Here is a 72,089-nt window from a genome sequence, read left to right on the forward strand (position 1 = left end):
TTCTTATGGGATTTAAGTCATCAAAGCAATCAGGCATACTTAACTACTGATTTAGGACTTCCTACAAGTGAACAGATGAGATGTTGCATGAACCCAGCAGAGGGAACTGGCTGTGATGGCTCTCGAAGCCATGATGGTGGCACAGGCAGAAACACAGCAACACAGCAAGGCTAGTCATGTCTGGAGACCCAGGGAAAGAGGGGTCATCACTTCTCAGTGAGGCAGAAAGAAAAGGAGAGAGGGGCTTGATAGGCAGCGTTAGTCTGGGAGTGATAGTTAGCAGCCTCTGTGGAAATTCTCTTTTAGAGAAGTTAAAAAAAAAAAAAATTCAGTTGGGACCTTTGTAAGAGCTCTCAGTGGCGGAGCTATCCAGCACTACCCCTTGCACACGCTGTAGTAAAAAATGTCACAGAGAGAAATTAGGAGGAAGGCTTAGGGGAAGTAGTGATTTCCATACCCAAGACAGCCAAATCTTGAAATGAGGAGATTTTCTACTTCTTTTAAACTTCTTTATTGTTAGAATTCTCTGTTGCCGTATGTACAAGGGAAGGATAAAGAGATTTTTTTTTTTTTTAAAAAGTGTCAGCTGTGGCTATCGTTTGTGTTGTTTGTTCTTCTGGTCTGTCACCTCTGATTTTAAGACATTTTGAAATTAAAAAAAAAAAAAGTCTGGAACATAACGAGCAGAAGTGACATGGTCATTTGGGTAAAGGTCTGCAGGAACAGTGAGGAGACCTGGCTTTCCAGCAAGTCAGAGTCTGTCTCCACCTCTGTCTTCCTTCTCTTCCCTATTCAGTACGTTGCCCAGACAAAATTAAGAGAATTAGTTCACCCATCCGACTGCTTCTCTCAAAATACTACTTGAGCCCTTGAGCAGCTGAGAGCAGCCTCCTCAGCCGACTCCTGTGGCTCCCATTTGCCACCTCTAAGAACGGCTAAGACGGAGTGGCTCGCTTACCTGTTGGAAGCAGTGATGATACCAGAGTCCGTGCTAGAAACAGAAGGCAGCAGCATCTCCTGCTTTTGCTATTCTTTTCCTTAATCTTTCCCTTAATTTGCCCTTTGACTTCAAGAATCAGGATCAGAAAAGCCTCAGAAAGAACTCTAGATCCTTTCAGCTAATATTTTTTCTTTTTCCTGAAGACTGCCAAATTGAAGTTTTTTTTTTCTTATAAAGAATCAGTAAGTGCAGGATAAGGTAAGAGCAAGTATTGCTGACCCAGAAGCTCCAATTCATATTTCTTTTTGCCTCTCCTCTTCCTCCTGCCTAAAAGAGCTTTAAAAGACATTTAGTGATGATTGTTTGATATAGGACTAGAAAATGCTAAGCTCTCTCATTTTTACCCCTCTGGATCATATTTAATTGTAATAATGTGCAGTGACAATGTCATGACATTTCCCTTAATCAACTGGGCTCACTGAAATTAATTTTTCTAATTTTGGCCTATATTTGTCTACTTAGACTCTTCACAGAAGAGGACAGCAAGAATTCATTTCAGCTGGTTGGAATAAAGGATTTTCTTTCTTACATGAAATAGCATTTAAAAACAGATATGTATACAAATTTATGTGAATATATGTGTGTGTGTGTGTATTTACTACTGAATCAAGACTAAAAGTCATGGGAATGAGATTCCTCTGATGTCTCTGTTGATTTTCCAGCTGCCAAACTCCTTTGCTTCCCCTCTCTGATTGCTCTCCTGGACGCTGAGTTCCTCAGCTGCTGATCCAGCTTGCTGGCTGTTTGAGAAGCCAGCTGCTCGGACAGGGAAGTTGAGGACCCCAGGGAGTCAGGCAACCTGCCCACCTTGCTGCCAGCCAACTGGCTAGTGCACTGTCAAGGCAAGCTGCCTGGAAACCTGTATTATTTCTGCTGGATTTTTGATGGATTCCTGCAGAATCCATATGTCCTGTTTAATCAATATGCTCTGATGGAACAGTTTTCCATCAGAGACAAAAATTAACTAGCTTCAGTGTTTCTGTGGTGTGTAGAAAAATGAAGAGTTGTTCTTACACGTCTCTTGTAGCTATGTTGTAATAACACGTGCTCAGGATACTTTTGAGATGTATAGAGGTATCAGAACAGCTTTCATGTAGGACTTGAGAAAAATAAAAAGAAAACCATGGATGTATTGAAAGCTGATGACACTCAAAGACACATAGGCATTACAAAAAAGGAGCAAGTAGGACATATCCTAAGGATATGAATGATCTAAGAGAATGGGGATAACTTTCCTTTGAAATCATTCTTGAAAGGCCAAGATCTTTATCTTTAGATATTAGAAAGTTATGAATGTGTCATGCTTTGGAAATGCTCAGCCGCTTTATAAAAGCTCGGGATTGTTGTATGAGTAGATAATAGTTAAAGAACATTATCTGTGGTTATGCAACAGTAAAGCCAAGTTCATGGTCTTTCACGTGCTCGAGCAGCAGGCCAAAAGCCGATCTAATTCCCTATGCCAGGGAAAATATTTTGCTTTGGTTTTTTTTTCAGCTGGAATAGCAGAAAATCAAACTAACATACTAAATAAATCTATTTAAGACAATGCATATGATAGAAGAGTGCATGAAATGTATCTGACTCATCTACATGTGTTGCAGGTTTGTACTCGATGACATTTTGACAACCGTCTTTCTCTGTAAATTCCTGTTTTAAAGTAGTATCTCTTGTAAGTGCCCCTAATCCCAGCTCATTAATATTTTCAGTGTTTTTTCCTTCCTTTTTTCTGTTCATCCAAATCAAACTTATATTTTTCCTGTAGAAAGACATTATCATTTTTCAAGAAAATAAGCGGAATACAGTATTCCAAACCCACAACAATATACCTCAACTCTTTCCCTTCCATATATCAATAGGGGTTTTTTTTGATTATTCTAATTTCTTCTCCTCCCTCAGTCTACTATTCTTTTCACCTTTTCTACCTAATCTATTCTGATTCCTTAATTTCTTTTTCAGTTTCTTCACATTATAGAAAAGCTGTGTACTACAATTTCCTTCCTTCACCCTATTCAAGATTTTCTGTTTTTTCATTTCTTTTTCCTTGCCCTTCTGATTTCACTATATAAAATTCTTCCTTCCATTTAACATTCAACTTTTTGATTTCTTCTTCATCAATCATTTCCTCCTACTCTGCATTGACTCATTTTCCTCCTCTCTTAACCCTTCCCTGCTTTTCATCATTCCTCTTCTCTATATCACTGTTTCTGCATTCACTCAACAGTCCTACCATCATTTTTTCTACCTCCTCCACTCAGGTCATTATCTTTCCTACCTAAATTTTCTCCTTTGAGTCACTTTGTGTTATTATTATTAAGAATAGTAGTAGAAAAGGAGTTTTTTACAATGAGCAAAAGACTTGAAAACAGAGACTATAGAGACAAAAGTGAGGTGAGTAGGAGTGAAAAAGGCAATGGCACCTAAAGGTTGCTGTGCAGTTCTACATCTTTTTGTTGTTGTTGTTGTTTGTTTTTTTGTTTTGTTTTGTTTTGTTCTAGTAGTCTTCTACTAGGGAAAATTGAGTTAGGGATTAAAGTACCTGTGAAGCAAATTTAAGATAAGTCACTGCTTAGGACAAGGGAGCGGGAATGTTTTGACTGTGTCACTGGAGCCATTTGTCAAAGATGTCTATATTATTCTTTCTTTGCCAGCTTTTACGGCAGTATTTATTTTTTTGCCCTATGGAGCTGACACTGACACCAGATGAAAAAGGGGGTTGTAGGGCTGTTTTAAAAAACTCAATTACTGTCCAAATATTTAGTAGGCTTACATTCAAATAGTTAAACCTGCTCAAATCAGATTTAGTAAAGGCCCATATGTTGCAAGTAGCATGAGAGACTAACACTACACTTAGTCTTCCTCCTCAAACAGCTAAGGGTCTTTGTCTAGGCCAAGAAGATCCGCTTATCTTAGATTTGCTAGCTTTAGTAACAGATTTTTAACAGCATTTTAAAGACCCTCTAAAGCATCGTATGTTGCTGCTGAAATCTATTTTATATTCTTTTATTTAGAGGAGATGGAAAGAGGGGACTGGGAAATATAGCCTTCCTCTAGCTTTACGTTCAGTTTTGTATTACTGTGCTCTTGGTGCTGTCTAGCAGATGAGTCGCACACTTGCTGCAGGAGGCTTGTGCAGTCTGCACAGCAACGTGTCCCAGTTTCTTGCTCTGATAATGAAATCATAGCTGTGAAGGAGGGAAAACAGGATATTAGGCAGGATAGATGTAGCAAAAATGAATGCAGTACTGGGCACAACATCCTGGTGAGTGGATTTTCTCTTGATCTCACTTGGAGGAGGGCAAGGCATCTCTTTTAAAAATTTGTAGTCCCTTTCATTGTTTAGCAGCTTTACTATATCTAGTAAGAAAAAGTAATCTTACATAGATGTCTTGCACAAAGCAGGAATGAAGAGTCCACTCCACACTGGCTACTCATAGTCAGAGAACTGTGAGGACATTTTTATCTTTTATTACTCATCTTTCAGCCTGGCTGAAAAGGCCAGTGGACTCAAACACTGTCAAGATGGGAAGAGAGCATCACAGTCTCGTGTGCAACCATGTATTTCTGAACGCTGTGTGTCAGCATTGCTACTGAAATAAGTGGTTCTGCTTCTTCCTTGCTAACAGCTCCTCACTGATGTCTCCACGCTATCTACTTCTTTATGTATGTGAAAATAGTTGTGTGCTTTATGGTAGGCTGCATGGTGGTACTAGCCTTATGGATGCATTTGCTGATCCAGTTCAGCAAACAAACACCTAAGCTCTTGTGCCAGCATAACAGAGAGGGCAGCTCAAGGGCAGAAATTTGGTGGCCAGAGGCATGCAGGGTATGGCACTGATCTTTATGGCAGCCATTCCAAATTATATCGCTTTAAATTGTGCATGAAGCTACAGACAAATAATGTAATCGAGTGAGAATTCACTGCCTCAGGAAAGCAGGCCAAAGAAAGAAAGAGTCTCACAGAGTATAAAAACCGTTCATGTTACTTTCTGATTATGAAGAACAGAGTAGTGTTGAGAGGTAAAACTAAGCAGTAGGTAAATCACTGGAAGAGAGAGAACATAGGCTGTTCTCTCTGTCCTTCAGTTCAGGCACATGACGACTGCCATGGCCATTTTGGCAAAAACCCTCTACAAATAGGCTTTACGTGGCATTTATCAGCGAAAGAGCAGTCATCAACCAAAACCAATAAATACCATTCACCAGTGCCTTGGGACGTTCCCTTACACAGGACAAGATTTCCCTCTCCGTGCACTTCTGGGAATCAGATCGTTTGGCTGCTTGCCAGTGCCCGCATTTTGTTATCCATCAGAGAAAGGTCAGCTGCTTTCCTGAGCCTGGGAAGGGGCCGTACGTGCTGCTACAAGTAATGTTGCTTCCAAGCAGCTGAGCTAGCTCATTCAGAGCTCTCTCAAAAATTTCTAACGCAGCATCATGGTGTACCTTTTATTAATCCTGCCAGCGTCTGAAAGAGGTTGATAAATCTTTTTTTCTTTTTTTTTTTTCCTGCTTCATTTCGCCATTTCTAAACCAGCAGGGTTTCTTTTCCACTGCAGGATCCACAGTTTCATCAGAAAGATGATGCTGACGTAAAAGCAAGTTACCTAAACTTCAGCTGTGCATAAAGAGGGATAAGTGGAACTTATTGGACAGGCACTGTTCAGCTCCCATAGGTTCAGATTGCACCTAAGTGTGGCAAGTGCAGTAGAACAAAGAATATACAACCTCAGCATAACTTACAGTTTTAATATTGGTTTCAAATAAACTAAAAGTAAATCCTCAACAACAATACAGTTTATAATTAACTCCTTTTGATCACTCACTTCCTGATTTGCTTGTTCAGTTAGTCTTTATTACCTTTAAAGTGTCCAAATTGGCTTGAAGAATGACAGAAAAAGAAAATACACCACTACTAACAAAAAAAAAAAAAAATCACCATTGCTAAGATTAAAACATAAAAAATAAAGAGTTTTACTTACCTTGCTTATTAAATTGCCCTAGTTTGGGTACCAAGAAACAAATGTCCAGTAGACATTTTATATGTTTAACATAATTTCTTCTTCTTTTCTTTGTTAAGTGAAAAACTAAGTATACAGCTTTCTGTTTCTTAAAAGCATAAGGAAGGTGTAAAATCTGCATGAGTGACATCAACTTGTACTTTAATAATGTTAGAAAATTCAGCTGCAGTGTCATATGTCATTCTAAATTAAAAGAAAAAGGACAAGGTGGAGGATAGATGGGAGAAAAGAGGAAGGTAGGATCAACCAGTGCATACGAGAGAAAAACAGAGGCAGCTAAAGGAATAGGTAAGGTGACTATTTCAGATTTAGTAATATCATGGCATAAAGGCAATAAGAAAAGATGGCAAAAAGGCACACGAGTAAAGAGATAGGAAGACTTAATTCTTTCATGGTATGATTTTGGAGCCGGCTTCCTCAACAGTCCAGTTGATACAAGAGAAGGGAAAACAAAGTGAAATGCTTGTTCATTTCAAACTTATCATAAAAAATACATTTTTTATACAACACATAATCTACCTGTGTAACTCATCGTCAAAAGCTACAATTGGGAGCAAGAACTTGGGAAGATCTTTAACAAGATTTAAAATCTAAATAATTTAAATAGCTCACTTCTTTGGCATATGAGGCCCAAAGGAGTGAGCTATGATTTGTTATAGGATGATTTTTCTCTGTAACAGGACTTTCATAAATTAACTTTTATTTGCTTGGATAGACATCTTAATAGGCAAATCTTACCAACTTTGTTATTATATGGAAAACTATTAAGAAATCTGGAAAAAGAAGGAATCTACTGGTTCTACTCCCACTCCCTCTGTTAATTGAACAGTGCCATCCCTAATAGCAAGGCCTTGTCCAAGTGGACCTGGAAGTTACTGGATCACTTGTTACTTGTGACAAGTAACAAGAAGTTACTTGTCTACTCAATTTCTATTGCATTAACTCCATGTTTTCACAAGTCATCTGATGAAAATAGAGACCAATGTTTTGTCCCTTAGATGCCTTGTTTACTTGAGGATCCTCTTTGTGGACACCAACAGCATTGCTTTGGTTAATTATGTCTTTTTTTTTTTTTTTTTTTTTTTTTTTTCCCCGCAGAGCCACTATTTTCAGGTTTGAATCTACATTCAAATAGCTTCACTCTGTATCTGGCTGCATCTAGATTAATTGTGCCATCTTGATCCAGCACTCAAATTGGTCTACAAGAGAAACCATTTTTTTTTTATTATTTGCCAGGCTAAAATTTGATTCCTGCTGCAAATCTTTCCCTAGATCACAATGATTTACATACTTTCAACTAAATGATGACAGCCTATTTACCTTTTGTGATGAAACATATCAGTGAACCAGTTTTTAACCATCAGCTTCAGACTGTGTTAATTTTAAAGTTCTTGACTGAATTGCCATGTGACACAAAGTCAGTGTTTCTTAGAAATCTGTTGCATAGGCACCATCAGTGTGTAGTAGCTCTGGGAATTTTGCCCTGCACATCTAACCCTTTCTGGGTGTGTATAGGCCTACACAGGTTGTGTCATCTTCTGCTTAATTACTGGCTTCTGTTAGGAAACATTTGAGGTCTGCCTCTACTGTCATTAATCGGAGTGATTCTACTGATTCTGAAATTTCTGGTGTTATCAATACACTGAGAAATCAGACAAAGGTAATCCATAAGGGACCACTGCAGAAGTTTATCTAGATGTAATAAATCATCAGGATTTTTTTTTTTGCTATATGGAAGGACATCACCTGTCCTAACTTCTGCTCTGGAAGTGGCATGAACCTAAGCTAGCTGACTTTCCCATTTTCTCTCTACAGTTCATTGTTTTAAAACTTTTGAAGCCTCCTCTTCTACCACTGTGGATTATTCCTGGCAGCAAACTCCTATCAAACTGTTCTTTCTTTCAAAGATGATTACCTCAGCAGAGGGTGTCGATGAGCTCCAGACTTATGCCAATCTGCAGTGCAGCACACCTACAATGAGTCTCCATCTGCGGTGAACTTGCCAGTGAAGCTTTCCCTCCAAAAATCCCTAGATCCATGTTCCCCTGATTCAAGGCTGTCATTGTGAGAGGAAATCAAAGACTTTTGCTGAATCAGGCACTCTAGGATTTGAATACGAAGCCTTTTATATTGCTCTAGCTGCCAAACTCTGAAAATGTTAATAAATTTTTGGTTTTGTTGAAGGGAAATGGAATTATCACTTAGAGGATGGTCCTCATGCTGGCCAGAGAGTGCTCCTAAGGAAACTGTTGTCACCTGCAAAGTTATTCTGGTCACGAGCTGGCTTTCTGGTGGTGTCAGTAAGCTCCTGTCTGCTATCATGAAGGGCACATGGTGAAGACGTCTCCTGTGTCAGGCAAAAGATTTATTCTCGACCCACCGCACCTGTTGATTAATTCTTTGGCAGCTGTACGGACAGCTGTAACAAGCTGTCATGTCCTTTAAAACTGGCCTTTATAACGGGCCTGTAGTGCATCTCCTACAATCGAGAATCCGTGACTGAGTTCAAAAGAGAAGGACTTGAATTTGTAGGGATACTTGGTACCTATTTTTGATTTGGAGGTGAAATAAGATAAAAGCAGGTGCCTGCTGCCAAACTCTTGCATCACCTGGTGCACCTTTCCTAAAAGTAAATCTGGCCAAATCTGAAGCTTATAATAAACTAAGCGATTATTGGAACTTTTCTAAGATAAACTGTCAATCTCGAGAGTCATGATAATCCAAATAACTGTTTTCAAGTCATCCATGTCAACAACAGCAAAGGGCTGCAAGTAATTCAAAAGGGTCCTCTGGTCAGAATGGGTACTGCTCGGCCAAGAGCCCTGCTCTCCTCAGTATGCCACAGGGCCTGAGAACTGTTGCAGTGTTTTAAAATCTTTTCATTTTTCTTCTTCAGAAGTTATGCAGACGTTTTTGTTCAGGACAGTTACAAGTCATACAATGTTCATTTCTTGCTCTTAGGTTCTCAATACCAGTTAGCCTAAAGGAAAAAAAAAAGCTATTCAAATTAGATTCTTGTGAAATAATGTATAGACACTGAGACCCTATGTAGTCAGTTTATACTTTTGAATGAGTTGGTTTCTCCCACATACCTTCTTCAGCTGAATACTCTCAGCTACAGACAGTTAGATGGTGAAAGAACTTCACTACCGAAACTGTTTCTGAAAAATAAAAGGAGGAAGAAAGATTTATTTCATAGTTCTGCCACAGAATCTACTTCTCTCAGCTTTCTCCTCTATCCTCCTCTTTACTTTCTGCTGAACAATTTTCAGGACCGTTCTAGCTTTTTGCATGAAAATCTCAGCTAGAAGCTACTTAATGTTTCCAACTGAGCCTCCCAAAGCAAAGTGGAGTCAAAGGTCCTTCAAAAATGACTTTTGTTATGTCTTAGTCACAAGGACTAAATCCCCCCCAAAACCCAAACAGGGATGACTTCAGGATAGAATTTCTTAATGGTAAAGCTAGGAAATACCATTATAGCTTTGCAGTCAAAACTATTTAAATATGCTTACAAAAATAAAACTTACTTGCTATATTTTATGATCTCCATCTTTATTTTATAGAATAAACATTTATAGTTGCAACTTCACTTTTGTTGCAATATAGCTGGTGTGCTATCTAAAATTCAGTTAAGAATATACTTCAATTCTCTGCCATGCTATTTCTATAATAAAACACTGAATAAACGGCATCAAGAAATTATTGAAGTTTTCAGTTATGATATACATATAGCACATTGATTCTCACATCTATCTTCATAATATTGTTTCACTTTTTTAGCTGAATGACATCCCATCGTCAAATAGTTCATTAGCATGTCCTATAGCTTAAAAGCTGCTTGCAGAAATGCTAAAAAAATGTAGAGAAATAAAGGACTGCAAAAGATACTCAAGAGATCATCTGATTGAGTTGCTTGCACTGAGGTAGGACTGAGTTTATTTATATCAGCCTCAGTAGGTGTATCCATGGCTGTTTAAAAACTCTGATTTTAAGAAATTCCATATGATTTAAAAAGTAGACAGAATCTTCTATTAGTTAGCAGAAATTACTCCAGGCAGCTATAAGTTTCTGTCTTGGCTAATACTTTCATAGTTTTTAGGTATTTTTTCACTTCGTCGCTTCTCCATCAGCAACATCCTGCATTAAATCCCAGCTGATCAAAGTCAATAGGAAAATTCCCATAGAATTTAACAGAACCAGATTCTTGTTCTGTTTTTCTTCTTGATTTAGTTGAGTGGTCATGGAAATCTTTGGCTGACAGATTTATTTTGAAACAGTGAGACACCTACATTTTAAATCTGTGCTTTAGCTTGTCTTTTATTTATGAGTGCATGCTTTGGGAATAAATTTAGATAATTTTTATATTTCAGTGTAAATCCCAAGGTAAAATGTCACTACTAAACCAACTTGCAAATAGTTCATTTCCTGGATTTCAGTTGCAGTAATTGAGCTGGATGGGGAAAAAATGAAAAGTTAGGTTTCTTACTAGTGACACACAATGCAGTTGATTCTGCTCTGGGCAACAGAAAGCACTGGCTCATCTCTCAAAATCCCTGTCAGCCCCATGATTCTCTAATTTAACCAGCTTATTTTTAATTTCATGCAAACATGGATTTGTGGCTAAGACAGATCAGAAAATAAAAAGAACACAGCACAGAAAAAAAAAAAAAAAAAAAAAAAAAAAAAAAGATGTGCTAGTTTAAATACATGGGCTACAGGAGGCAAATAACCTTGCTTACATAGGTTGACTGTGAACATGTTTTTAGTTCCTAAATAAGATATTTAGTTTAGTCTTAAGATTAGGGTTTACTCTCTTTGATGTAAATCTCATGATGGGATTCTTTCTTCATATATTGATGAGGAGGTACATTATAGCCACTGACAAAAGGGCCAAATGTAATCACGACCTGAGAATGCCGGAATTACTTGGGATTAGTAAAGCTGTGCTCTTCTTATGTTTGCTTTCTGGTTGTCATTCTTTGAAATACTCTCTGAAGAATGCAAATAGCTAAACAATTTAAAAGAGACAAACTTTTACACAATAGTAGAAAATAACTCTTTTTTTTAAGTAAGTCTTTAAGGCTCTTGAGCATAAAAAAAAGTCTGAAAAGGTTATTTAAAAGTTGTGATTTAGATGTGCTGTGGCTTTAATTGATTCTTTTCATTATTTTAAAGGCTTGATGCAACTCCCACAGCATGAATGGGAATCACTGTGGTAACTTTAATGTCTGATAGATCTGCCTTTTAAACTACTCTGTAGGTACACCCACTCTCTTGTTTCCTTGACTTCTTGTTTATTCTTTTGAAAACAGAGAAAGTCTAGGTGCAAAAGGTGACAAATGAGGCAGCTACTATGTCAATTTGCTTAATTTAAAACAGTAATTAAAAACCACTTTTCTTGCCCTCTGGGTGAGTATAATGTCAAACCAAGAAAAGAAGGATGTAATTCTCAAAGAGGGAAGCAAGCAGGGATAAAGGAGAAGGGCAAAACTGGGTGGCTCAAAATGGTAAAGACACCTCATTGATTTGTGATACAGAGCTTTAAATCCGTAGATCCTCGTGATATAAGTTAAAGAATGTGTGTGTAACGAGCACAAAAATTCTTCTTCTCTCTACGTATGCCACCAATTCAGTCCCCTTCTATGAGGCAATGTAAGGATGAAATAAATATTTTAAAAATATGGAGAGGAGGTTTTGGAGCTGTTTAAACAAAAATACTACTTTATTTCTAATGTTATGCAAGCTCTCCCTACTTCTATTCTCTCGACATAACTGTCAGCTTGACCAAAGCTTCTTATAAGCCTCTCAGTAAACAGGTTGGCACTGGAAACAGCATAGTAAGAAAAAGAGCACCACCTCCCCTCTGGTACTCTGGAAATTCCCAGGCCAAACCAGTTGATTGTGCCTTTGACTGCTGCAAAAAGTTTTGTGGTATCTTTGTAACCGCTGTAACCCTCCATTAGCTAAATTTGGGGTGACTCGTAAACTCTGTGGTATCTCCTCCCCACCACTCGTAAGGTGGGAGGATGTGGCTTCCCCTCAGCAGAGGTGATGCAACCCGGTGAGGTTTGGCCCTGCTTGTGCTGTGCCAGAGATAACCGGAGACAAGGTGGAATAACAGAGGTTTAGGGGACAGAGAAAAAGTTTGTAGGGAAATGTCAAATGTCATTTGTCAGACAGATTTAAATTATTCTGCAGAGTTTAAATGCTCCATCCCTGAATTCCTCATTTTCATGTGTTCAGGGATATTTCAAGTCCTTCCCCCCCATTTATTATGATCATCTCAAAAGAGTTATACTTGCAAGTTCTGTCACAACGTGAAGCACCAATTCTGGCATAATGTCTGGCACAACTGTTTTTTTAATTTGTCTACTCCAAGATCACTTGTACTCAGTGCTCTCTGAAAGTACAGAACTCATTCCCCAATTACATGTTTATGTTATTACAGATCTAGGAAGCAAGTTAATCTGCAGGAATAATAATTACATTAGATTGCTATCTCTTTTGCTAACTTTCATTAGATTTTATTGACAAAAATTAAAAAAAAAAAAAAAAGCTGTTTATAGGAAACACAAAATGTTACAAGGTCTTTAGTTTATGGATTCACACACTAAAGGCAACCTACTGCTCCCCTAGCCGTCAACAAATTCAGGCCATGGTACACTAGGATTTGTTCAATTTATATACACTTCAGACTTTGCTTCTTTATTCCATAAAATGAGAGACAGACAAAGAAAAAAAATAGTTCTCTTGCTGTTCTCTTGCTATATTCCCAGGGGAATCCCACTAAGTTAAAGCGCATTTTAATCTCTTGAGCCGGCAGCTTTATTAGTAAGCGTTTCCCAATCTACAGGGAAATCTAATTTCACAAATAGATCAGAGCCGCTTCAAACGCGGCTTTCGATTGCCATCCACCGGGGGACAGACTGGGAGGAGGAAGTTTGTCAGAAAAGACCATCTCTGAGCCCAAGAGTGATTACCAGAGGTGTCTCCATCGACTGCCACCCACCTAAAGTCGATACTACTCAGACGAGGACGCCGATGCGGGCTATATAAGCGAAGCGCATGGCCGTGGAGGGCGCATCCCCCCGCTCCGGGCGTAGCACCGACCGCCCCGCTCCGCGCCGGCGGAGCCTCCGCGAGGAGCCCGAGCGACGGCGGAGTGAGCCGCGCCGCAGCGCGCTCGCCCGCAGCCCCACGGTAAGCGGCGGCCGCGGCGGCTCCCGGGCGCCGGGGGACGGAGGGAGGGACGGACGGAGGGAGGGAGGGAGGGACGGACGGACGGACGGAGAGCCCGAGGCCGTCGGGCAGAGCCTGCTCCCCAGCCGCTCCTATTAACTCTTTCGCCAAGTTGCAAGAGAGACGAAGTATAAGGCAGTTTGTCAACAGCTGATTCCTCCCCCCTCCCTTAATCCTATTTGTTTGCTATAACCAGAATAGCGAACCCCTTTGCTTTGGGTGTCAGGCGCTGCCTTCGAAGCCTCAGCCCGTCAAAACTGTGTTAACTCCGGTTTGCGGCAGGTTCCGATGTAACTCGCCAAGAATTTAGCTCCGTCCGCCCGCCCTCCCGCACCATCTCGCTCCGAAAAGCACCGCGCGCTACTTCCACGTGCGCCTGCCGGCCGGCCACGGCGCTCTTGCGGCGCCGCTGCGCGGGGCGGCGCGGAAGAGCCGCGGAGCGGGGCCGCGCCACGGCTCCGCCGCCGCCGCCCGCCCCGCGCTGCTCCGCGCCCGCGGGCGGGCTGAGGCGGCCGCCCCCGGCGCCGCGCCGCTGGGGCACGGAAAGCCGAGCAAATCCCCCGCAAAGCCTGCAGTATGTGCGGCGGGGCTAAACCCTTCCTCTAATCCGCGTCTATAAATGTGCCCTCCAGGAAGCCGGCGCCCGGGGGCGGGGAGGCGCGCGGGGCCCGGCGCGGCGCGGCCGTCGGGGCCGCAGAGCCCGGCCTCCCCCGGCACCCGGCGGCGCTGCGCCCGCCGCTCGCATGCGGGAGCGGAGGGCGGGCGCGCACCGCCTCCGCGCCCGCGGGGGAGCCCCCGGCGGCGGCATGCGGAGCGGGCTGGGCGCGGGCGCGGCCCGGAGCTAACTGCCTTTTGCTCTCTGCCTCCTCCCAGAGCCGCGGAGATGCGAGGGGCGAAGAACCGCCAGGCGCTGCCCGCCATCGTCCTCCTGCTGCTGGCCGCGGCCCCGCCGCCGCCGGGCGCCGAGGGCCGGGACCTGCCGGCGGCGGGCGGGGAGCGGGGGGCGCTCCTCGACCTCCTCCTGCAAGCGCTGGGCGACGCCGACGGCGGCCGCCCGCTGCCGCCGCCCCGCCCGCCGCGGCGGGACCGGGTCATCTCGCGGCGGCTCAGCGGCGGCGGCGCCCCGCCGCCCGCCCCCCGCGCCATCGCCGCCGCCGCCCCCCGGGAGCCCGCCGCCGCCCCCCGGCTCCTCGCCGCCGCCCGCCACGGAGGTAAGGGCCGCCGCGGTCGAGCCCCGCTCAGCCCGGCGCGGCCGCCCCGTCCCGCCGCCGCCGCCGCCGCCGCCGCGCGGCTCCGCCGGGGCAGCGCGGGCTGCTCCCGGCGCGGCGGCAGCGCTGCTGGCCCTGCGCCGGCCTTGGCTCTGCTCCCGGCGGGAGCTCAGCCCCTGGGGGGACCCAGGGGAGAGGCGAGGATCGGTCACTCGGGCTTCCCTGCCTTTCCGCGGGAGGTCGGTTGTGGCAAAAACTGATGAACGGTCCCTCGAATACAGATCTTAACTTGCAACTCAGCCCGTTCTGAGGAAGCCCCGTTTCTCCCCAAACTTAGAACTGCTGGGTCTGTTCTTCGACTTGAACAAACAGCAAAATGACTGATCCAGATGTCTTGACTTACTGCTTTAAACTCCCTCCTCAGCTTGACTATTTCTTGTGCTTTGCAGGTTTGTTGGGGTGGGCATGGGGATCTGCTTTCTAGTGGGCCTGCGGGGTTTGTTGTATCTCCCGGGGGGATACTGGGGCAGGGAACCCTCCCGGATGCCAGACACGTCAGGTCTGGCGGTGACAAGCCAGAGCAGTTCAAGGCCAGGGCAGCTGCCTGGTGGTGGTCACAGGCAATGCTCAGCCACCAGGCAGGTCACCTCTGGAGCAACTAGTTTTGATGCAGAGCCGTGTAGACCATTTTCTGCTACCCAGCAAAGCTATGTAAGGAGTTTGCGTAGGTTTGGATGGTGTACTTCAGCAGAAGAGAGATCAAATGTGACTGTCTCTTGGCTGTAGCCCACTAACATTTTCTCTCGTTGCCTGTCAGGCCCTACAAGAGAGAAGCCAAGATCACAGAAACCAATGAGTTTTGGTTTCTGCGGGATTTGTCTCCCATGAGAGCACTGTTGTGGATTCTCTGATGTCTGGCAATAGGCGAAACTGAGCTGTAGCAGCTGCCTTGGTAGAATTGCCCTTCTCTGTCCCGTGGTCGATTTTTTTAAGGAAAATTAAACTTGCCATTTCTGAAAAACTTGGAAGTTGTGTGACAAGTTTAGAAGTTAGTAGGAGAGGGCTGATTGGTAGGGCAGGCAGCATGATCACTATACAGTCTGAGGAAATTGGACTAAGAGGACTCAAATTAAGTAAAAAGTAATTAAAGTCTTGGCCTTGGGTGTTTCTGCTGACTATGATTTCCTTCAAGTACTAAGCTGTTCCTCAGTGTGTGCCTTCAGTGTCCCAGTGAACTGTCAAATTTTCTTGCTTCTTCAGAGCAGTAAGTCTCAGGCTGCAGTTAAGGAAAAGGTAGCTCTAACCAGATTGTGGCAGGTTTGCATGCTGACTTGGGAAAAAAAATACTGCTGGATATCAATATGAACGGTCATGAGTGATTACTTACAGTGACTGGAATTCTTCATGTGCTGTGAGCAAATCCCCAGCGTATAGGTTCCAAGAAAAAAAATACAAAAAGGTCTTTTCAAGGAAGAATACAAAATGTCTTCTTTTCGAGAGGACAAAGGAAAGAAAAGTATAAATTTGAAAGCAACTGTTGCCAGTGTCAGGTGGTTTAAGGAAAAAGTCTGTTATCGACAGCAGTAGAGGTGTTTATTCCTAACTCTGTAAATGATTGTACTGGACTATAAAAGATAACTATTATGAAATATTTATGTTTTATGTAACTTTGAAGGGGATTTTTCTTGAATTTGTCAGTATTATATATAATAAGACTTAATTGTTAGTGTAATAGATGTAGTGCTTGCAAGTAGGGTAAAATAAAATTGCTAAACATCCTTAAATAGGGGAGTTCTCCAGTTGTCACTGGAGCAGGTTCAATGTCATATGGGCAGCCACAAACTTAGCTTTTTCTCTGACCTACAAAGGACAGATCTACAGTTTACAGATCTAGTTTTCACATTCATTTCATTTTTTGATAGCAAGTAGTGAGGATGTAAGTTAGTACCTCTTGTGATGGTGTATATTTTGGAGCAGATAACTGTGTAGTAGGCTTTTATTACAAATCCTCAACCTTTTTCTTGTAAGTCTGGTTACCAGCACACTAACCAGCTTTTACTGCAGCTGGCAGCACCGGAGTGTCAGCTGAAGAGACTGACTGATCTTGACATCAGTAAGAAAGGTGTTTCATTCAGCTGACTACTCAGCCAAGTATTTAAAACCAGAGTTACATCTTTGAGTTGTCTTTTTTATTGAGGAAAACCAAACCCAATGTTTTGCTTTAAAAGAGAACTCAGCAGTCCTGTTTCTTCTTGCTTTTGAAACACAAGGCATCCCGAGCACTGACATGTACAGAACAGGGAATGGAAGTAGCACCATTTTTTATGTATTTTTGTTTTTCTTCCTTTTCTTGTACTACTACTCCATATTATTAATGAGCTGAATAACAACTTGCTGTAGTAGAAAAGTTTGAAATTTGCTTTCCCTCCTCTTCTGCTCTTGTTCTCCACCTTCACTCTCAGGACCACTTCTAGCGCTAGTCTAACCATGCAGTGAGTTAGTTGAACTCAGTTATCCACAGTCCCGCTTTTATTTCTGAATTTCTCATTTTTCTGAGGGAGTCTAATTTTGGTACAGTGAAGTGAGCTGGTGTGACATGTGATTAAGTGAATTCTAGGAGCAGCACAAGGAAAGTGCCTGGAGCACATGGCCAGGAGTAAGGAGTTGAGTGGAAATGAGACCTCCTCCTCATTGCATGGTGACCTGCTCCTTTAGCTCAGACCTTAACATAAAAGCACAGCATCATAGGGTGTCTTCAGTGAGTTTGGGCAGAGATGTACAATGAGATGTCAGTCATCCTCCATGTACTGCTTATATATAGATATGTAAATAAGATGTAAAGTTATATAAGCCAAAAATGTTGACCCCTACCTGAATGTGGCTCACAGGGCACTGAAGGGCAGGTCCCAGGCTGGAGCTATGTCATGGGACATAGCAGTGCTCTGCTCCCACGGGGCTGTTGGGGAGAAAGGAGGCAGGACAGCATGGACAGCCACTGCCAACAGTGCTGAAATAGGGAGGCTCATCCCTCCCCTGCCTGCTGAGACTGTGGAACTGCTGTAATTGTAAAAGTAGCTTACAGCTGCCTCTCCTCCCTTAGGCATCAGGGATGTATAGCATGTTGTGTGCTTCTTATCAGGGATATATAGTGTGTCACGTATGTGCATCTTGGCCTTACAAAGATTTGTAACATGTATCTCTCAGGACCAAAAAGGATGCCCACCTATGAAATAAAGGTACTGATTTCACCATCATTTCAGCTTTCTTAACTGCCTCTCTCTGTTATTCCTACATGTTCAGAAGTCTTCTCTCACACAGATCTCTCTGTGTTTTTTTCTTTTTTTGGGACCTTATTAATGATTGAGCACTTCTGAAGACCATATTCAGAAGAAATAATATCTTCCAAGTAACCAAAAGGCAATCTTCGTCTTTTGCCAGGATTTCTATTAGGATGTCACTAAAAATACAAGTTGTTCCTTTGAATTATTTCTAGTGCGATTAAATTTTCTGTCACAACATCTTTTGCTTTGCCTGATTTCCATAAAGTCTCCGTGCTTGGGTTTTTTTTGCGTTAAGTGGCTCATAAAGAATTTAAGCTTAGTATTGAAAACTCCTCATGAGTCCTCCTTTTCCTAACTAACCCCTGATGTGTGACTGTGGTTTCCTCAATCATTAAGGAATGACATGACATCCAGACAAAGTCCATTTTTCATGAGGTGCCCAAACATATATTCTTATACAGGTAGGGTTCAGGATCAGGTTATTTTTGAATATCATTATTGGGGGAATAAGAATAGTTTATTATTCTTCTGAGATTTTCTTTGTTACCTTTAACCAAACACATTCTGCAGAACCACAATAGCTTCCATGTGATTAGATTGAAAGAAATCTTGGCAAGTGAGTAGTCTGTATTAACCATTCTTTTCTTATATATGCTTTCACCACAACAGTGGAGAAGTGAGTTATCTAAATTTTCAAGAGGAAAGGAGCTGAAATTTGTCTTTGTGCTGGGAGATGAACAAGGCATTTTAAAACATTATGATTAATTATTTTTTCAAGCAAAAAGGAATGAAGATAAATATTGCTCTCAGTCAATCAATATGTTCTAATTAGCCTCCAGAGCATATCTGGTTCAGCTTTAGAATAACATATCCAAGAAGAGAATTTAGTCCTTAAAATATTAAACTTTAAGGTTAAACACAAAAGTTGAATTTTATGCCAAAATTTCATACACATCTGCAGAAGAAAACTGTAGGTTGTCCCATGACTCTGTGCTAATGTAACCAGTATTCATAATGAGTTACATTTGAAAGATTTGTCTGAGGATTATTTTAGTTTGTGGCTGAATCAAAAACATGTAAGCTTATGTAAGGCATATGAAAAACTGCTCTTTTTACTCACTTCAATATTCTCTTATAAGTATAGTAGTAGTTACAGTTGCAAGTCCCTAATTCTTTAAGACCTGTTATGCTTAATATTAACTTTAGTGACTGTAATTACAGAGCTGATTTTTTTTTAAAAAAGAGACAAATGAGGAATGTAAACCTTGTCTCTAGAAAATTAAAAGGTACCTTGAGGCATAACACACACAGTACTTTGTAATACTTAGGTCTTGTCCAATTAGTATTCCTCACAATAAAGTAGCCTTTTTTGTATATTGTGTAACTAGGAATGGCTAAGTACTCAGAAGGGACAAAAGAAAACGAGAGTTAATCAAACTGACATTCTACAAAATCGTATGTTTACCAAAATGAATGTTACCTCAGAAATTAGCAAAGTGGTGAATGGGCTCATTTTCAAAGGAGATTATCTGTTACATTAAAAAAATCAAAATAATTTTTGTTTGATTACAGTAATTCATGTTGATTCCATATCTGAAGCTTTTGAATAAGTTATTTTTACTGTGAAATTGGTGGACAGGCTTTGCGGGAACAAAAACTGGCAGATTTATTCTACTTTCTGTGCCTTAATATAATAGATATTCCAAGTAAGTTAAGGGACTTTTATTATTTATTTATTTTTAGTGGGAAGGACACGATAGGCAAGTAAGATTATAACTGTACACACACACACACACATGTATGCACACACACACGCATGCACGCGTGTGTGCATGCATGCACACTCACATCTATATATGTAAATAAAAGATCTAGTATAATAAAGAAAGCAAATACATTCTAGTGGAATCAACAAACTGCAGCCAAGCCATAATTTATTATCTTCTAGTGAATCACTGGACATTGTTCCTCGAAGCAGAACATCCATATGGCATTTGCAGAGTCATCAGACTTCAGTCAGTTCACATATTTGTTGTATAATGACTGTGGATGAACTTTTCTGTGTACTTTGTTTCTGAAATAAGAACTTTCTCTAAGATCTGGTCATGCCAAATATTTTGTGGCTTAGTTGCCTGTTCTGATTTTTTTCTGTTTTGTGGAGAGATTTTTTGGCTGGACTGCTGAAATATTCTGGAGGAAATACCAGATGAAAAAAATGTTTCAAAGTAGAAATGAAGTGTCTGGATTACAATTTGTGATATTTTTCTCACCTTTCATTTATGTCGTTTGCTTTAAGTTTTTTACAATTCTACAGTGCACCAGCTTTAGGAATACACCAGCTTTAGCAATAATGCACATTACTGGAAGCAGTATAGATACCACAGTGCAGTGTGCAGCCCGGGCTAATGGTTGCTGAGGCAGGGTTGGAGGGTGTGTGGGTGTTGCTGCACCCCATGATGAACAAATATGAACAGTCCCAATGAGTTCAGTGGAAATTATCGTTATCGCTAATGGGATTGAGATTAGGTGTCAGTTCTAGAAGAAAAATGCAAGAAATGCAGAAAAGATTTGTGTTCTGTAGTGTTTCATTTGGGTGAGAGAAGGAATTGCTTTTTGTTAATTCTACTGTAGTCAATACTGTTTTTCTCTCAGAAAGTTGTCCTCAAATTTTCCTTAGTAAATTCTGCTGTACAAATTGATATTGGGTATTTTTTAAAGATCCATTATTTATTGTGTTTTGTAATAAATATGTAGTTCCACACATCAATAGTCTTGTTTCTGACAATGTGTGTATTTGTATATCTTTTTTTCAACAACATTTTTTTTTCTATTTTTTATAGAATGAGACTTCGTTTGACTTTACTGCCTTTAGTCTAGGTCAGCTGTTATTTCTTACCAGGCATTTCCATCTGGAAAGTGTTACCTCTCTGTGTAATTGCCCACAATTGTAACATATGTCCTTGATTTTATTGCATCTAGTTTGTATGCCAGGTTTCTTAGTTTCTGATTTAAATAAGCCCCTAAAGCTTCAGAGAATGTATATTCTCTCAACCTTCAGTTCAGTTCAAATGCTTAGATATATCATTGTGTTTAACTCCTTCGTGAACACATCTTTACAAGCTGTCATCTGCTGATACTTTTCTTTCCTTGACTGCTTGGTTCTTGGGTGTATTGTGCAGAATGGCTTGTAACACTGTGTGTTTGCCAAACATGACTGCAAGGGCATAGACCTAGACCACCAGACACATGAATCTGAAATCTAGGATAAGCTGGAAGTTTTCAACATCATGCTGGAGAATGTCAAGTCTGTAGATGAACAGTGACAGCTAGTGAGTGGGCAAATACAGAAAGTATGGCATCTACATTGAGCTTTAAAATATAATAAAGTCCATTAGACTAGTCCTTCAAATGCAGTGATTATACTGATCCTCCAAGGGGCTCTGCTCTTAGTCTCCGTTAATTACAATGCAAAGTGAGGTGCTCGATACCTTAAAGAACCCACATATTAATATTGATCATGTATTTTAGGCTGTGAACTCAAGTGGCTGCTAATACAATAGTAAATTATCAGAAAGGCAAATGAGGACAACTTATGTAACTGGTCTAAAGTAAAGACTTAAAGTACCTTATGAGATACTTGATTGAGATCGTACAGAAAAGGTTGCAATGCTGATGAAGTAGCTCAGTAACTCCGCAGAGGGGGACACGGTGTTGAGTGCTGCACTGGCACATGCGGGACCAGACCTTATGGTGTTGCCGTGCACAGGGAAGGAAGCATTTCACATGGCAGATAAACCGCATTAGGAGCAAGATATGAGCTTATCGAACAGAAGAGCTCTTTTCTTGAGCTCCTGTGTACTAAAAGCCAGTGATTTATTCGCTGTTCAATAGGGGGAGATCTTTTTTCTTTTGAGTCCTATCTCAAGTTTTAAAATGTATATTTGTATTTAGCATGACAAGAGACACCGTTATTAATGTGTACAGTTCTAGTCTCAGAAAAATGAATGTCAGGATTCTCACTGAATTACACCAAGACTATGAAGTACACCAGGATTATTCCAGTATGTAGGGAAGTAGACGATAAAAGAAACACAGGTTTCTCTTCAGAGCACATACAAGTGCATAATTGCCTGTATTTCAGGAACTGTGGCAGGCATTTCTCAAGGTTGGCAGTTTGAATTTGTCTGGCTTGGCACCATGCCTGTGACCAAATTAAAGAATCAAATTTTTAATGTATTTTTTCTTTACTATAGACATGAAGAATTGATTATCAAGCAAAAAGGAATGGCAAGTCTCTGTTTCACTGCTTTATTATTTCAGATGCGAATCCACTAGGGACTGGCTCTGAGAAGTGGAAGAGTGGTAGGATGCAGGTGTAAGGCTTTGCAGGATGTTTATTGTTTGATGTATAGGCTTTAGTCTTGAAAATACACTGCTTCATTTCTGGAAATGTTTTTAATTTTTAAGTAAGCATGTGTATTTGGAGAAATATTAAAAAAGAGGAGAAGTGTAAATATATGCACACACACATTTTTTAAATGAGTTTTGGGGGGAATTTGAGGAGGAACAACATAGTACTACACATGACATTTCATTCAAAAGTTTACTAAAAAGTGATTAAATCCTACGTTTTTGTGGATAGTATTTTGTTTTATGGATAGTATTTTGAAAGGCTTTTTTAAAAAAAAAAAATTGTGACAAACAATTGAACTCTTACAGCTGTATTAAATGTCTTCCTTTTCAGTAAAACCATTCAATTTGTATTGAAAAGCAATTAAATGTCTTCCTTTTCAGTAAAAGCATTCAATTTATATTGTATTGAAAAGCAATAATTCTTGGATAACTTGTATGTTGCTTACATTTGCTTTTGATGAAGGGGAAGAATATTTAAGCAGACTGTAACAAAACAGTATAATGATTTTTGTGCATGCATGTGGCATGTAAAATGCACACATGAATTGTGTTACACAGAACAAAATTATATGTTTTTATTGGAAGAAAAAATCTTATGTGGCAGGTGCTTTTGTTTTGTTTTATTTTGACCCTTAAAAAAATTCCCTGTTCATTTGACCACGAGTGAAACTTACTCTGGAGAGGAAAATATCTCAAAATGGAACTTGTAAAAGAGTTAGAAATCAGGAGAAGATACCTGATGCAAAGTACTCCACTAGCAGAAGTGAAGCTGATCTCCTCTGCTAGCCTCAGTTGATGGTTAGGCTTTCCTGATTTATATAAGGATGCATATTTCACTCTACCACTTTTAAATTAGAGGTTACTAGTTTAATGGCAATGCTATAGGCTATTCATTTGTGTTTTGGGCATTTTAAAATGTCAGTCAGTTGGAACACAGTTCTTCTAGTGAGAGAATTGATTGAAAATTGATTATGTACTGAGGGGGCAATTCTTTATCTCTGGACTATAAACAAGATTTAACACATGATGGAACCAAACATTTGATTGGTTTGTGGCCATTTTTGTTTTATCCTACTTTTGTTATGTCTACTGGGCAAAAATTACTGATGTGCAATTGCTCCACTGATTTTAGTAAAATGTGTTTAATACAAACCTTAGCACCAACGGAAAATGCAAGGCTATTCTCTCCTTTTTTATGAAAGGGTGGTGGAGAGATCTAAATTGAATTTGCTTGGAGTTAGACGTTGTGGATACTTATTAATTTTAATGCTTTGTTGTTTAAAAATACAGTTAAAATGGTTAACTTAAGTAATTCAGCAAAACAATACTTATGGGAAAGGCATGATTTTGTATACCAGGAATATTTCAACGATTATTTGTAAGATTTTTTTTTAGTGTCTTAGGTCTCTGTCAGTTCAACTAAATTGGTTAGATCTCATTTTAGTACGTTTGCTGTTACTCTGTGATTTGGAATTTAAGTCTTTGAGGTGAAGATAAACATGCTTAAAGGCACACAACTAAAGCAATCATTGCCACCTTCCAGATTTGGTACAACTTTAGCACTGACATGGCATAAATGTAAGATTTTAAAATTATGTTCTCTTTTTCACATGTTCCTGTAAAATAAAGATGAAAAGTAAAAGACTAATCAAAATGTCTCTAAACCCTACTGAAAGCAGTTAGATGCTTTTTTTTTTCTTCTCATTAACCCTTACTGTTTAGGATATCAAGCTATATGTATCTCAGTAGAAAGAAACTTTGAAATGAAGTGTTGGGAAATACATCCTCATCAGTATGTGTGGCAGCACTAGATTACTTTAACCTTTAAACCTTTAAATCCCATTGAGTTAAAATAGTTGAGGAGATAGCTGTGAAGTTATTACTGTTAACTGTGATAGAACAATTACTTTTTCCTTGTCTGTTAATGGCATAGTATGGCTAATATATAAGAAGCTTCTCATTTTCACTGAATTTTTAATAATTTTCTCTGTTTTATGTCATATACAAGACTCTTCACATCCACCTGCACCCTTATTTATATGAATATCATCATAATCTTCTAACCGTACCAGCAAATAAAGTATGCTTTGGTTAGAACAGATTTTGGAAAAATACTTTAAGAATTGTTTTTAGTTCTGCCTCCATCCAGGACTAGTAAAAGTGTAACAGTTCTCTTCTGAAAGGCTCAACTGCAACAGCTTTGCACCTGTTTGGTGGAGCTAGTCCCTTGACTACCTAAGGACTCATCACTCACAAAACTTCATGCAGACTGCTGTTGACATCAGTTTTTGGTGCCTTCCAACCTAGGCTTGTATCATCTGCGACTGTTTCACAGCCTCCACCTACAGATTACTTGGCATCTGGGCTGTAATTATCTTCATGAGCTTCCAACTGCTTGTCCCACAGTCAAGCAAGTTAAATCCTTACAAATTCAGTGTATCTTATGATCTAAATCCTACCAGTTGCAAAGAGGTATCAGTCATTATAGAGTTCTGTTAAATCTCTTCCTTTACACTTGGGATGAAAGTATGAATATTTTTACATACTATGAGGAAGCGTCATTTCCAAATTTAGCATTAAGATCTTTTTGAGATGAAACAACGCAGTTTTCATGGCTACATCCTTATTCTCGTTAGTCAAGTCCACAGGGAAACTGGGATATTCTGCAAAGGAAATTTAGGAAAAATATTTTCAGAACTCATCTCTTACAACTTGTATAAAGGCTCATTGCCAAAACATACCAATATGAGGGTTTCTTGTGATCTCCTGAGAAATGTTGCGGGTTGTAAGACCATCTGGAGCACTGTCATTTTATATCATGGGCTTCCACTTTGAATGGACCTATTAGCCAGTGATAATTTAGTGAAATATCACACAATATGTGTTTCCTCCTATTATATGATCAAATTGCACAAATAGCTAACATACCCAGGTTTCCTCCTTTTTTTTTTCTTTTTTCTTTCTTTTTTTCTTCCTTTTTTTTTTTTTTTTTTTTTTTTAATAACAAGCTGGTTTTCCAGGTGTCAGGCAATTTGGTTGACAGATTGATGACCTTCCAGATAAGTTATTACTACAAAAATAAATCATTTATTTGGAAAAGATCTACACAGGTGCAGCAAAATCAACACCCAGACCTTCTACTCATGAACAGGGCAACTCTACATCATGTGCACGGGAGAGTCACTCAGTCTGTTTGTGATTCAGCTGCATGAGACAGTAGACGATCCCTTATCTCAACTCTGATCAGAATTTTCAAAATCTTTGAAAACAGATCTAAATTGTACATTTATACTGAAATCAACAAACCCAGGATTAGTAACATTTTCAGAGGAGCCTTGCTTCTGTTTCTTTGCTTTTGTTTAAAATAGCTGTTCCTCTCCTGCCTGAGTCAGAAATGAAGCAAAGAGTGAGCCTGGAGATACAATACTGACAAGATAATACCTATCTTATTATAGAGTACAATATTACACTGAGAGCGATGGGGCTTGTGCTCGCACAGTTCCTTTTCCCTGAAGTTCCTCATCTCATAGTACCAGAATATTATCATAGTAGGAACAGTGCTAAAAAAGAAATAAACATAGAACTTGTTCAGTCCCACTGTAAGTAAAATGTTTGCTGTTTTTGTTTAGGGCCGGCACTTTTTGTCCAGCAAATTCTGTGTGGTTTGCATGTCTTGTCCATTTGCTTAACGTTCTTAGGAATAAGACCTCCATTATCAGCGTGTCTAAATGACTTACTCGTTTGGTGCATTTATATTTCATACTCAAATAAAACATGTTGATTCCAGTTACCATTTTTAATATGATGTCTCTATCAATCAGAGTAAGGTGACCTTAGCCTGGGTGTAAACAGATATACATTCACTGGGAACACCCTTAAGCTAGCAGTATAGAATAAGGTACTTATGTTGTAAATGAGATCTATGGATTATTAATCCATTCTGGTAGTTAGAAATATGTTCTGAAATGTGATGTGTTTCTAAAATAAGCGTAGGAAATACAAAGTACAGTTCAACGTTATCATTTGCACAGCAATCAACCTGAAGCCTATTCGTATTTCAACAAGATGAGGGTCTAGCTCAGCTCTGGCGGGCTCCCTTTGATTGCCTTTCACCCCAGTAGATTTGGCCTATGTTTGTCAGTGCTGAGTTTAGCTTGTATGAAGTTAAGCACATGTCAGCAGCTTTTATTCAGATGGTCATATATTCCTGTTGATGTATGACAGCTGTTCTTGTATTTAGTTTATGCAAATATTCTAGAATCTACATTTATTAGCAACTATGATAGCTAAAACAGAATGCATGTGTAGTGTTGCAGAATTACAAGAAGTGAATTAGAACTTCGTATTTAGCAATAGCTGTTCTCTACATCTGACACTAAGAGTTATTCTGCCTTCAATCAAGAGTTTTCCAATAACTTTCCAGACACAATCTGGGGTCTGTGGATTCAGCTGAAATATTTGCCTTGATACTTGAGTGATAAATGAATGGAAGATGTTATTTGTTTTGGAAAACATATGACTAGGAGAAGATAACTTCAGTAAATTAATACCACAAATTGTCTTATCTACATGTCTCTCATTATTTTCAGTAGCTTATAGTGTAATGAACCTTTTATAGTGTAATGAACAATTAGTATTATAATACATCTTTCCTCTTTGAAAGAGTGAAGTGTATATTCACAACTTAGTATTCAAAATAGCCTAGGATTGCTAATGCCTTATAGTTTTTAATTTAAGTTGCTCAAGGGATATCTTAACCTGTCTATTTATTAGAATCTCTTGGAAGAAAACATAGCTCTATCAGGTAAACTCATACATTGGATCTGTAATTGTTTTGTGGCTTTTATTTTGGTTTCAAAATAAGTATGTATTTCAGGGTTTCCCAAGGTCACATTTGTGATCCTCCTGAAAGAGGAGAAAAGAAGAAAAAGGGTGCTTTTGAATTATGCACATCGTGTGTGTTTGTGTATTGTTGCTCAAGGAGACTGGAATGCAAAGTAGAGTTGCTAAATTCTTTTAAAAACTCTTGGTAAACATACAACCTGTCAGAATATGTTAATCTAGATCCATTTTCATTCCATTTCTAACTGTTTTCTTGGGTGATCACTAATAGCAATAGCAAAAGAGTAAAAAGTATGCATTCCATTTGGCTTATTTCTTGATTCTATAGCATTTTCTGATGGAAATAGGGATTTATAGAGGAGAAAAAAAGGAAATCCATGCTTCTTAATGTTCTTTTGCCAAACCAATATAAAGGTCTCCACAGGCAAGGATTAGCTAATACAAATATGCTTTCTGAGCAGCTATTTGAGAATTAGTAATAAACATCATCATAGCTGAGTTCAAGATATTCTGCCCTGTAAATATATCCTGTTATAATTTCATTATGGCTGGCTGAGACCCTAGGAGAAGCCAGCATTTCAATCTCTTTATTCAAGTCTTAATGAATTATTGGAAACGGGCTGATTAGAAAGCACTGAATCAGAAGGGATCACTGCACTCTGAGCGTTATTCTTTGATGATGGTTTTTACCTCCCAAGTTGACTCCTTTCCTTGGCCAGAAGTAAGCTGTGAGACCTCTTAACTGGGCCACTATATGCCACTGTATGCTGAAAAGTCAAATGTGGTTGGTAGATGAGGGGAGAGTAGTGGATGTTGTCTACCTTGGCTTCAGCAAGGCATTTGACACTGTCTCTCATAACATCCTCATAGGAAACTCAGAAAGTGCAGGCTAGATGAGTGGATAGTGAGGTGGACTGAAAGCTAGATGAATGGCAGAGCTCAGAGGGTTGTGATCAGCAATGCAGAGTCTAGTTGGAGGCCTGTAGCTAGTGGTGTCCCCCAAGGATCAGTATTGGGTCCAGTCCTGTTCAATTTATTCATCAGTAATCTGGATGAAGGGACAGAGTGCCTCCTCAGCAAGTTTGCTGACAATGCAGGAGGGGTGGCTGACACACCTGAGGGCTGTGCTGCCATTCAGAGAGACCTGGACAGGCTGGAGAGCTGGGCAGAGAGGAACCTCCTGAGGTTCAACAAGGGCAAGTGCAGAGTCCTGCACCTAGGGAGAAATAACCCTAGGCACCAGTACAGGCTGGTGTCTGACTTGCTGGAAAGCAGCTCTGCAGAGAAGGACCTGGGAGTGCTGGTAGACAAGCTGACCATGAACCAGCATGTTCCCTTGTGGCCAGGAAGGCCAATGGCATCTGGGGGTTCACTAAGAAGAGTTAGTTGCCTACAGGTCAAGGGAGGTGATCTTGCCTCTCTGCTCAGCCCTGGGGAGGCCACATCTCGAGTACTGCGTCCTGTTCTGGGCTCCCCAGTACAAGAGAGACATGGAGCTACTGCAGAGAGCCCAGTGTAGGGCTATGAAGATGATCAGAGGTTGGAGCACCTGCCCTCTGAGAAACGGCTGCGAGAGCTGGGCCTGTTTAGCCTGGGGAAGAGAAGACTGAGAGGTGATCTTATCAATGTCTACCAATACTTTAAGAGAGGGTGTCAAGAGGTTGGGGCCAGACTCTTTTCAGTAGTGCTCAGTGACAAGCAAGAGGCAATGGGCGGAAACTGAAACACATGAAGTTCTATCTGAACATGAGGAAAAACTTTTTTACTGTGAGAGTGACAGAGCAGTGGATGGTTGCCCAGAGAAGTTGTGGAGTCTCGTTCTCTGGAGACATTCAAAACCTGCCTGGACATGATCTTGTGCAACATGCTCTTAATTACCCTGCTTGAGCAGGGGGATTGGACTAGATGATCTCCAGAGGTCCCTTCCAACCTCAACCCTTCTGTGATTCTATGATTCTGTGTGGTAGTTACAAATAATGAACAGTGTAAGTGCTCACTGAAGTTCACACTTTAGAATAGGATTCTGTCCAGAAAGAGGACACAATGGTATTGCGTTGTAGGTAAAAGGGATACAGAAAAGAAGGGGAGTGCTCAAAGAGATGTTTAGTTTCTTCTTAGAGAATAGAGTAGACATACTTTCTGTAGTACTTGTCTGCAATTTGATTGAGGTGGTCTGCTTACTTCCAGTTACTTCTGAACTTGATGTCTTTTCAGCTGTCTAAGGCAGAGTCTACACTGTAATGTGAAAAATGGCCTCAGATGTGACTTTAAGCATCCTGAGACCAGTGTGTCATGTGTTTTCCATCTACATTAATGTATGTAACCTGGCTGAAGCCTCAGTGATGCTTAGTAGATGCTGTACTTATACCTATTTGTGATACTCCTGCCACTGTATACTTGGAAGAGAGTTTAAGCCTACACTAAGTATCTTGAGCTTTGTCTTCCAGAGAGCTCCAGAATTTAGGTAAAGGGTGACTCAAGCACAGGCATAAGGGATTAGGGTGTTGATGGTGGATGTACCTCATCTTGAGACTGGACTCAGATTCATTCTTTGACAATGTAAATATATTCAGAGATGAATGAACTTTTGAGTAATTGATGCTGTCTCCACAGTGACTTAGTGTTGTTCCTCTGCTTCCCACAGCATACTTATGGGGCAGTCCCTCTGGGAGTGTTCATATTTCCCAGCAAATCAACTCCACACTGGAACATTGCCTCAAGTAAGCTCAAATAAGAAACAATAGCAAGCACATCCTGATTTTTTTTTTCACTGTTTGAATTAGGGGTCTTTTATTTTAAGACTAAGTCTTAATAGCTTCATGACCTCCATGGATAAGAGTGACCTATATTTTAATAATAGTTATGAACTTCAGAGATGTCTTGATAATGCACTTTGGATGGATCTGCTATTGCACATCTTATGAAATACTGCAAAACAGAATCATAGCAGACTATGCTTTCACTTTAGTTCAGCTATCCTCTGGATTATTTAAGATTAACCAAATAAGAGCTTTAATTTGAAGGGGCAAGTATGCAGGCTAAGAGTATGTGGAGCATGGTAACCAGGCTGTAGCCAGGTCTCATACTGTTCTTCACAGAAGATGGCTAAGGTTCAGAGTGTGCAAAGGAGAAGGAAATAACGTGAAAGCTGATTTTGCCAGACAGGTAAAGACTTACTCATGCTGGGAGAATCTCCAGCTGAGAAAATTACCGGTTGTTAAAGCCTTTGTGCCACTAGAATAGAAAATGGTTTGGCTCGGAGAAGAGAATCTAGCTCAAAGAACTTAAAATAAATATCAGATGTCAGAGCTGTGACTTAATTGTTTAGCTAAGCAGATCATGTGAATTACACACAGATTGAGGATCTGTTTTTGCTTCTATTGAAATCAAGGAGAACAGAATGAGGCCATACTCTTCTTCTAGTGTCTTTCAACCCTCAAAGTTCTGTACTTGTGAATATGACAGCTCCTGGAATCATTTCTTGTACTAGTCCGGAATGCTAGAGAGCTGCTAGTAATACTTTGTATTTTATTTCTGTAGACATAAGATAAGACTCTAAACAAAATGTATTTCCTTAATTGCTCTTGTTTTTTTGTTTGGAAAATTGATATTAAATTTCAAACAATGACACCTAAGACTATAAGCACTGAAATCAGAACTCCAATTTCAAATGTTAATTTTTGACAGCAGCCAATTTTAGAGATACCTTGAGACTTATACTTATTTTACTACTTTTAATGCATTCTCAGATGACATCTGATAGTCTCAAAATTATGCTTATGCCCCAACTCAGAGGTACTAGCTTAAAAATATCCCCCTGTGTAGCTGTACTAATCTGATAGCCTAATAACTTTATCATGAAAATTTTAATTTTTTCTTCCCTAACAAATGTGTCAGGTGTTTGTTATCTCTATGAATGAAATCAAATAAAATATTTTTTCTTTTATAGCTGCAGTATTCCATTTTTCCTTTGGCAGTTTAAAATTCCCTATTAGATTAAAAAGTATATCTATTTAATCATGAAGGCTCTGCAGAAGTGAGTAAAGAATCAGAAGAAAGATAGTCTCAGCTGAGAACTTTAAAGAATTGTTTAGATATAATCAAAATTAAAATTAACTAGAGCTGACTGTTGGTCAGTCTTACATTTGGGGCAAGTGAAGGATGTTGGGAGAAGTCTTCACATGTGAAGTTAAAAATACATTTCCACTACCTGGCTGGAAGCCTGCACATAGTTCTACTGACAGAAAGAAATACTGGTAAACAGGTGATATAAAGAAAAACTTCTAGAAAGATCTGCAGCCAGTTTACAGACTGACATGTATTTCTGTAAATTCTGGCTGGGTAATGAGTGACTGTTGGTATAACATGTTACTGAGAGCATTATAAATGAACGGAATATAAAGAAATCACTTAGTAACATAACACATTTATGGATGAAAGAAACTGTGGGAAATATTCTGATTAGATAGGGCAATTTTTAGGTGCTGCTCTCTGCATTAGACCACGGAGGACGTCAGAGGATGGGAGGGAGAAAAAGAAGGAGGGATACCAATGAGGGGTTTCACTGTTTCAGCTGAGTGCCCGCAACAGGCCAGGAGAAGTGCTACAGAGGCACTTACAGGCTGCCCCACTGCTGCAAGCACCTCTGCCGCCTGACTTGAGATTCGACCTCTCCAAACTCGTGATGACGATCAGAATATTAATAAAACCATTACTGCAGTCTTTCAACCAGCAACATTTGTGATTTCCTTTCCTCAGAAGTGTATCTGAACACTTAGCAATTATTTTTCATTCAAAAATGATCAGTGAAGCAAAGAAAAATCAAGGGGTTGGGGAGGTGCGAGAGCATAATATTATCAATTTTAAAAACTTGAGTAGTTGGCAGCAGGCAAGACTATCCTCTCCATCCCCTCTCCCTAGCACTTTGGACCTGACTAAATGCTTCATCTATAGCTTGAGTAAGTTAGCTTCCTTCATCCTCAGGTTATTTCTTTCCCACAGTTCAGTGCCCAGGCTCAGAGGAGCTAACTCTAGAGATAATCTGTTGCTCTTAAGAGGGTGTTGAACTGGAGGCTGGCAACCTCTTTCAGGCTGTAAATAGTCACTGCTCAGCTGAGGTGGGAAGGCCTCCCTGGAATTACTGTTCATGCTGTTGGTTGTCTTCATAGCAACGATTGCTGCTAACTATTCCTGTCACTCTCTCATCGTATTCGCAATTTTGCAGAGTCCTGTCAAGCCACAAAGAGCAAGAGCTGAGGAAGAGCAGGAATGGGCAGGGGAACACCCCTGCTGCTGCTCTCGAAACAGCTAGAAGGATCCTGCTGTTGAATATGAATAGTCTTTATCACTCTCCCGTGAGTCTCTTGGTGCCCATGAAATCCCTCTTCTTCTTCACCTGGGGACACCTTGCGCTGAGCAGGGAACTTTGCATTCATGTTTTGAGTCTGCTCTCCCACCGTGGCTGACCAGGTGCTGGTGTTTCCTCTAGATTTCTGTCACTGAAGCAGATACCCAGCTGAGTCCTTGTGCCCACTGAGACAATAGTGTCCACAACAGCCTGAACAAATAAGGGCACCTGAAGGAGGGAGTGGAGTAAATTCTCTGGAGAAGGCAGTTCAGATCCTTACTTTCTTACAAGAGATTTCCCGGATGTTTGCTGTCCTCTGCTTTCATGTCTCATATCCTTACAGCTGTCCAGTCTGAGGATATGGGATAGCTGCTGTTTAACCAAGATGATTAACCAGGATTGTAGTCCTAAGACTCAGCTCTGCTCCCTCATGCCATCATCAAGAATGTGGAAGATATAGAAGGGACCTTTGTTGCCAAAGTCCTGTTTGCCCTTACACAGTACAATTTACTAGCAGTATCAGCAGGCTCAGTTACCTCTGATTACTGTTTTTTCTCCCAATGGACACAAGCTGCATACTCAGATTTAAAAAATTCCATCTGAAAAATATAAAAAGCTAGAGACAAAACCTTGCTTCTGAGGACTTCGTATCCTTCGTATCACCTTCCCTCTCCCTGAAGGAAACAAGGCAACTTTCACATAGATTGGGCTTGGGAGGGTCTGTATTAGCAAGACTGACATAAAGCTAGTGGTAATGGCACAGGAGCTTTGACCTGAGCACTTGCTTTCATTGTATCCTATGAGATCCAGTAAGGAGTTACCTGGATTATGGGGCTGAAATACTAGCTTTCTAAGGAAGAGAACAAACTTCACTTTCATTCACTTTTTACCATAGATGAACAGAGACGAAACTTCAGCAGTGAAGAAAGTTTGGAATTTTTGTTTTCTTGTGTAGGGGGGAACATGAAGTTATTTCTCATACAGTTGAGCACATGTGCCTTCTGACAAAGCATCACAGTTGTGCTCCTGACATTTTGGAAAGAGCAACTTAAAGTATTTTTTTAAACTACTTCATGATGTATACCTCAGGTTAATGACTTTTCATGAAAATAGCAGTATTTTAAGATCTGGAACATCCAGAAATAAGCTAAAAATGGAATATTCTTTCATTTAAAAAAAAAAGGATAATCGTAGGATGGCATTTACAGCTTTTTCCTGTGCTTGAAATGTGACAATGAGACATTTCATTTCTAATTCTACATATTCCTTTATATTGTAGTAATAAGTACATTAAATTAATTCAGAAACTAATGCCATTTAATGAATTGACATAAACCGAGAACCAAGGAGTTAGTAATAACACACTGTAACAAACAGATGTTTTTCCTTCTCAGGATAAAAGAGTATATCGTCATGCCATATCTTTACAACCTGACATAGTCTTTATGTAATACATAGCGTTTAATGAAAAGGATGCCAGGGATGAGAGAAGTGAGGATTCCAGGAGAAATTCGTCTCTCTTAGGTGCCTGTAGGCTGTGACCTAATGGGGATAATAGTACACAGGATATATATGAGAAAGTTATTAATTGAATTAAACCTAGTATCTGACACTTAGAATCATATGACTGGAACCTACTGGGTTTATTAACTCCAGCCATCTGCTATTTCAGGCAACATGTCCTAGAAGCTTGTTCATAAACTTTTCTAAGAACTGGAATGTTCCTAGCTAATGTAAGACTTGTCTTGCCTGTTTATCACTTAGCAGTGATAAATAAATATCCCTTTCTTCTTGAAAAAACTTCCAAGTCATGTTAGCCTTGCTTTGTTGTGTTACTATTTATATTTTAGTATGTACAGTCTTCCATACTATTCATAAGAGTATTGCTGAGACTTGTTGCCCCCTTGCTAAAATAAAGGGTACACATCCAACTGAATGAAATCAAATTTCTAAAGTTAGTCATCTAGTACCTTACCTTGGTACTCATCTCAAGGACTCTACAGTAATAATGCAGATAGTGAACTGAAAAAATATTGGGGTCCAAAAAACCTTCCTTAATACTCTGGCAATTCCAGTTCCATTAACGGGGTGTTGATGAGTGAGGGGACTATGCAGCTGTGAGTGAGAGTGGAATGTGACCCCGGTCGCTATAAAAATGTAACTCTTCCAACTCTTTCCAGGCTATTTTTAGAAATCTTAAAAAGAATGCATTCCAAACAAAGGGAGATGAACTGGAAATGGGGTATTTCACATCTATGCCAAACTGTAGAGCACAAATGTCAATCCCTGAAACAAATGTTTTTAGGACGTATAAACAGTTCTAGATGAAAACAAGGCAGTCTGAATTAGGAAAGCAGCATGTCTTTGCTGCTTATATATATTTTTAATGTGTTCTTTTTCTCATTTTGCTACTGTCTGTAGAAGATGTCCTTATCTGCTTTTACGATCTGTTTTAGGAATCCCTTCTTACAGTACTTTTTGTATTTTGTAAAACGTTTAGTATTTGCAGTATCGTAGTTTTGGTAGAATTGGCTAGAGTGCAGTTACTCCCCCCAAAATTCCACGTGAATATTAATCCCGCGGGCTTAAGGGAGCGACTGATGTGGATAAGGCTTACCGCGGCGAGTGGGAGCTGAGTGGTGTGGCCCAGTGAGGACTCTGGATAAGAACGAATGGTGGGCACTGCGTGCACTGGGCTGGCAGGGGGAGTGGAGGGGAAAAGTAGAAATGGTGACTAAAGGCAAGACTTGAGTTTTCTGAAGCTAGTGCTTTGCTTTATGCCCATCTTTAGCACAATTAAGGACCACACTGGTTTTTCTAAATTGCCAGTGGTGACTGAACTGGTAGACTTGTATCAGCCGTAGTGAAAGCCAGCACTGTTAGTTTTTCTCTCTGAGGTCATGCCATAGCCGATGTCAGAGCCCACTTTGTTGTTCAAGCTCCTAATGCCAGTTTGTTATAGAATAAATTCTACAGAAATAAATTTCTAATTCTGTATTCATAACACCAGATATTGTATTCATAACTAAAGTTGTGAGAATTTTAAAAGGTATCAATTACTCAGCTTTTTAAATGGGATATTATTTGCCATGCTCACATCAGAAAAATATTATTGGAATGAATATCAGGGAAAGTAAGCATTAAGTCACTAATTTAAGTATCCTTAGAAACATAGTTTCAAATTTGGACAAGTAAATAAGCATGGAAGCATTTATTTGACAGGGACTAGCAGAAGTAACATTTTAGAACTTGATGAAGTACAATTAAATATCATAGTTTGCATTCCAAATATTCTCTACAAATAAAGTCAAAATACCGAATAAAGATTTTAGAGACAGCAAATAAATCCAAAGAGTTTTAAAAAAACTATTTATATCTACTCTTAGGGAAATAGAAGATAAATTGACCAAATCATTTATTGTAAATTCTTAGTTGCACTCTATTTGTAACTCTTAAGCTCTAGACTACACTTTGTATTGCAAGAAGTAAAAGAATGGTTCTTGTTGGGTGGAATAAATAGGAAGCCTAGTAAATGCAGCTGTCAGAGCAGGAAGATAATGCATGAATACTTTCAGCATATTTACATTCAATAGATGGCAGTGGTATGCAGTTGTAGATTAATTTAGGAATTTCTCTTGAGCAGACAGAATGATCTCTATGAAACCAAGCAGTGTTGCTTGGGGGTTTGTTTGTGAGTTTTTTTGAAAAAATACTAAACCATTAGATAATTTTTCACATATTGGAACAGATAGTGATAGGAAATGCTAAAAATCTTTGTTAATTTATTGAATTCTTCATTACACACCACTTGTAATTGTCAGGTAAGCTTTGAATTTCAGACAATACCACTACATAGAGAAAGCAATGCATCTGTCTGGAGCATTGAATCATTTTATATCTGTCCTCTGTGGAACTTAATATGTACTCAGCAAAGTCTCAAATTAAATGTATTCAGTACGTGGGAATGGTGTGTGTTACTCAACAGAAGTAATACAATGACTTCTCAGAATACTGTGCACAGAAATATATAGTTTATCTTTTCTAAAGGAATCATTTGCAAGTCTGCTGGAGGAAAAGGATGTGTGTATATGTGTGTGTGCGTGTAAACAAATTACTGAGACAATTAAAAATTACTATAAAGCTTTTAATTGTGGAAAACTAGAAGAAAAAGAAGAAAACAAAAATAGAAATCATAGAATCATAGAATCAGTAAGGTTGGCAGGGACCTCTGGAGATCATCTAGTCCAACCTCCCTGCTCAGCAGGGTCACCTACAGCATGTTAGACAGGGTTGCATCCAGGCAGGCCTTGAAGATCTCAGAGAAGGAGACTCCACAACCTCTCTGGGCAACCTGGTCCAGTGCTCCGTCACTCTCACAGTGAAGAAATTCCCCCTCACGGTCAAGCAGAACTTCCTGTGCTTCAGTTCCTGCCCATTGCCTCTTGTCCTGTCACATGGGGCAACTGAAAAGAGTTTGTCCCCGTCCCCTGGACACCCTCCCTTCAGGTACTTGTACACATTGATAAGACCCTCCCCCCTTAATCCCCCCCAAATTGGAAATACAGTGTATGTGGTAGAAACCACAGATGAGTAGACTAACAAGAATTAAATTACATCATTTAAATAGACGTTTTCTCACATGGCAGCTATTTCTAACAAAAATAATAGAAAATGTTTAATGATTTATGATTTTTAATGATGGAAGGAGTTGCTCTCTGTTGCACAAAGGAATGGTTTTCTTACCTCCCTATGGAAAACTGCAATAGAAAATGCATTAAATATGTCAGACTGTGAACTGAGTTGTAACAACAACAAATTTGTCCTGAGGGTATGCAGCATGCTTGGATAGATCCCAGAATCAATTGTTGGACCCTGAGTAGAGAATACCAATGTCACACATTTTAAACAAAGAGCTGTGTAGTCTGTTTCTCTGCTGTATTTAGACATCACATGAGGATCAAGAAAAACTATTTAAATTTATATTAATATGGCTATTGTTTACAGAAGAAAAAGTAATACCACTCTGGTTGCAATGGGATAGCAGCAGCTACAACTGTAAAATATGAAACATCACCAAAGCTGCTGGAAATCTTCAGACAAGACCTTTGTCCAGCTGTGGGTCCAGGAGTAATAATTTGAGCAATATTGTCCCAGCCAAAGTATAATGGTGAAAATAGGAAATTAAGATGTTTAAATTCATCAGAGTACTGAAGACAGAAGTATATGTCATTCATTAATCCAGCTCACAGAATCACAGAATGCTTGAGGTAGGAAGGGACCTCTGGAGATTGTTTAGTCCAACTCTTCTGCTTGAGTAGAGTCACCTATCGCTTGTTGCGCAGGATCGCGACAGCTCTACTTAATATCAGCTGCTGTGAGGGCTGCTCTAGCAGTCATTCTTCAGAGCACCAGGAAGCATCAGAATGGCAAATTCCTTTGCCAGCGAGTGGGATGGACCCCTGTAACAGCTACCTGCAGTGGAGACCACATATTACCATCTCCACCTAGCAGAACAGTCAGGATCGGCTCTCTGCGTCCTTGCTTCTTGCGCCATTTATGCACAGGATCTTGTGCCACATGATTCCTCAGAGTAGCCAAATCCAGGCACCACCAGTAAACAAATACGATGTCGTACTAGAAGAACACAGTGCATTTGCTACGTACACTTAATCTCTTAGAAATAAACTTCCACCCTATCCTACCCCAGCCAGCAAATATCTGCAAAGAAGTCAAGAGTGTTGGGAAGGAATTAATGTACCAGCATGACATGCCTTTACTCTTGACCATTTAGGTCTTAGGTCTGTTCCCCCTCTGTGGTGTGAAGAGGTACAAAGCAGGACTGGGCCTTTCACCAAACCCCATTCTAGGGAAATGGTGACACTGACTGTAGTCAAATGCCTACTGTAGTCAAATGTGGTTTACTCAACATCACACCTTACTTATCAAAATGAATGTTAATTTCTTTTCCACTAGGATGCCTTATCTGTTTTCTATTTCACTCGTTGATTTTGAATAAAACATTTCTATTCAAGCTTTTCATCCCTTCCTAACATTTGTAGAAATTATTCTATATTTAAAATGAGGTAGAGGAGGGATGATTCCAGTCATTTTGAATAGCTTTTGCGGTTTCTTTAAAAAACCTGTTTTCTTAAAGATTTCATTTTATTTTTAAGAAAAAGTACAATCATGCTGCTGCTGGTTTTATCCCGACCTTGTGATGTCCGTCCATTCACTTCTCCTTGGAGTTTATCACTTCACCGGATATTTCTCTCTTTTTTTCTGTCAATTTTCACCTCTACTGCTTAGGTCCTTTTGACACCTTACTAGTTTCTTTAGGAATTTCCATTTAAAAGATTTTGTTATCATCTTTATCACCAAACATTTTATTTTTATATAAACAAATTTCATCTTGGCATTTCTTCATGTATGCAAACTTATCACTAATGTTTTACCTTGTAATATTGTCACAGTAGACAAGAACAGTTGCCATCTTTAGGCACTACAGGGAGGTTCTAGTAAAGACAAGACTCATTCAAGTAAATGAGCTATTTCTGTTTTAACAAGTACTCCTGACAGTTTTACTGACAATATTGCAATATTTGTAGAAGCATGATATTTCTAAATGAGACTAAGAAACATAGATTGTAAAATTGGTAATGCAAGACCTATTGAAATATACTCCTTTGTAATAAAATTAATTTGCCTTGGGCATGATTATAACTAAAAGACAGCAAGACTAGGAAAGAACAAAACAAAAAAGAAATAATTAAGGATAATTCTAAAGCATAGTCCTGTCTGAAAACAGACAATTATGTTAACCCAAAATGGCTGTTCCAAAATAAATAAGAAAACATGTCATGGTCATATGATCATTGTAATATATAATAAAATATATTAAGATTGACACTGATAATATATTTTGGGCTATTTGGATTATATTTATAAACACATTTCTGTAAAATGATTATCACTAGAACTGCCTAACTGTTAAATAACTGCTCAAAATGTAAGACAACATAAAAGCAAAAAAGCCTGTTATTCCGTCATGTGACCTCTCATTCTGAAGAATGTTCCACAAAATAACAATGGATACCTTGAATATTTACAATGGATATTCTGAAAAAAATGACGATTAGTAAACATGGCTAAGGCTGCCAGACTTTAAATATTGCAATTGAAGATGAAATACATTGTGGGGGACACTTTAGCATCTGCTTGTAAGTTTGACAAATACTATTTAGATGGAAAACAAAGGCATAGTGTGAATGTCATTTCCATTTTTATCTTTTGTTGGATATCCTAACCTTTTCCTGAAACATTCATCTGCCATGCAGAAGTTTCCCTGAATGCCACTACATACCTTTAGAGTTGATTTTTTACTTATTTTTTAGTAGTTTAGTAGTTGAGGGAAAATACTTTGAATTTTGTGTTTTGAGTTTTTTTTTTTTAATGCATGAATAGTCTTACAAAAACAAAAGATTACGATTCTTAATGATTTTTTTTCTTATGTGGAAAGATAGAGGGACTCAGCCAATAAAGCAGAGCCTGAGCTCTGATATTTCACATTTTCTACACTTGCCTACTAGTTTGTTGCCTCCAGGAAAGTTCTAGAGCCTCTTGGTGTGGACTCAGGCTATTCCAACACAAGGAGTAGTTTTTGCTAGCTGATTTAAACTGCTTCCCTCAATGAGCTTGAATAACCAAGATATGCCTGCAGCAGGAATAACCGAAGTTGAGGTCTTGATTTTTCTGCCTAGGGCGTATCACCTGAGGCTGTGGAGTTTTCACACCCTGAGCCAAGCCATTCTGTGTGGACACAGCCTTGTTTCAGTGCTGTGAGCACATCTCTTCTTATTATTTGTGCTATGTCAGCACTTGAGTTTTCTAGGCATGATCATGGCAACATGACGTGGGACAGCGCAAACACAGGATTAAAAATGAGCACATGCTGAACAGGCTAAACACAGAGACCAAGGCACAGAAAGGTGAAATGCCCCATCCCAAGTTGCACAGCTTTATCTATGCTGCAGGCTAAATATGTGCCTGAGCACTGCCTTGGGCTCTTTTAGTCTTCTTACAACCTATGAGTGTGTCCAAATTGAGGAAAAAGGAAAAATTTATCTCAGCTATGAAGTGCTTGTGATACTGCAGGGTAAGAGAATTACAGATGGTTTAGAACCAAATATGTGGTTCTAACTTAACCATCCTATCTGTGGAGCAGAGCTGGAAAACCCCCACAATTTGTCATGATTTTTGCTGTTAAAATGTCCATGGTTCTTTAGGCAGCAGACCAGTAGTGGATCTGTCCTAGCACCATTAATAGTTTTCCGTGGCCGTTGCTACTCGTGGAAGAGGTGTAGAAGATGGATGGCATTTTGCCCTAGAAGAATAAATATCTAAAGCCACATATAGAAGTCCTAATGTAAATAAGAAAGAAATCCTTTAATTAAGAAGATTATTTATGGTTATAAGATGGGATTATACTGAGGATGAATCCAGTGGATCAATGGCACAAGTCCTGTTTAACTCCTCTGTAATCTCTTCTTCGAGCACTGCAGGTTTTTTAAGTCAGGGCATAGGAGTGCCACAGGCTGAATATTCTATATCATGATGAAAAACAGTTATCACATCCCATATGATGGACTGTGATGTTTAAGCAGAATACTGACTCTATATTACCAGTCTATGTAACATGGTCTTGTGACAAAAATTGACACTCTCTTTACTCAATACTTCTTGCTCATGTGGATTTTGCACCTATTTTTTTATTCTTTCGTTTTCCTGTTTGCCCAGTGCCACTTCGTATTATTTTAGTTTTAGTAATGCTTTGCCAATCCACTTTATTTATATTATATATTGCTTTTTCTTTGTGAAATTAATATCCATCAAAGGAATTTAACTTGCTTTGTAAGGATGGGAACTTGCACTGAGAGTAGATATTAAGATCTCTGTCTTAACAGGTGATAGATGCAACGTGAAATATAACTGGAGCAACTAAGAGCTGGTTAGAAGCCAGAATAACCTAGCATAGAGGTTCTGTCTTGATGATTTTTCATTGACTTATGAAAGCTTCCTGTATGATCCTGCTTCTGGCTGTAGTGCGATCTGGTTGGGAGCCAGCGATAAATATTCTATTCAAAAGGGTGTTTATTAGTTTGATTAAATACGGAGTCCTTTGAGAACTCCGCCTCACGTCTGTGTACAAAGAGGAGGACTTTAGTACTGTTCAAAGCAGACAATTCTGAAAAACGTGTCCTTGAGGAAAAAATAGAAAATAGCTACGGCAGCGATGGTTTCCCAGCTTGCCTGGTCTCATTAATAGTACCACAGCCCAGCCATGCTGCTGGAAGACAGAAGAAAATTACTGTGCTCGTGCAGCGCAATTAATAGTTCAGGCCGAGTTGCCCCTGCTGTTAGAGTAAGTGGACAGAAGCATTCCAGTAACCTGTGCCTGCCCGTGCTTTTTATACAAATCAGCTAAGTTTGTCTTTGTAGAGGGCTAGCAGCTCGCTGGCATATATATTTTTTTTCCAAGCGAAAGTGCTGCATGGACCCTTCAGAAAAGCTGAAACGTGGGCACATGTTGAAAAGATGATTGCTGCCTGGAGGGATGGCAGCCACAGCAGGGGAGAAACCAGCACGCAATCAGTATCATTCAGCCACTTTACAACTCATGACTGACCTAGTTTTCCCCATTGGGACGCGCATAGCTAGGCTGGCGTGAACTCTCAGGCCGATGTAGGTTATTCGTGGGAAGCAGACCCTGCAGCATAAATTTTGAGGATTAAGGACAGAACATGAGCTGCAGTTTATGCTTGAAATTCCTAGCTTCTTCCCTGAGCAAGCATCAAAGTGGGCATCAAATCCTTCATCCTATTTTACCTTCTCTGCATTTGAGAATAGGGTTTTAGCCTCCTGTCCGCTTTGATGATATGAATTGAATTACAGACTATTCCTACATGATTTTATGTGGTAAAGGCAGTTACCATTCCATACCAAGCAGACTTTGAATGGACCCAGATCTAAATGTTTTTTTTTCAGAGCAAAAATGGGCTATTCTTAGTGGACTGTCACCAGACTTTGGTTATTCCTGTTCATTGGTTCACTCAAGGCATCCCATTCACAACTCACCCAGCTGTTTCACTGTTTTAGCTTTTCATAAGCTTCATTCCAAATATTTTTAAATCACCTAAAATTTCATGTTCATAAAACTCTAAGTTTAATTGGGAAGGGGTAATATTGCACTTGAAATGAAGAAACAAATTAAACTTATGCCAGTTAAAATATGATTTTCACTGAATCTTAGGTAAATTAGGTCCTCTAACCATGCTGAGTTTTAATAAGAGTTGGGCATTTTAGCTTAAAATCCCAGCCTAAAAATATACTCATATGTCCCCTAAGAAACTGCCTAAAGCCATTGGAATTTATTTTGGCAGACCAACTTGCTGTCTTCTGAGCTAAATGTTAATTCATGTTAATGTTAATAATAATGTAAATGTTAATAATAGACCTCAATTTATTGCTAATACTAAAATAAAATACAGGTAAAGCAAATTTCTACTGTTTGTGGGGACTAGGTGCAAAACAGTAGGATAGTACAATGTTTTCAAATAATATAAGCAGTAAGGAAATACATTGACTGAATATGTTTATCTAGGTCCATAATGCTAAATTTACCATGTTCCTTGTATTAATGATAAGAAAGAATTTAACATAAGGCATAGCTGTTATATATTTAGGGAGACAGTGGTTACTGTCTGCAGTTATGACTACAACTGCTGAAGAATTTTCTAAGAAAACAGATTTTCAGTAGAAAAGCTGTGAAGGTTAGGGAAAATGCAGTAGTTTTGAGAATATTTATTTGCATCAGAAGGTTCTGTTGTAAGCCAGAGGCAGCATCCCATTACAAAAATCCTAGTGAGAGTATTAGTCTGAGCTGAAATTTCTCTTCTGATTCCATTCCCAAGGTATACTACATAAGTATTTTTTTTTCTTCTTTCCTCAGAAAATTTTCCAAGAGATTCCAGTCTAAAAGACAAGTTCATAAAGCATTTTACAGGTAAGGCAAGCTGCTTGCTTTTAATTTACCTCTAAGTGTATATTCTAAATAGACACAAGAAAATAGTCACACTATTAGCTTTTCTGAGGCTCTGCACTGAAATTACATTTTTAAGTTAAATATTGCTTAGGGCTAGAAATTTTTAAAGAACTCTAATCACATGCAGATGTGACTCTCTTTTTGAGTAACTTAGCCTAAAATGCCTTTAAAAATATGGTAAGTTAACACATTCATGATTTCAAATCCTTGTTTCCTTTATATCACCATATTTTGGGGTTGTTGATTTGCAGCAACACTGAATGTACGGAGGTTTGTGCCCATTGTATACTTAATTGCAAACAGTTTGCAGTATGATGTTAAATAAATGTGATATAGTGAACATTTATCTGTTACTTCTGGCCAATAATATTTCAGCAAAAGAACTTGGTATATCTTTATCTTTAAATATATATGTATTTTGTTCATAATTTTTGTCAGTTCTACCATATTTAAGTTCACTAATTTAAAAACTTCTCTCTAGGCTGTAGCTATCACTCAGAAACAGATCTATGTGCCTGTGTAAGTTTTCATAGTAGTAGGGAAGCACTTTTATCTTTATCTTGTGATTTATCCTTGTAGGCATTTATCTTAAGGGGCAAACAAATAAAACACAGAAAGGTTAAATCAATTCAAATCAATCAGAAAAAAATCAATCAGAAAAATCATTCACCGTTACAAATATAGAAGTTTAAGATAATTACAATCAAATATTTTTTCATACTTGAAAACTGAAAGGGAGTTGTATAACATACTTTCCTTGGGACTCTATTTTGTAACTATTCTGGAAAATACTGTACTTTCTGGTTATAAGCAAAAAAGCTGCCAACAACATCTTGGCACATGTGTTTTGAGTCTTTATTCTCCTGCTCCAGGTGTTCTGAAATTCAGAAAAATGAAGATCTCAGATAAATATGACACTGCAAATCTGTTGGGGATTTAAATGTTATTGGGATTAGTGAAACTAAAAACTAGAAAAATAGATGGCTATTGGACCAGGAAGAAAGAGAAATGGAGGCGTAGCAAAAGAGGGTAGGAAGGGCATATCGATATTATCTTTGCAGTCCATTATCTTTACAGTTTCAGAGTTAAGAAAATTATTCTACACTTCTAATATGCCAGGGAAATTATACATGTTTTCAAGCCAAATAACAACGGTATGTAAAAATCCTCAACCCTAGGAGTAATCATAAACAATATTGTGACTTCTAAAGCTATCTATCAATACAGCTTGAAAAGCCAGCTGACACAGATTGTCATATAAAGCACAAATAAAATTAACAAACTATTTTTGATGGCACAGAAGAGAACTAGAAAACCATCTATTATCTGAAGGGGCATGGAATTTACTTAGTAACAAAAGCTGGTGCTACCTCCATATATCTGGGATAATTTCAAATTACATACTTTCTGTGGAGCTCAGTTATTCACTCAGATATAAAAAAAAGAAAAGCGACAGTCTTCCAGTTCATACTTGCAAAGAATGCTTTGACCTTTTTATTCGAAAGCTTATCTGTGGCTGAACTATCCCAGAAAATCAATGTCTTACTATTAACACTGAACAATGTTCAAGTGCATTCACTGTAATAGTAAAGATCTTCTCTCAAGCGTGTGGTGTAGGCTGAATCCACTGCCTAGTTAGAATTGGCTTCTTATGTTTTACCAGGATGGTAAAACAACTTTCAAATGGTGAAATAAATAATCGTTGCCCAGAAATGTTTAACAGCTGTATCTCACTGTTATGTCAGTCATAGTAGTCATGCTTTATATGTGGATCATCTTGTAGTATAGCCTGAAACAAGTTATAAAGGCCTATTTGGGATTGCTAAATATGCTGAAATTAGACGATGCAAGTTAAATTTAGTCTTGTTTAGTTAGTGTCAGTGTTTTCTGTCTCAGTCATAGAATACTGGTCCTCAACTCTCAAAGGTAGCATTACCAAGCAAGTTACATGATGTGGACATTATCCTTTGCTCTTCTTTTCAACTAGATCCCACCATTAATATTTTCCTGGCACGATCAGCAATTATGGAAGGGCTCTTGGGCAGCTTGTTACATATAAGCCATGGTTTGGACATCAATTGTGTGAGGGAAAAGGAGAATCAAAATTGCAGAGTTGTGTAGTTATTCATCCTTATAAAATATAATGCGGACAGATGACACTGACCATACATCCAGAGAAGAAAATGCAGGCTGGAAAAGCAGAGACACAGCACTCTACACCCTGGCCACATGGGGATTTGCCTCAATCAAGTGTTAAAAGCCTGCTGCCCCCTGCGGGTCTGCAGTTAGGACTGCTTTTACAGGAAATCATAGAATACCAGCATAGTTGGGGTTGGAAGAGACCATCTGGGCCAACCTCCCTGCTCAAGCAAGGTCACCTACAGCAGGTTGCCAAGGACCCTGTCCAGTCAGATTTTGAGTATCTCCAAGGATGGAGAATCTGCAACCTCTCTGGACAGCCTGTTCCAGTGCTTTGTCATCCTCACAGTAAAGAAGTGTTTTCTTATATTCAAGCAGCATTTCTTGTGTTTCAGTTTGTGCCTGTTGCCTCTTGTCCTTTCACTGGGCATTGCTGAAGGCAGCCTTACCCCATCCTCTTTACACCATCCCCTCAGATACTTATACACATTGATAAGATCACCCCCTGAGCCTTCTCTTCTCCAGGCTAACCACTCTCACCTCTCTCAGTCTCTTCTCATATGAGAGATGCTGCAGTTCTTCCATCATCTTTGTAGCCCTTTGCTGGACATCCATATCTGTCTTGTACTAGGAAGCCTGGAACTGAACACAGTAATCCAGATACAGCCTCGCCAGTGCTGAGTAGCGGAGAAGGATCACCTGCCTTGACCTTCTGGCAACATTCTTCGTGATGCATGCCAGGATGCTGTTGGTCACCTTTGTCATGAGGGCACACTACTGGCCCATGTTCAGCTTGTTGTCCTCCAGCACTCTGAGGTTATTCCCTGCAAAGCTGCTTTTCAACAGCTCATTCTCCAGCATGTACTGCTGCATGCAGTTATTCCTCTCTAGGTGCAAGACTGCACTCAGCTTTTTTGAACTTTGTGAGGTTTCTGTCAGCTCATTCCTTGACACTCAAGATCCTTCTGAATGGCAGTTCCCTTTAGCGTATCAGCCACTCTTCCCAGTTTTGTTTTCTGCAAACTTGCCGAAGGTCCATTTGGTCCCATCATCCAGGTCATTAATGAAGATATATTAGCAGTATTGGCCCCAGCACTGACCTCTGTGGGACACCACTTGTGACTAGTCTCCAGCCGGACTTCATGGCACTGATCACAACCCTTTGATCCTGGCAGTAAATTTGCTTTTCCATTTATGTTTACTGACCACTTATCTAGCCTGTGCTTTATCAGCTTGTTTATGAAGATGTTATGGGAGATAGCGGCAAAAGCCTTACTAAGGTCAAGTAAACAACAGTCACAGCTCTCCCCTCATCCCCCAAGATTCCTAGATAATATTCAGCTGTATTTTTTTCTTTAACACCCACATTGTATAGTAAGAACCTCATAAATAATTCACATGCCAATTTTAAGTCTAAGATACTTCATCTTTCCAAGGCTTAGAAACTTATAATTGCTTAAAATGTTGCTTTTACAAACTTCAGAAATAATATGCACATTCCATCTACATTATTTCTTCCACATGAAAATACTAACTAATGAGTGAACTATTGTAGCCATACCATTCTATTTTTTACCATATTGTAAGTTAGGCTGTTAATTTTGAATTACTGGAATTTCAAGGCAAAAGCAGCTAATTCTTTCCAAGGATCATATTTCTATTACCCAGATCATTACTATAGTATCATAGTAATAGTATTCCTTTCTGTTATTTCAGTCACATATATTGTTATACTTGTGTTGCATCATAATTTTTTGAATTGTAGCAAAGAATTAAGCATAATTTTATTAAAAGATATTAAAGTTAATTTTATGTGTTAAAGTGAGTCTTTGAAACTACAAAATATTTTCACTGATGGCTTGTGATTAACTCCTGCTTACTATCAAACAGGACCAGTCACATTTTCATCAGAGTGTAGCAAGCACTTTCATCGACTGTATCACAACACAAGGGATTGTTCAACACCAGCTTGTAAGTAGCAGCTAAAGTACATTTTAATTCTATGATAGTTTTTTTAAAAAACAACTTACGTTTCCTGCTAATTGTTTGATGGACTTTTTTTTTTTTTTTTTTTTTGATAACTTCTGCTCTCTCTGTACTTTAGCACTGTGCTACAGAATATTCCCAAGGTCTTCTAATCTACAAAGATTTTCTGTTACTGCAATTACAGTCGATTGCATGTGACCAAATTGCTGCTAAGTGTGTCTAGCATAAATAAAATGAAAACTAGACTCTGTAAAACCAGTCAGGCAAGCCTTTGTAGAAGGGGGATTTGAGGCCATATTCTCTTTCCTTCTCCTTTTAGCTTTACTCTTTAATTTAAGCAGTGGGATAAAAATCTGAACAACTCCCAACATTTTCTTAACCATCAACAGCATGGCTATATGTTGTTTTTCAGTATATGCCCATTTATGATGAAAATTTTCTAATTTATGCCCAGTGTTAAAGAACAAGAATCTATTAAGTCACCATTTCTAATAATGATAAATGCAATTATTAACAGCTGAATTCCAGTATGAGATCAACAGTTTTACTTTAACAGGACCTGAGTGCAAATTTGCCAGAAAGCTTTACTGAAAAACTGTCCTAAGACATTATTAAATGAATTCTGTAGTGGAAAGGACAATTCAAAGACAGTGAGTGGAAAATAAGCAATATCATTTAATTAGAACAAGTAAATCAAAATTGAAAATACCATGCAGGTTGCATATTGCATACCTGAAGTGCATGCAAACGTGGTACAATGATACTATTTGGACTCCTCTTTTTTTCTGGTTACTTCACATTATATATGAAGAAATACAGTCGTAATATTTCTCTTCTATTTAAAAAACTTTTGTTAAAGTTAATAACAAGATTGTAATTAGGGCTGTGTGAAGAACTGATTTTTAAGTTCAACTGTCAAAACAAAAAAGTAAATTAAAAAATGTAATTAAAACCAAAGCAGATTTTTTTCTCCTTTTCCTCAACCAAACCCAAAGCAGACAGAGTTTCATTCAACTTGAAATGCTCTGTTGATCCAAAAGAAGGGTTAAATCCTCAGAACTGTCTCCATCTTATTAAACACGCAAATTTTAGAATAGGTGTTAATGCTCGCCATAGCCAGGATCGTTTCCTCTCTCTTTAGAGGGATTTGCAATTTTCTTTCTGGGAAATTCTAGCTGCCATAAGATGTCCGTAAATGATTTACTTTGTTTCCTACTGACACATTTTGATTCTGTAGACATTCCCTAAAGCACTGAACCCAGGTTATCATTCAGTCTCTTGCAGTTTGGCCCAATTTCTGTTAAGTTTAAATACAAATGCTTATCAAGTAAGAGAATAAAATAAACCTCAAAATACCTCATAGTCTGCTGGTTAGAACAGCTTCCCAATTAATGAGTTCCCTCATATGAAGTTGAAAAACCAGCTAGGTCTTCTGCCTCTTAGGAGGAAGCTAACTGGTAACAAATTAACTGCTGTCTTCACTGACATCTCCCCAGGAGCCCTAACTGGAATGAGGTAAAATGTAGTTTTGTATCTTGCACAAATAATTTCATGAATTTTCATCAGAAAACAGTTTCATTGTGGAGAGTGTCTGAAGTTCTAGTTCAATCTCTACACTTAATTTTATGCAGTTTTTCCAGGGTATCTGGCAATTGATACTCATTGCTGCTGTGGATAATTTTGTTTTATAGATTATAAAAGGTGTGCAAGATTGCTAACAAGATTAGCAATGAGCCCTTTGTGTACACAGTCCTAGGATGTTTGCTATGTAAGTATAATTTCCCCCATCCCCATTTTCTTATTTGTTGCATGATCTGATGATTTCCTGTATACTTGTACGTTGTTAGCAGAAGTGCATACAGAAATGTGGTATTAACAGAGTATGTCAAGCATGTGCAGCTCTGGCAGTGCTGTGCTCTGTAGGTTTTGTCTAATTCAGCCTTTGGGAATTTATTCCACACAGCGTGGTGGTAGGGTATACCTGCAAGTGGAAAACAAGCATTTGATGGAATCCAGAATCTTCTAAGGATTGACTGGTTTCTCACAGAAATACACGGATGCACATATACCTCTGGGCTTGACCCCACTGTAATGTCCTGTCAGTAACTTGTAGCACCATAGGCTGTAATTTTGCTTTGGGTCACCTCTTATTAACAAAATTTTTGAGAAGTACCCTGGCTGGTGATGTGGAAAAATGTATGAGGACCTCATCAAGTCTTGTTCTCAGGTCTTGAGAGTCTCCATAGGTATCCTGCCAGTTTATTCATCTCCAGGGTCACTTTTCCTTCCCAAAGCTTCTTCTGAGAGCTAGTCTAAAGGTAACAGCACTTCATGGTGATGGGAGTAAACTGAACATAAAGACATGACAAAATTAAAGACTTTAAATAACAAGCTATGGAAAGTATCAGTCCTTTGTTGTTTATGGATAGCATATTAAATATGTTACTTAAACAGCAGTGCCATTGATAAAAAGGAATGTCCTTCAGAGAGTTGTTTACTCTAGTACCTTTAATATCAATAATACATACACATTTCTCAGACTAATTTGAAAAATTGTGCTAGTTACTATTGGGCAATAAACTTTTAAAAATTGGGGAAAAATAAATCTATTTAAATGTTTTCAAAGATGTCATTGGAAAGTAGCATGGTTTCCTCTCCCCACCTCCTCCCGAAAAGTACTGCAAGCCTGAAGCTTGGGGGAGTTGTATATGTCATTTCTTCCTGCATCAAGACTTCAATTCATACTAATCAAAATCAGAAGAGTAGGATGTGAGTCAGTGTTAGCTGATTTGATTCTCAAGTGGAGGTGGGATCCATTCTGGTGACTGTAAGAAAAAATTTAGAAGAATATGTCAACATTTCAGCGCTGTGAAGAAATGCTATAATTTCTTTCTCCTTTTCTTTTCAGTCTGCTTGGTCTCTTACCTTCCAGGTCTTCCAGATGGTTTTGGATATATCTGGGGCACTGAACCAGAGACTGACTAGAGATTTCATTGCTTTACCAATTTGCTTTCTTGCAAATTGCTTTGCCATTGCTTCTTTTTGTGACTAAGGCAGGATGCCTTTTCTGAATGCTCTCCTTTAATTCATTCTGATTTGTTTATTTGCTAGCTTTCTCTTTCAAATCTCAACTTTCTTTAAAGTGTCCCACAAAACTCTCATTTTCTGCACTTCCTATCACCTATTTAGTTTATTACTCCCACCCCATCTATATCCCTTTTCCTCCTCTATGTTCTTGGATCAGGTATTCCAGAAATATTTCTGAGTGTTCCAAAACTTTTTTTTCAGTGTTACTTCAGGAGGATGAGTCAAAGATCTGCCTCTGTATCCAACGTACAAAAACATCTATCCCAGTCTATTTCCAGCTTTATACTATGAAAAGGATCAAAAGTTGCTCCTGATTTGCAAATGCAGCTATTCTAATTTGCCTGTCAAAAATACATTCAATGAGCTGATGTGTGGGGAAGGGAGGGTTTAAATTGTAAGCCACATTAGCAGCTCATGTGCACTGTGTTCATTAAAAACTATATCTAGGCTGACTTTCCATCTACTCTGTTAAAAATAGACAAAACATTATGGGAAAAAGGTAGAGCTAGGATCTGAGTGTACCCCAGTTGTCTCTGTGGGGTCCGTTGCTCTGTTCCTCTACCAGGTAGATACTCAGTGGGTAGACTTCCATTAGAAGTAAGGCAGGTTCAGCTTTTCACGTTTTCTCTTACCTAGTTTCTTCTTAGAATGGAAATATTTATCTGGGGAGGTTGGAGGGTGATGGGAGCCCCTTTTCTCCCAGCTTGACTAGACAGGGAGATGCAGGGGTGGTACGTGTCCTTCTCTCAATAACGCTGCATTTCTAGGGTGATTATGTAATTGGTTCTACTCCACCTTTTGGCTCAGAGGATCTGTTCCCTCACCACCTTCACCGTAGCTTGCAGAGGGCATGCTCCAAGTCCTGCTTTCCACAGGGGAGTCTGCCCTTGCTTTAACATCTGGGGGAGTCTTGGAGATTCTCTTTTGTGTCGAGGAAGGCGGCTTACCCGTTTAAAAGCCCTAAACTATTTTTTTAACATTTCCTCTGCATGTGTTAAAAGAGCCCTCATTTTCTGTGTAAAAATAACTGCAGTCCTATTATGCACATTTTTTCTCCCTTCCCCTGTCAGTTCCCCTGGGAGCAAAAAGGGGATGTGGTGTGATCATCTTAGAAATTAAGTTTTATCGTGGAAAAGCCAGTCTTGCTAAAGAAGTTGATAGCCGAAGGCCTGGTAAGAGCCGAACGCGCATCCGGCGGGCTCGGGTTCAGGACCATGGAGAAGGCCGCCGGGGAGGCGCCCTGCGTGGAGGCTCCTCGCCGGAGCGCTCGGCCTGCTTAGAGCAGCTGCAGCGCAGGAAGCTTTTTAACACACTTTTGTAGCAGTTATTGGCCATTACAGCCGTTGTAGGTTTTGTCTAATTCAGCCTTTGGGAATTTATTCCACACAGCGTGGTGGTAGGGTATACCTGCAAGTGGAAAACAAGCATTTGATGGAATCCAGAAGCTAGAACTGCGCATGACTATCTGCGTGGGAAATTTTCTTGCAACGCGTGCAGCATGGTCTATGACATGTTAAACCTCTTAGCATCAACGCTGGTGATTTGTCAATGCAAAACTCATTACTGTTCACAGGAGAGCAAGACGCACTGACATTCTGGAGTTAAGATGTATGCAATCCACGGGACACTGTGATTTATAAACAGAATTACACTGAGCAGTTTGCTTCTGTGTTTTGCAACTGGTTGTAAAATGGCATGTCTCTTTCTCTTGCAGACTTTCTACTAAGGAGAGAAATCAGATTTGCCAAGAAAGTGCCTTGAAATCTTCCAAGACAGAGAAGACATCTTGTACCTTTTTGATTTACAACATTTTGTTACTAGATGCATTTTATTTTCATATATATGTTGGACATTCCATATTTGTGTGAAACATTATTTTATTTTAATTTGTAAATTTGTTGCCTATAGTTCAGACAAGCCAATTATTTAAATACATTGTATATAAAGAATACTAATAATATACTAATTAAATGTTATAATCATATGCAGGGAGTTGGTAAATTTTGCTGTTTCTCTTGTTCCATTGTATTTACATCATTTTGCTCAGGCTCTTACTTTCATTATTTGCACTAACTTGAAATGCAGAAGTCTGTGTAACTGAAATCTGAATAAGCTGTAAGTGGGGAAGTTTCACTTGCCATGGAAGATATTTTATATTATGAAGCTTTGTTAATATATACATATATATTATTGTGCATCAAAAAAAAAAATGCTCAGAAATGCACCTTGCTTTCAGGAACATTTGTATGACTATTCTGGATTATCATCAGTTACATTTGTACTGGCACTTACGGAAAGAGTTGCAAATAATGTAAATATAAAGACTGGAAAACTGCAATGCAGTTTTGATGGAATAAAGAACATAAAATAAACTTTTTCAGGGAGGATTATTTAAACTTATTAAGGGGTTACGTATTTCATATTTCACATTTAATTTATCAAGTGAACTTGAAATAATTTTCTACTGAGAACTTCAAATTCATGATTGTATTTTTTACAGCATTTTATTTTCAGAATGTAAATTTTCTTCAGATATTCTTCAGCTGGTTAGGATACAAAGGAGAATATGTATGCTTGTGCACTTACTGTGCACAGCAGGACACTGTCTGTGAGAGTGAAGACAGCATAATAACGTAGCCCACTAGAAGAGAAAATATTTTAAGTATAATGTAATAAAACCAATGACAGTAATTATCTGGCTGAAATTTGGCCAAAAACACATAAAGCTTAAATATTTGGGAAAAAAATAAAGCACAATTGCTGGGTCTTTCTTATTTAAAATTAAATTATGATGATAACATTTGTTATCCATTTTTCTCAGCTCTTCCACTGCAAACTTATATGATTACTCTACAAAAAACTTGACGTAAAGTGAGTCTTTTATGGACAGGCCTAAAGTAAGGTCTGACAACTGACAACTGTGCTCGAATCACAATTTGCATGGTTAACTGAACATTCCAACTAATCTCTTCAAATTATATGTTGTCTCTAGCCTTTCCCTCCTTGTGGAGTTCAGGAGCCCCTCACCTTCTAAGGTCCCTTACCTAAGGCCAGCACTTTTCCATCTGCAGAACAGCAGAGAAATTTAGCCATCAGATCCTTGTTAAAAAGCTAACACTTGCTTTATTAGCTCACAGATCCAAAGGTACTCTTTTCCTTTTTAAGTGTTTTTCCCCACCCAGGATGTGGTATGTCCTATGATACTTCCATCCAGCCCATAGCTTCTCCAGGTACACATTCTGTCTGGGCAATAATATATTACAGCAGCTGTTTTTAACCGGTTCCTTCATCCACAGCTGTTCAAATAGTTAGTTTCTCAATAATCCTGGCTAGAAGGTTGTGTTGTGCAGTTTGTTTTTATTCATCATGCAGTTGTTTCTTAAGCCTTTTGACATCATGTTCTTCTGATAAAAGCAAAGTGGAAGGCAGTATCCCTACTGATGATACAGCAGCACATGTGAAAAGCCAGTGGCTGAATGGTGAGATGATAAGCCTATTTCTCTGCGAGTAATGTGTTTCATAGCAGGAATATTGGCCAAAACAAATATGCAAGTGATTCAGAAGTGCTGCAGCCGGAGGAGAAAGGATGAGGCCGGGCAGGCTAAGAGTAGAGTGAAAACAGAGGCTCTGAAAAAAGTGTCTGTCTTGATTCCAGGTTTTCTATTTCCATTCTTTTTTATTTTTCTTCCCCCCCTCCCCCCCAGTTTAAATGAAAGACCATCTCCTCAAGGGACTGAAAGCAGTGAAAGGAGAATCAGAAAGAATGGTTTCTCTGGCAATGAGTTTTAGTAGTCTGGTGGTAGCAAGAGGAGGTCACATAGGGAAAAAGCTAAAGAAACACAAAAAAACAGTCAGAATATGCTAGATGGGTGAACTTTCCATCTAAGACAATAACAAGGCTATGGAACAGAGGTTTTTTTTTTACTTTTCATTTGAGAAAATTGAGAAAATCCAATACAGATTATTTAATCTGTAATTACAATCTAATATGCTAAATCAGGACCTTTACCTTTCTTTGTATAGAAAAAGGAAAGAAAATCCACTCAATATATTGAGCAATATGTGGTCAATTCCCTGTCTTTGGGAAGGTTCGTAGATGTTGTGAAGATATGAAGCAGATTAGTGAGGCAAGCATTCTTCTAATTTCCCAGAAGAAGGGAAGGCTTAGCTTCTTCTGGAGGCAAGATGTTATTTGAGACAGCTGTGTCATGTTTTCCTCTTTTTCTATTTGCCCGAAAGATTTTTTGATGCTCAGTATACTCTGAGTGGCTGGGAGTAAAATAAGCTTTTTGTAACCTCCCTCTGTTTCATACGTCACCATTCTTCACTGTAGTTTTTAGATGCAAAGCGAATTAAGTAGTGTAACCATCACAAAGCATGTGATAGCGTCACATATAGTCACTCTACTATTTAACATGGAACATACTATAAACCCAGTAAAGGACCATGTGCTATAGAGCCTGAGAGGAGATGGTATGCTTGTAAGTGTGGGGGGAGGAGGGTTCTACTTAAAGCAATTTCACACACAGTCGTTTTCCCTTCTAACTTTCCTTTTCTTAGTATTAAATCTTAATAACAGCTTCACTTCAATAATTAGGTCTGCTTATGACTTCTCCCAAGTCCATGCAAGCTGTCCTGCAATTCTGTCTGAATTTCTATCCTGATGTAGGATATTGGCTAGGGACAGGACCAGCAGCTATGGTAATGCCCAGTCTCAGTCTGGTTCTGGTTAATTTTGATCACCTTTCTCAAACAGCTTCATTGCTTCAGAGGCTTCTGAATTTGTAATGGAAACAACTGTAGGCAAATAATACTGATCTGGAATTTGCAGAGGGTTTCATCTCTCTTTAAATTGATCTGGGAAAATGGAGACAATAAAAGTTCAGTTTTGTCTTTTTATCGCTAATACATTTTTTTTTAATCATAGCACAGGGAAGGTGTCCCAGGCTGTTGTTTTGGGTGCTACACAAATGCAGGAAAAAGGCCCTATTCCCATTACAAATACGTTAAAGCCATAGAGTAAAACACAGTTAAGAAAGAATACATGGAAACAGTGACTTTGTGATGATCAGTGAGGTGGCTTGGTTGTAAGCTGTCTACAGGTATCACTCAAAGTGAGATTTGACAGCAGACAGTAAAACAGCTAAAAAGACTGTAAAGGAACTTTTCCCCCAATGAGGGCTCTGATCTTCCAAGAAGATTCTTGGAAGGGTAAGGGTCAGGAATTGAATTTTCAACATAGAATGAGAAGAAACTAACCTTGGAAGGCATTGAAAATAAGGCTGCCACACTTGGAAAGTGAGTAGGGACACCCACCTACTGTACGGCATCCCTTGGCCAGGTGCTACTCGCACTAGGCCGGAGCTGGAAAAAATTGCTAAACTGAGGGGAAATAAAGGAGAGGTGCAAATAAAAGTAAGTGAAGACAACACTTACTGCACTAGTGTATGCAAGTGAACTTCCCTATGCTAAATTTGCTACTGCCCTACACATCATTTCTTCCCTCCTCCATTAACAGTCTTAACAGCTGAGATTACCATCTAGCCTGAGACATCGCCTCCTCGTTGTACAAAAGCCCAGTCAAATGTTCAGAAAAGCAGATATGAGTTGTCATTAATAAAAATCCAGTAGGATTTTTGAAACAGAAAAGAGACAGGAAGAACAAAAAGAAAAATCCAAAGGGAAAATGGATGTGAAGATTTTGCAGAGCTTTGGTGTAGCTTGGCTCTAAGAACATAATGCTTAAATTTTAACAGATTTGATATCATCTGATAGCCTGCAAGCTTCCCTTTGACCCAAAAGTATGTGATTTTACATTATATTCAGCAGTCCACACCAACCCAGCATCATTTTACCATCCACGTAGCCTGATTCTGTCCTGGCTACATGTGGAAGTGCTGTAATTCTGCCCTTTACTTTGGTACAAAATTCATCTACTTACTTACAGTGTCAGAAGAAAATCTCTACAGAGTGCTATTTGTCTCTTCTGTTGTTCAAACTGTTGTCCAGTTTTACACAGAATGTGGCTGATTTTGCATTTTGTATATGAAACAACAAGTTCAGAGGATCATTACTACCTCAGTTGCTACAAAAAGCCCAGTATCTTTTACATGCTGTATTCTTTGGTGGTCATATCACCACTTCTATTTATGAAGCATATTTTGCTATAGTCTTTTGTTTTCCGTAATATGAACTTAATTTCTCCCCTTTGCCTCTCTTAGAATACATTGTCTAAATAGTATGTCTATTAAATATTTACAATTTATATAACTGATATTCTTTTCTTAGTAACATTCAGTTTGGTTATTCGACCACCACTGAGAAAAGAACTGATGTTTTCATGGAAATATTTAACTTCTAGCTCTCACTCTTTGGTAGTAAATTTTAGCTGAAAGCCCATAACTTTATATCCATCCATCCATCCATCCATATATATGTATAGATAAATTATATACACATTATATGTGTATATATGCATGTATGCATATATGTAATATGACCTTTTTTATGTGCATTGCTTTACACTTATCCATAGTGAATTTCATTTTCTGGTTTTTGTCCTGTCATTCAATATCATAATGTCTGTTGGTAATTTTTTACAGATCAACCTTCTTTGTTATCCAGAATGATCTTTTTCTAGCAACAAAATTGCTTACGATTGATCAGTTATTGATCTTGCCTCTGTTAAGGGAATGCTAAGAGGGAGAAGAAACTACAATCCTTCCTTTCTCCTCCCTTCTGCAGCCTACTTGTCCCAGTAAATATGTTCTGCCTTACAGTCTGTGCTCCAAATGGAAGGTATGAAAAGCTTTTAACTCATGCATCTGCAGTGTGGAGGTTTGACTGCTTAGCTCTAAATTTGGGTGCTGCACTTGCTCTCCACGATTCCTATGCAGAATGATCAGGGATAGGGATGTAAGTATTAATTTATTCCAAGGGTACTTTTTGTTACAACAAACAAGCTGGTGTTTCCCCATGAGAATAAGCTCCCAAAACCAATAGTCCAGCATTACACTAGCCACAATTGCCATTCCCCTTTATTCTGCATGCATACATGGACTAAAGCTTCAGCATGGAACGCTTCAGACGTGGACTACTGTTATCTGTGGTATTAGTGAGTATGAAAAGGACGGGACTCTGCCCGTGCCTAAAAACTGGCATATGAAGATAAGCTGTGACAAGTGCTTGCAGCTGGCTGCAAGGAGAACTCAGTGGAGCAAAGGCAGCTGTGTTTACACTGCTGCTAGTGCTCCTCTGTGCCATCTGCCTCAGTGCTATGATATCCCCCCCCAATTCAGGTGATCTGGGCTTCAGTATTTCTTGTTATAGTTCTGATTTACTAGGGACACTGTAGAGCTGGCCCTCAATGCTCTTTGGTAATGGTGCTACTGTCTGCAGTGAGGCAGCACAAGAACAGAAGTAACAAGGGATGGCGATGGAAGCTGGCTCTCTGATCCATTAGGAACTGTGGAAATGAGGAACTGGCATGAATAACATGAATTATTTACAATTTAACACGAAAATTAGTTTTGGAGGTGGAAAAATCAGCTCCCCTGCGGTATTGCTATGGGAAGATCACAGCTGCCACCAAAAATGGCATGCCACTGAGGCACAGCTCATGTCGGCAGGACTAGCTATGGAGCATGGGATGGAACCTGCTTCAGAGACCGAGGCACTGAGCAGCTGGGAACCCAAGAGCTACAGCATCGCAGTAGTACTGCGCTGAGGAGTTTTGCAGGAAGAGACAGGAACTGAGTAGCTCATACGAAAACACTAGTGTAGGGCAGTAGTGGAGCTTCAGAGGGTCCTCCCTTGACTTCGGTGGGAAATACCCAGGAAGACCTTTGCATCCTGTGGGGAGTAGGATACAACTCAGTTCTGCTCTTCAGCCTTTTTCTCTACTATCTTTGCCTTTGGGGGAGATGAGAACACCCATAAATTTGTGGGTGTTCTGCCAGCTTTTGTTTAGAGAGGGAAGGGTTCAGACTGAGACTCTTGGCAGATGGTAGTGATTGAGGTGTCTTTATTTTTTACTTATTTATTTATTAATCCTTCTAGCATATCATCATTAAAAAGCTTAAAAAAGAAGGTGGAGAATTGGCTTATTACTTTGGGGTGCTGTATTTTTGTCCTGAATGTTGCAATAATTCAGATAAAGTATAGCACAGGTAATTTTCCTGGTGACTATATAATATAAATTATTTTAGTTTACCTAAATTCTTAAGTTAACGCTTTTGAAACAAAACCTGTCACATTCCTTTTGTTATAAGATAAATTTATTCATGTCACTGAGCAGGTCAGCCTGGCCATTATGGATCTAGGAGTATGTGAACTAATCAGAATAATATACTGTGACAAGGATACTGCTGAAATAGTCTTCGTGAGTAATTCTGCCATATCATTCTAATGGTAATCTCTCATGTATTACCGTTGCATCATGTAAAAGAGAATAATCAATCAGACTGACTAGTTAGGCAGGTAGTACAGACTGATTACGATTTATTGGGCTCATTATTTGACCCTTTATTCACCTGTCTCATCTTTTTTTATTTAAATTGTCAACTGATAATTGCACAAGTAAGAGGTTGTGATGTCAGACCTCATTGCTGAATAAACATTTGGAGTAAAAGTACAACATAACTAAGGATTTTGTAAATCCAAGATTGCAAAGATCCTTTTTTCCTTTCTCAAACAGCAGAGCCTTTTCCACAAGAAAAATACACAGCATTTGGGTTAGGTTGTTTGTTTTCCTACTGAAAGGTTTATGGTAACATTTGCTTTGTTGAAGTTACCTACTGCATTTAAACTGTATTTAAGGGTGATGAGGCCTTTAGATAGGAACTTAACAGGCTTGTAGCCACCTAGGGGATCTCTGCCTCGAGTAAATAGAAAAGTTAGCACAGCTTAAGCTGTTTCTGCCCCTGAAACTCTAGAACTTTTGAAATCATTCTTGCAGCAGATGAGCAGAAACTATATTTTAGATCAATTTAGATCTCATTTCAACATGGGTTGAGCACCTATGAGTTTAAATATTTAAAGCTTCAAATTCTTAATAGCTGGCCCTGAAGACTCATAAATGAGCTGATACATACATCCAATGGAACTTTCTACTGTGGTTATACTCAACATTAAAGATTATATTGGCTTTGATTTTTTTGTTAATGGGAAGATTTAAAAGTTTTATTAAAGACTTCTGATAAAAATTAAAATAAAGATTCGAAGCGAGCCTCACAAGCTTGGGCTGACTGCTATTAGAGGCTTGGTCAGTTATCTACAATTATCACAAACCTGAAACTGCAAAAATTTTCTGGAAATTCAACCTCTCCTAGAGCTTTTATATGTTTGTTGTGTAGAGATAGACACAGATCTCTTTTTCTGTATATCTAGATATATCAAGATTTCTTCACAGTCAAGAATATTTCTAATCACAATAGAACAAAATCTGTCTCGGTTCCTATATCTTATTGTTTTCATTCAAACTGTCACTTAGCAGCAAAATCTACTTTATAATGCTTTGATTAAAAAAATGGATAAGTTGTTTCAGTGATTTTTTTTATATCAGTTATCTGTCTGCTTTTCTGAAATAGCTCTGTTTAGTATAGCTGAATAATTTGTTTTCAAATACAGAGAGGAAATACATTCAGAAGTGCATAAGAAAGCTTTTAGAGAGAGAGAATTTCTCTTCACTTCAAAGTAAAATTCCCACAGAGCAAACAGTTATATGAGATGACTCAGTCTCGAGGGTAATGTATACTTAGGAATATTTTCAAATCAAAGTGTCTTCATCCTTCCTTCCATCTGCTACATATATAAACTTTTACTAAACAACCCACAAGCTTATATATATGAATGCCTTATATTTTACTCTGCTGATCTATACAATCTATACTTTATATTTAATTTCTTAATTGTCATACTGATATTGTTTCTATTTTGTAAGTTCACTCTAAGGTTTTATTAGATATTGTTTTTCAATCATCAGCCATTATTGCTTTGTCTTTAATGATCTCTTTATGTTTTCATTGGATGCAATAAACTTTTGATATTGTACTGTCAGCAAAGCACTTTAAGAAGACTTTTTTGTCTCTTAAGTTAGTAGATGATGCAAGTTAATGTGCTATATGAAAATGCCCCTTAATTTGTTTATATCTCCAAATTCTGTGAACTTGAGATATTTAGCACCTTGTACGTAAATGATAAGTTGTGATACTTCCAGGCAAATTAATTCATAGAGAAGGCCAGAGAAAGTGGATATTTCTTATGTCCAAACAACTGATGTAAGAGTTCACGTGGAAGTAAGTATATATAATGACATCTCAGTTTACTTAACTTTGCAAACATGGTCAGGAATGTTTGAACACCAATCACACAGGTGTGTAACAAGAAATATTTGAAAATATATTGTAAAGTACACATCACTTTTTTTATTTACAATAAAGTGCATCATTTATTTTCAAATGTGCTAGAAACTCGTTTTAAACTGCATTAGAGAGATGTGACCCGTTCAGAGACCTCTCTTTAGATAAGAACAATCTAGATTAAGAGTCTTTTCTCCTGATTCCTAGTCATCATGCTTTTTGTATCCTAGTCTGTGAAATAAAAAAAGTGCTTGGACTTGCCAGGATGATCAAATATGTCCCAACTATTCTTTTACCAGATTCTGGGGATGTGAGATTGGAACTGGAGCCCAATACAGTAGACAGCTGGGGGAACTACAATGTACCTTCTGATGCCTTCATCAAGAGTGACTACTAATGGATACTTCATAGAAAGGTATAGCAAAATACCTTATGAATAGTTTATTTGAAAGAAAATATCTTAACTCATATCAATTGCATCTAATTTATTGGAAGCTCAGTAAAATTTTCAGTAAAATCAGAACCAAAATGTCTTTTCTGTTCAATGCAACTGGAACAAAAAAGCAGTTTTTGTACTAAAATGGATATATCCACCGTAGGGTGCTTTGGACAGCACTTATTACTAATCTTCACTTACATTTATACTCACCATTCGATAGTATTGAAAATTTTTAGGTATTGAGCTGAACTACTCTGTTTTCTTAGAAAGATGCAGAACAACAGCTAAATCCGATCTATGGCTAGATTTGATTCTGCCAGATTCTAATGAGGAAGCTCTTCAGTAATCATGTTTTTAAACGGTTTTAATACTTCAAAACTCCTGTTTTTCTTTCTAAGCTATAATTCTCTAAAGCAGCCTCTTTTCTCTATTACAGAAATTATTTTTCTTCTGAACACTTTCTCTTCTATTAACAGTAAAAGTTTATTTTAGGATTGATATTTCAAAATTGACTACGAAAAATGACTAAATAAATCCAAGCACCTTAATTCTACAGTCTTTCAGAGCTTATTTAACCTATTGATATTATCATAAGGTTGAACATGTAAGTCCAAGCAGGTAATATCAACTTTTGAGTTTTCTGGACTAAGCAGGTGAAAACATTTTAAAGAGAGGGCAACGAGTTTAGTAGATTAGACTTTCATTTTTGAAAACACATCTCGCAGTTGTCATCAGATCACACATGATCTTGAGATCCTTATTGCAGTTCCCATATGGTGTAAATCACTAACTCTTTAGCAAAATTCACTGTCTGGAAAGGCTACATGTGGATGTACTATATAGGAGTTGGCTATGAATAAACTTTAGGATAATGTTTAGAAAGTGGACTGAAAGCTGAAAGCTGTCAGATTCTAAACAGCCTTCCAATGGTAACAGTTAAGACTTCAGTGACGGGACTTAGTATGTTTATGAACAAAGAGATTATACAATGTCCTTCTGCAATAGCCGAATTCTATGTCTCAAGAGGTCTTTTACATTCCTGCACCACAAAGGAAGGCTACGAATGGAAGTAGTGGCATCAGAGATGGAGGTTTTTCAAGGTGGGGAGAAAGGGGGTCTTAAATGTCAGCTCTTCTTGAAGGGTTCCTCCATCTTTTCATAACCTGAGATTATCCTGCACTGCTTTTACTGAATTGCGTGCAGCAGCCACAGCATATCAGACATGCTGATGGCATATACCAAAGTGATAACCAGATACTGGCTCAAAAAAACACTGATTCTGAACACTAGAGCTTTGGCTAGGCCTATCCATACACAGACCCAGGGTACAGAGCAGAATAGTACTGTGTTAAGTCACCAGGTTATATTTAGTTGCCACTTGAATAATAGAAATGTGTTTTTAATTTTATATGAGGCTGAATTGCTCTTGGTGAGAATGGATTTTGTCAGTTTATGGGGTTATATTGTGTTTTTCCAAGCAAAATAAATGTAACAGTGGTACTGTCTGAATCTTTGCAGTTAATCCACATATAGGCTCATGGTTGAAGCGTGACATCAAACTGAGTGCCAGGCTGCTGAGGAAACTAGTTTGTTTTCTACCATCTGGTATCTTCAGGCCCAATGCAAGGTTAATAGAGGAAAAATCTTAATTCTTTGTTAGATAGAACTTTAGTCTTTTGGCCTTTGTCTGTGAGCACACAAGGAATAATCCATGAAAAAAAAGAGTGTGAATTTTCTGTGTTTGCAGGTACTGTTACTGGTTTACTTAGAAAAGTCTTTGGATAGAAAGACTTTTCTAGTCATCTAGGATTAAGACCAGAAGGCATCACTTGAGCTTTCCTAATAATAATAATTTGAGACTTTGGCTTTCATTGTTGATTCTCATCTGTATTGAATAGTAACAAGCAGCACTGAGTGAGTCATATTCTTCAACTTTTACTGTACTGAGCTTTGAAGAACAAACAAGGAACTCTGATTCTTATTAGCATGAGGAAAAAAAGTGTATTTCAGGGATAGCTTCTGATTTATTATTCTAGAACTGAGGTAAAGTCTCCCTGAATTCAAGAAATCCTGGACATCTAGCAATATGACGAAGACTAATAGTTTTTGAAAGAGAAGAAATTTTTGTTTTCATACATGTAAATTCTTACTCAAAAGATTAGAGAAGAATTCCAGATTTGTTTACATTTGAAAGGAGGGAATTGATGGTTAGAACTCCCAAAATTAAATTATAGGTCTTTGCATACATGAACAGAAATGAAATACAGATGCTAAAGGAAAACTTTCTCTGAATCAGTCAGGGAGGAGGAGTGAAACCTATATTCTTGACAGAACAAGTGATTAACAAAATGACACAGGAATCTAGAGATGAATAAAATATAAAATCCAAATAGAACCCATCCTGGAACTCTGGAGGGAGAACTAAGAAATGTGGAGCAAGTTATATTGATCCAAAAAGATGGAAACCCAAGATGGTATGACTGAGTGCCAAAAATATAGCATGAAATGCTCAGCTACCTAAGCTAGGGTATACTTATCTCTTTCCTTTCCTGATTAAAATGGGAACTAACAGGACTGTAAAAGCTTTTCCAGATATTGAAGCAAGTCAACAGAAGAGCCCTTATGCTTTGTTTTAATTTTAACTTGTCCAGCATATAATAGTGAAGTACCTTGTTATTTAATGCTGATACTGTGCTGTAGGGGGACAGGGAGAAGAAGAGGAAAAGGTGTGTGATGTTCTCAGTAGACTGTCCGGTGGACTTTAGTGAGTGCATATTCCAAGGCATCTTTCCAGTTGGTGCTCTGCCCAGAATAGAAAATCCTAAACCAGAACCACAATATGTGAAGCTGCCTCAATAAATCTGGCTTACACAAGTGTTTAAGTTTATTAAGACTTGAGCATCTGAAAGCTACTAGGAATTATTGCTACAGCTGGACTATAACATTCTCTCACTGGTCCAGTATTCTTTCCTCCATGGAAATCTCATAATTTATATCTACTTCATCATGATGATTACTGGCTTTTTGCCAGAGAAAGCACATGTGCGATAATACTCTTGCCATGCAGAATTGTTATTTTTAAATCAACAGAAGGCCTAATAATAGTTTGCAACATGATATTTTACAAAATATCTCAAGGAAGATGTATTCTAGTCAAAACTTTCACTTGAAGAATCTCTACATGCTCTAAATCCATCATCCCTAAATAGAATCCCTGTAACTTGTTAACTAGAGAAAATGCGTTTGTAATAAAAAGACTTGGTATAACCTTGAGACCTGGCTCATTCTCTACAGGCTTTAGCACTTTTCTCTGATCAGAATGGGATTAATTCATTTTGACTTTTTGGAACCTAATTATAGGAAAGAAGAGGCCTTGAAGCATAGGGAGAAAAAGGGCTCCCTTATGGTAATGCTTGCCAAGACACAACCAAATCAGCATCACAAAGTTTATCTGTGGTATTTTACTTCCACCATGTTTCAGGGAATCTCTTTGAAAATATTTTCTGGTATCAGCCTGCACTGTGTTTTTGTGGTAGTAGTCTTTGTTGAAAAATATGCTCTCTACATTTTCACCATCTTCCAGCTAAATCTGTTTTCTTCTAGTTGGAAAATCAGGTTTTTGAATAAAGACAGAGCTGCAATATATTTTAATAAGTCAATCTGAACAAATAGATTAAAAGTGAAAGAAGAGTATGCTGTTTATTCACCTCATTGCGTCGTGATCCAGAAAATCCTAACTGGCAAAGACTTTATCAGGAGCTCCACATCTATTCTTACTGGTCTTTTGTCCCAAATTCTAGGCCCCATTTATCCCATTAAGCTTTGTGTGATAGACTGGGTGAATTCAATCAGCTTTGCTTAAAGAAGGCAGTATGTGGATTTTTCTCATTTTAATCAACCCTGTCAGTACCTTGATATCAATTATTTTTGTCTGTTATGTTCTATATATTCTACATTTTTTCTATGCAGCAACTACAAATACATTTAGACAGATTACAACTAGCTAACAGGTTTATATCAAAGGAATTGTCAACCATGACTTGTTGCTAATTTGGAATGTTGTTGAAAGGGAGCTACACAGAAACTGATGCTTTTATAGATTATTAAATAATTTTGATATATGATTTGGAAATACAAAGTTCTAGTCAAAGTCTAGTGAAAGTAAATAATTAGAAAGAAGTGGTAGTCATATAAATTACTTGATGACCAGACTGGTTTATAAGATAAGCCTGTTTTAATACTGTTTTAATATTGAAAAAGGCAAGGCCACACATCCGGAATATGGAATACAGACCATATATACAGAATGAAAGATTACATCCTGAAAGGCAGAGACTCTGGGAAGAGTTTTAGGTTCATATTAGACATACTAAAAAGCTTTTTACTGAGAGGTAAAAGTGGAGCTGCCTTTGTAATGTATTGCATTGAGTGCTGATCTCATCCATTTAGTACAGCTCTAAGGTATATACATTTGCTGCGTAAGTGGAGAGAGTGCAGGGGGACTACAAATGTCCTGAAGATGGAGAGTATATGTTAGATTGAGAGAATTAAAGAACTCAGTCTGCTTTGCTGATTTTTAAAAGGCTATCCAGTAATAAATAGATTTCCATGTTTAATTATTTTCCCAAGGAAGAGGCACAAAGGAACTTTGTAAATCTGTATGGAGAGCTATAATAAAGACCAAAAGCTGGAAATGGGTATTAAGCAGATTCAAATTTGGAATGGTCGTAAATCTCTTGCAACCTGTTCAAAAAGTTAATCTATCAAGAGATACGGTGGATTCTATGGATACATCTGGAAATAATTAAGGATGGAGGTTTTTCTAAAAAATATATTGGGTTAATGCATATATTACTAGGCTTAGTAAGTAGCTAAACATATTGAGATGTCTTGGCCTGCAACATATAAAAAGTTGGATAATCTAGTGATCCTTTCTGGCCTAACATCCTACGATTTTCTCTCTGCCTTTCTGTTTCTTTCTAAATAAGACATCAGGAAGAGATTGGCAACAGCTATACTCTGTAATTAGGTACACTCGAAGATATCACTGATAGTCGTAAAAAATGTCAGTGATGCCTTTTTCTGCAGGAAAATGTAGGTCTACTGATACTGTGCTGTATTCTGAAATAGCCTTGATGTATTTGAAATCTTATATGCAAGAAGGGCATTTCTACCTGAAGACACTTCCTTATACCAGGGTAAAGAATAAAAACTATTTTGGTTGACACTTCTCCTTTCCTACTCCCCAAACAGTAAAAATTGAGAATATTTCTTGTCAACTTTGTTCTAGGCACAGAGTAGACAAGAACAAGCCAAATATTTCTTTTGTGTTACTGACTTAATAAGTAATGACACATAATACAGTTTTGGCTTTCCCTCTTACTGGCTGCTTATGTGACAGGAGATTAAATTGATTGAACAACTGTTCTGTGTAACTTACCTTTTTCTAAAGTTGATAGACCATACCAAATGTTTTTTTTTTTTAATTTAAAAATATTTAAAACTCTTCTATGCTTTCCCAACATCATTCTAATGCTATATATGATGTGTGTGTTTTGCAACTGACTATGAGCAGCTATTTGAGGCCTGTTCAATTGCTAAAGAAAGAAAAATGAAAAGGACAACATTTCTCAGGAGTTATCCAAGAAAACTTCAAAAACATCCAGGAATTCTTGCTGTACTATAACACTGAATTGTCTCAGGATGAAAACCAGGCTATTGTGAGAAAATGCCAACATGATAGTTTTGTATAAGATAAGATTTTTACTATTTTTAAAAGGTTTTGTGATTTTTTCCCCTGCCTGCCCCCTACTCTTACAATGCCTGAAATGACACAGCTAAAAAAAAGAAAAAAGAAATGCACTTTGGCCTAACTGGTCACTATAGGAAAGAATCACTGACAACATTACTGCAAATGAATAGCAGCGTGGCATTGTATGCACTGAATTTATATATTACACCATCACATGGGCAAATATTTCTGGTGTCTAGTACACAAATAGAGAAATATAGCAAGGGAGTCTTGCTAGCACTGTTTACTTTGGCTGTCATGGAATAGGCTATGCATCTTCTTCCACACTGAATCCCTTCTACATAGAGATCTGCTAATGTCTAGAAAAGTTCCCACAGTTTTGGCTTGTGATGAAAGTGACCTTCGCTTTGTGTCCTGCATGGCCTGTTTCCCATTTGGCCAAATTTGAGTTCCTACATGCCAGCAATCTGCTCCATATATCCTTTGTGTATCTGAATCATGACAAGGATCAGCTGATAGAAAACATGAGGGAAGACATAAAGAAAGGCCATGTTCCTAAGAGGCTTGTGACTGCAGGGAGCAGATTTGCACTAATTCACATCAGTGGTGTGTGTCTTCAAAGAAGGTGAAGTAATGGTTATGTAAAGAAGAAGAAAAAGAATATCACATTAACATTATGTTTATGCCATCTGGCATTCAACAGCACTATCCACCACATTCACTGGGCCAAATCTGTTCCATAGTAATAACACATATATCTTTACTTTTTGATCTTAAGGATGATTTTATAGATCATCACTTAAGAAAATGGTCTATTCTGTACCACAGATGTGATCTGAAAACCAATTACTCCAGATACACAAGTTACTCTAGTGCTTGGGTTCACTAAGGTAGATTGCTATGCCTTATGAAGGGTACTCATAAGGCACAGCAGTTAAGACATCTCAGAGAACTGCAAAAACAGGCACATAGTCTGAAACAATTTGGACAATACTGTGGATTTTAGAATATCCTGAAACAATCTTGTGTGTAGTAGGTGGTCACATACCATTTGTGGTAAACTGCATAACATTTTTATTTTTCTGCTGTAGTTGTGTCTTGTTGTGTGCTATTGTTAATCAAAAGTATCTAAGCACACTGAGCAGTCATACTTCATGTAAAGGCCACCAGCGGCCTTTCACTACCGAGAGCTCACATGATGTAAATTGTTAACTTAGAAGAGACCAATCAAATGATCATAAGCTGCTAGAAAGTACACATAGTACATACATTGCATTTCTGTGTTTGATTAATTATTTCCCCTTATTTTTAAGAGAAAGATCTTCTTGTTCTGGCATGACCAGGCAATGAAAAATATATTTACTGTTATTATATCCAAATAAAATCATCAGACATCACTTACTGGTCAAAGTGGTCTGGAGGTATTTTAGCAACCCTGCTGTATCTTAGCAGATGGAAAACTGAGATTTTACTTCCAAAAATGGTAAGAACATTCAAGAAATAAACTTTTGCATTAGTCAAATCAACAACCTAAGACTGTCACCAGATATTTTTAACTAAGTGTAAGGCAGCTGAGTCCTATATCTGTGCAGGAGAGTTACTGTTTTGGATCAAAATGGTACCAGAAAACAGTGTGAAAAATCTCCTTACTCTTCAAAGAACTGAGAAATTATTGCTAGAGTAGTCTATCCAGTGGGTGCTCAAAAGGAAGCCACAACTTTTTAAATTGATTTCTGGAAAATCCTTTGTATTCATGTGAAGAACAAGTGGCAGCTTTTATTTCTCAATTTTCTATTATTCTATATCCTTTATTTTATCTGTTTGATAGTTCTCTGCTGTAGACAATCTTTGAAATCACTTCAGTTGCAGTTCTTATGCATTTTGGGCAAAAGAAATAAAAAGCTCCTGTAATCTTCTTCTCTTAAGTATAACTTGTTGAATAATCGATGATGATTTATGAGACAGAAAAATTACTCTTTCCAAAGTCCCTAGATGGTTTATATTTAACTGTCAGTAGTGTCTCCTAACTGGATGACTGTTTTGAGAAAATCGTAAATTCTGACAGCACGGCACTTAGTATTTTTATGTCATTAGCTGCTTTGCCCCAAATCAGCAAAAACAAATCTGAAAAATAATTTGAACAATGTTTCTTTCTGTTGCCATAATAAACAATGCTTTAAATTCTATACATCAAGAGACACATAAATATTCTGTAAGTAACAGCATTGCTGGATAATATAAAGAACTTGGTTCTGGGATTTGATCCTGTGTTTAGGACTAAAGATATCCCACCAAAATTAAGGATAATTTTTTCTGATTTCCCTACATAGTCAAAGAAGAGAGAAATGATGATGACACTCAGAGAGTCCACATAAGACCAAAATCTATGATCTAAACCTTTCACTGGAGAAGCTTATTCTTTCCATTAATTATGTAGGGAGCTTACAAATGAAAACACTACTAACTCAAATTGATAAAGTTAGATGGGTAATTCCTGACTGGTGTTCGTATGTAAAAAGAGACGAAAAATTACTAGTGTCATGAGTAAGACAAAAAAAAGGAGAAGGGAAGAGGATAGAGGACTTCATGGGTCGCCATGGAAGTGTTCCTACCGGAGTGAAACAAGTAGGAGGCAATATGAGAAGTTGGAAAATTTAGAGGAGGGAAAGAAATTGTTTCCACTTACAAGGAGAAGGTTATGTTAACAGTGCCTTTGATTTAGCTAATGTATGTGCAAGCCATATTCATTTTAGCTATTCATGTTCTTTTTGGCTGAGTGGAACAGAAGTTTTCAAAGAGATTTGCAGAGCTGGTAATGTCAGCTTTGTTTGTAAAGCTCCCTTATTTTCTACAAAGCAATTTAAGAAGATTATTATTTGGTAGAAGGACCATATTCTTTGCCAAATTTCAGTGGTGTAGACCTGAATCTCAAATATTAAGTTTTGAACCATCTCTTGTAAAAGAATAAGTTTTATGTGCATGCCTGTATATGCCAGGCCTTGTGTACACTATGTCAAGTCAGACCTTTCCTCAAAACAACTATGTGTCTTCATTCCTGCCAGGGTGAGGATGCCTAGATCAGCCAGGAGCTAATTAACTGTTGAGAATAGGAGCCTTACTGAAAAGTAGTTTAGGTTTGCGAAACAACACAATGTACTGAAGATCTCTAAGACTTTAATGAGAATAAACAGATATGACTTTTTTCTTAAACTGAGTAGCCATAGATTTTTTTTTTCCCTTTGGGAACTATGCCAGAGGAATTATGTACTTCTTGCAGACAGGAAATCGTACAGAAGGGGAGTGCCGCTGGCAGCATGCCTTCTCCCTGAAGAGACCATAAGGTACCTTGGCATGGCACAGATCTCAGAAAAGCAAATGGTCAGACTCACGTGTTTTTGCACATGAACACCAGCATAGCTAAGGTGCTCACTCAGAATATAGATATTTAAGATTAAATAATCCTTTACTAAATGAGAACTGCTTGACTATATCATCAGAGAGAAGCTCAATTAAATTTCCGATTTTTGAAAACAAGCATTTTTTTCCTGTTGATTTAAGATTTCAGTACTGAAACAATGTTTAAAAGTGAGTTTTGAAGTGTAAGTTTGAGGTTAAGTGTTCTAGAATCCAGTTCTATAACATGAAGAATAAAAGTAAAGTATAAGAAAATAATACATGAATACACAATTTTAAATTTTGCATAGAGGAAAACAATATTGGTTTTGATGTACAATATACTTCATATGACATTGGTCGTTGTCTCCAGTTCAGGCACTGAAAAAAGGTTTTGAAACAATATTATAATTATTTTCGCAATGATATAAACATGCCTAAGTACTGTAGGTTTAACTAACTTTTCATGGGATTAATTATACCACAATAAACATCTGCCCATGGAATAATTTAGTAAGTGTAAAATAGAACAGTAACATATAAAATGTAATAAAAACATGCTTTTTATTTTTCTTTCAAGGAAAACGTTACTGCTTTTAAAACTTTCAAGAGATATAAAATATCATCCAAAACAAATACAGTAAATCTTAGCACACGGTCACACAGAGGAGGCAATAGTGTATCATTCATTTTCCAGCTCTGCTATAGGTGTTTAGAAGCGGGTAAAATTATCAGTGCTTTTCTTTGTCTTTAACATAGCGTCACCAGTTAATACATAGAGCTCTAAATAAAAGCCTTTAAATATATCTCTTTTATGGGTTTGATATGTGATTTTGCTTATGGATATTTCTAAAATATTTTGAAAACAGTAACTATAAAGGACAGTAGAAGAATACAAGCTTCACTATGTTCCAAGGGCACTACGCTTGGAGAGGGGAAATTGGGAGAAATGACTGAATCTCATCTTAAAAGTATCTTATTCCTGGCAAAAATTACAACAGAATAAGCTAGGTTGGCCGCAAAAACTAAGGTACTGAGCAAGTTAGCTGGCAGGGCACCCTTACTAAGTGAAGTGAGTATTGTTCTTTCTTTTCTGTTTTTGTGTAGTTCTCTTTTTGCTTCTGCTAACATGGAGACGTTAAGCAAGCACAATTCCTGAAGGACACTCATGCTTCAGTGCTAATAAGGATGCAGCATGTGTTGTTTTTCTAGAGGTTGTGAATACAAATATACGAATACATTTTGCTAAGGCTAACTTTTCTCCAGTCTTTTTATTTCAGTCTTTTTTTCAGCTTATCTGCTTGTTCTTCACCTTTTCTACTTTAGGACATCTACTTTGTTTCTCCCGCCTTATGTGGATGCTGTATATCTTTACAAATGTATCTTTGCAAGAAACATTACGAATCAGAGGTAGACTTTCTAGTAAGAGTCAAGTAAGTGTAGTAAATCTGGCCCAAGATGTGTTGAACCACTTACCTTTCCTACTTTGCTT

The 72,089-nt window shown here is 38.4% G+C and overlaps 1 protein-coding gene across 1 annotated transcript; it reads left to right on the forward strand.

The window, feature by feature from the left end:
- The first annotated feature begins 14,137 nt into the window (after positions 1–14,137).
- ALKAL1 (ALK and LTK ligand 1) lies at positions 14,138–49,324 on the forward strand. The gene is made up of 4 exons (XM_062568234.1): positions 14,138–14,465; positions 43,351–43,404; positions 47,473–47,553; positions 49,260–49,324. The coding sequence occupies exons 1-4, from the start codon at positions 14,138–14,140 to the stop codon at positions 49,322–49,324; spliced, it is 528 nt and encodes a 175-aa protein (XP_062424218.1).
- The last annotated feature ends 22,765 nt before the right edge of the window (positions 49,325–72,089 follow it).

The sequence above is a fragment of the Rhea pennata genome, chromosome 2 (assembly GCF_028389875.1).
Source record: "Rhea pennata isolate bPtePen1 chromosome 2, bPtePen1.pri, whole genome shotgun sequence".
Taxonomy (NCBI): domain Eukaryota; kingdom Metazoa; phylum Chordata; class Aves; order Rheiformes; family Rheidae; genus Rhea; species Rhea pennata.

Coding starts and splice junctions, on each gene's coding strand:
- ALKAL1 (XM_062568234.1), top strand. CDS start 14,138: ATGCGAGGGGCGAAGAACCGCCAGGCGCTGCCCGCCATCGTCCTCCTG. Junction 43,405..47,472: donor GTTCATAAAGCATTTTACAG/GTAAGGCAAGCT, acceptor ACTATCAAACAG/GACCAGTCACATTTTCATCA. Junction 47,554..49,259: donor GGATTGTTCAACACCAGCTT/GTAAGTAGCAGC, acceptor TTTGTTTTATAG/ATTATAAAAGGTGTGCAAGA.